Source organism: Beta vulgaris, chromosome 9, assembly GCF_026745355.1.
Source record: "Beta vulgaris subsp. vulgaris cultivar EL10 chromosome 9, EL10.2, whole genome shotgun sequence".
Lineage (NCBI taxonomy): Eukaryota > Viridiplantae > Streptophyta > Magnoliopsida > Caryophyllales > Amaranthaceae > Beta > Beta vulgaris.
Genome location: NC_079210.1, coordinates 11,914,201 through 11,986,289, shown reverse-complemented (window position 1 = coordinate 11,986,289; position 72,089 = coordinate 11,914,201). Strand labels below are relative to the sequence as shown.

Genomic DNA, 72,089 nt, shown 5'->3' with positions numbered 1-72,089 from the left:
TTTTGTATCATGTATAGGGAACTATATGAAGTTCATATGTGATTTCTATTAAGTTGGATTTGTATGTTTTATATGCCGTTGTGCGGATTATGTTGGTTATGATATTTATATTATGTTTGTATGGAAGATTTATGCAAGCATATCACATTTGGGAACTTTATTTTATTAAATCATATGAGGGATTAATATATACTTCATCCGTTTCAAAATAAGTGAAAAACTTTCCTTACTTGGAATAGTCACAATAAGTGAAATCAAACTCTAAATGTTAAAAAAGGTTCACTCTTATTACAAATAAGCCACCAAAAAGGAAGAGAGGACCACAACTCTTTTTTTTCCATCACTCCACTTTATTATAGTCCCATTTTCTCTCTCTATATTCTTTGGTAGCTCCTCACTTTCTCTATGTTTCACTTATTGTGAAATAGAGGAAGTATGTTAGTTTGGATCATAATTGAATCATGTTGTTCGCTTTGAATTATTTAATTACTTTATGAGGAACGAGGGCCTTATTTGGTAAGTGGATTATCATAACTATGAAAGGTGGGTTGGTTGTTGACTTGGTTCAACGAATAAAGGAAGGTTATGGATTAAATAGCGGAATTAATCTTGGGTTGTTAAGTTGATGATCACCTTATCTAATTCTAAGATAAAAATGGAATTTTATGATTCTTTGATGATTATATTATTTGTCCCACTTGTGAGTCATAGCAAGTGAATACATTATTAATCATGTAAAGTGAAACATAGATAACAATAGCTTTAGACTTGTGCACGTCTGAAGTGTTGGACAAGTATGAGCTGGAGTACATGGTGGTAGCCCATGGCTTTTCTTGGGACCAGATTGATCATCGTGTCCTATTTTCATTCTAAAGGTTCCTCGATATCGTAGGTTAGGGGAATACAGAGTCACACCGGTATTTCGTCTTCTAAATTGAAGACTGGTTTTGGTTAGATAACTCGTTCCATTGACTATTACATCTAAATTAATTAATCTATTAGTTGTCAAGTTTAGTTTAGTAAAAGTAGTTTGCAATGTTATTTTATTATTATTTATCACTTCTTATTATTTATTAGTATCATGATAGGATTGTTTATTTATTTATTTATTTATTTATTTATTATGTAGTACTCAGCTTTGCTGATCTCGTGCTTTGTGTGTATATGTTTGATCATGGATATGCCTTATTGATCATGTGATGACCCATTTGGTGATCAATCTCTAGGGATCAATAGTGTATCGTTATTTACAGGTTTGAAGATGATATCCCTTCTTATTATTTATTAGTATCATGATAGGATTGTTTATTTATTATGTAGTACTCAGCGTTGCTGATTACGTGCTTTGTGTGTATATGTTTGATCATGGCTATGCCTTGTTCATCCTGTGATGACCCATTTGGTGATCAATCTCTAGGGATCAATAGTGTATAATCAATTATAGGTTTGAAGATGATGCATCATGAGTTCGAGATTTAGAGAGTTTGTATTGACTATTTATTATATTTGACTTTACACTTTCATAGTTGACTTTGACTATTGTTGTTGACTTTGACTTTTAAGGTTGACTTTGACTTTTGTTGGTTTGACTTTTTGTTTGACTAAGTTTTATTTGTAAAGTTTATTTATTATATTTTCGGCTACAAAATTCTGAATAAGCCGATACGTTATCATACGAGCGATAATACTTTGATAATTTTCTAAGTTTTATATTAGAAAGATATTTTGAAAAATAGAGAATTTTCAGGGTGTTATAAAGTGGTATCAAACCTTTAGGTTTTATTGGCCTTTCGTGCCAATTTTAAATTTTAGGCGCCTAATTACTTAAAAGAAATTTCGTAGAAAACGAGCTCCTACTTATGCGTTGTATTCAAATCACGTGCCGAAACATGTTTCAAATTTTAAAATAGGTTCAAAAATGTTTTTGATTCGAAATATTTAATTTATGTGGGTTCGAATTAATTTTTAGAATTTTGGAATATTTTTTATTTTATTCGGGTTGAAAGTTTTTTAAAGGTCCAAAAATTCTCTTTATTTTTTTTTTTCGGTTCTTTGCATTATTTCAAAAATTATACATATTATTTATTTTAATACTTATAGTTTATTTTGATTACTTTATTACTTTGTAAGCGATGGGTAGTATAGGAAGGTCATATAAGATAGAAATACTATATGTCTGCATTATATTGTTAGTTTCATAGGATTATATTTTTACTTCCCTGATAACTGTTTGTGTTATTCCTATGCTATATATCATGGTTATTATTGTTTATTGCTTACTGTTGGGAATATAAGTGAGGGTATTATTTTACTTAGATATCATATTCATCAGTTAATGGACCTATAAATTTGACTGATAGAGAACCTACTCAAGTAGAAAGCCACTACAACCCAATTGTATTGAGTGATGATGAGTATGATGGAGAGTTTGATAGTGAGAGCTACACCAGTTTAGACCTTGTTATGCGTTGTGTCTTAAAAGTAGACATCCCCGATAGCGATGATGAGGTAATTCAAGAGTTTGATCATACTAAAGGGTAAACCCAAAAGCACATCTACGGTGCTACTTGGAGATCTTATCTAAGTGATGTTAGTGATTTAGAGTTAGAAGAGGATGGACCTCAACCCAAAAGGATTTAAAGATCTACTAGACATAGGAATTCAGGTTATTATTATTATTTTAGTGAAGACTCTGGAGACTAGGAAGATGAAATGTTTACTCCATAAAAGTATGAAAAAAATAAGAATATATAGTTCATAATGTAGTCAATATGTTATTTATTTATCTTCTAAGGTTAGTAGTTGAATAAGTAGCTACGTTACAATGGTTTAAATTTTCTTGTTTATTAGCATCTTTATATTGTTGAGGAATAAGTTATTTATTTTAGATTGGAAAAAATATTCTTATAATCGTTTGAGGAATAAAAGTTATTATTTGGTTATTTGATTTAAGAGAGAAAAAGTTTAGTACTAAAAAAGGGGAATATTTTCTGTAATTATTTGTGATTGGTTGCTTTTGATCCTTATGTGATTATTAATGTGAATATTTATTCATGCGTGTGTATGTGATTGTTTGGTTCATAGTGTATGAACTTAGTGTTATGGTAACTCCATGAGAATTGTATGTTGATGCGATCTTGTATGGTCAAATCAAGTGTTGCCTTTTTAGAGGATGACATGTAAGTTGTGTATCGAAACCTAAAGTAGATTTATGTTAGACTTCAGGTTGCAAAATAGAATGGCCAACAACAATAATGCCTTAGCTTTTGCTATTCGTCTATTGGTGGAGAAATTAACTCACGAAAGAACCGAGAGTCCTGATATCGAAAGGCTATCCAAGATTAAGCCACCATACTTTAAGGGATAAGATGACCCTACCTTGTTGGAGAGTTGGATTAGGGAGGTTGAAAAGATTTTTGGGGCTATGAACTATCCTGAGGGTATAAAAGAAGGTCAAGTTGTACTGCATCTGAAAGAGGTGGCTGGCTAATGGTGGAAAGAAAATGGAAAAAGACTTAGTGTTGTCTAGGGGTTTAATTGGGAATCCTTTATTGCTACTTTAAGAGGAAAATTTTACCTTGCATTTATGAGAAAGCAAAAGGCTCAAGAGTTCATAAACGTTAGGATGAGGAGTATGATTGTCTCAGAGTATTATAGCAAGTTCATAGCATTGTTTAGGATTGCACTTGAGGTAGTAGCTACTGAAGAGCTAAAGGCTCAAAGATTTGAGCAAGGTTTGACTGAGAAAATCCAATTGGGGTTAGGTGGTGAGACCTTTGCATTCCTATATATTGGTTATGGAAGAATCACCCATATTTATGGTATTCTGTCAAGGCGTGATAAGAAGGATTCTGTAGAATTTGAGAAAAGAAAAGATTTCAATGCTGAAGGAAATCAGGAAAACTTTAAGAAGAATAGAAATGGAAATTTCCAAGGAAGGAATGGTCAAAGTTTTAATGGTAAGGGCCAATCTGAAAGGAGTTACAATTGTAAGAAGAGTAGCAAGAACCACCCTAGTAGAGATCGTAAAGAAGATCTAGTAACCATTCATTGCTTCCGACGTAGTTTCATGTACCTTTTCTATTAACTTGGTTCTCGTCAAAGCATTATTTGATTATGGGGTGATTAAGAGCCCGGGGTTGGTAGATTTTGAGGTGATTGATTTGCCTATTAGCACACCTATTAAAGAGATTATAAGGTGTACCAAGGTGTTTAAAGATTTGCCTTTGAAGATAGTAGACTGTGTATTTCCTTTTGATTTAATAGAATTAAATTTGGGAGACCTAGATGTTATTTTTGGGTTGAATTGGTTGGGTTTCTACAAAGCCAAAATAGAATGTGAAGCTAAGAAAGTAGTATTGAGAAACCCTTTGGGGAAGTTGACTTCATATCGACATTTTGGGAAGCTTAAGAACTTTGGGATTATTTTTGCAATGCAAGCAAGTGAAGAAGTTGATAAAAAAGGGATGTGACCTAATTTATGTAGTGTGCAAGATGTGAGTAAAGAGGTTGGATTGAAGATCAAGGATGTATCAATTGTGAACGAGTTTATGAATGTGTTCCCAAGTGAGATTTCAAGTATGCTGCCTGAAAGAGCTATTGAGTTCACCATAGAGTTAGTTCCTGGCACTGCACCTATATCTAAGGCACTTGATAAAATGGCACTTCTTGAGATGAGTGAGTTGAAGACGCCATTGCAAGATTTGTTGGATAAGAGTTACATTAGACCTAGTGTGTCACCTTGGGGAGCTCCTGTGTTGTTTTTGAAGAAGAAAGATGGGAGTATAAGATTATGCAGTGACTATAGGGAGTTGAATAATGTAAATATCAAGAACAAGTATCCTTTGCCTAGGATAGATGACCTGTTCGACCAATTGAGTGGAGCGAGCATGTTCTCAAGGATTGATTGGCTTTCGGGTTATCACCAGTTGAGGGTAGCTGATAAGGATATAACTAAGACTGCGTTTAGGACGCGTTATATTATTTGATAAAATGTACTTCAAACTGTAATGCCGTTTGGATTGACTAATGTTCCGACCATATTTATGGATTTGATGAATGGTATATTCCATGAGTTCTCAGATAAGTTCATTTTGGTACTCATTGATGATATTTTAATTTATTCAAAGAGTGAAGAAGAGCACGGTGAGAACTTGAGGATTATATTGGAGACGCTTAAGAATCTCTATTCTATATGGGAAGAGGAGGTGGACACCAAAATACTAAAAGCCCTATTTTACCCTTCCTAAATTACACAAATTACACCCAATAGAATGAAAGGAGGGAAAAAAAGGAACGGTTTTCTCAAGTAATTTTTCAAAAAGTAAATTTATCACTATATATAATTTTATATGAATTTGCAAAAGAAAAAAAAAAGGGTAATCGGCAAACTGCTTAACCTCACCATAACCATCTCTAACTTCATAACCGTACATTTTTTTTTCTCAAAATAATCTGAGCTATTCTTCCTCTTCTTACTTCTATAACATGCAAAAAATGCAACACAAGAACAAACAAAAAAGATAATTAGAAGATTCTGAAGATGAAACAAATTCACCAGGTATTTGTTACTAATTCTAATTGATCAATAGATGAAAAATTAGAAGATTGATGTATTGCTTTCGTTTTTAGCATTTATAAACCGCACAATTATCTAGCGAATCTTCGACAAAGTGGAACCAAAGCGAAGAGAAAGTTGAACAAAAACAATATTTTTAAATTAACAAATAGAACTCACCATTATCCGTAAAAAAAGCAAACATAAACTCATAAGATTCAAGTAAGTAAACCAAATTTGAATATAATTTTGTTGCAAAATTGTATACATTGTCGGGAATCAAATATAACTTTTAATTTCATATAGTCATAAAGTGTGAGATTATAGAGATAAATTTTTTCCTTAAAATATTCAATTATCAACTACAAAAGATTCAATATTTAAATTACTATTTCAGATAACTTACAAATTAATTATAAAAAATGAAATATCATTTAATAATAATAAAAAAAGACTTTGCAAACTTCTTTTAGAAAGATGGTGATGGGTATTTCAAGCGAAAAACCTTTTGCTAGACAGAAATCCAAACTAAGAGTAATAGGAGATAAGATACTAATTTACTTGATCAAACACGCGCATTCAAAACCCCAAAAATGTCCCGCCACCGCAAGTCTGCCATGGGACCCACCACCGTCGAAACTGGTGGAAAATGTCGGGTGACCACCTACATGCAACAGCTACACTTGAGCTCTTGAGGGTGTGGAGAGGTGGGTGATATGTTGTGTGTGGAGAGAAACGTAAGGTGGTAGTGCTAGAGAGATATTAAGGGCGTGGACTGGTGGTGTTGAGAGATCTTGAGGGAAAGCAATGACAAGTTGGGAGGTGGTTGTTGTTAGTGGTGGAAGGTATGTCGAAGGACTTGGATGATTTAGAGGGAGAAAATGGGGAATGGGGATGCTAAACAGATACAAAGAGCAAATGTTGGGTAACTTTTCATACCAATGGGTTAATCGGTTCAACTTCATACCAATGAGTTAATTGGTTTAACTTTTGTTCCATGTGTTTCAAAATATATAGCATCTACGATGTTCGAAGTTGAACTTTCACCGTTAATTGCTCTCAATATATGTTTATAGATAATTGTTAAAATAATGTTATTGTAGTATTTTTCAAGACAAATCCAATGGTATAATTTTTAAAAGTATTTTTCAAGACAAATCCAATGGTATAATTTTTATTTATCATATTATGAGAGATATTTGTGGTCAAATAAATTTTCATAAAATGTGAATGTCTTATATTTTAAAACAGAGGGAGTAAATCATTTACATAGTTTTGAATTCATTGCTTATAGTGATATTTACTTTCACTTTGATAGGCACATAGAATATTTTTATTTTGAAAAGGTAAGTTGAAGTCCATTGCAAATAGAATAGAGAAATATAGGGATCATAATTTTTACAAGAGGTGATTCTCGATCCCAGGTCCTTTGGAATCGGAGGTGATTTGAATACCACTAAGCTATCACCTACTTCTCTGATATATGCACATAGTCGTTAATAGCAATTTTAAAATATATAAAAGTAGACATAAACATAGTATGTGTATTAAAATATTATTATTAAGATGGGTTAATCGGTTTAAAACTTAACAAATAAGAATAACTAAACTGAAAAATTTGAAAGCAAGACGCTTAATAATTAGGTAAAATAATATCACGATTTCAGATTTTCATTTACTTTCTTTGTTATATAGTTTCTCACTAAGAAGAATTTTTCCTTCAACTAAACTATGTAAATAATTTTAATTCGAAATATTACAAGATATACATTCGCTCGCATAGCGTGCATATAAGGCTAGTCAATTGTATGCCAAGTTCTTTAAGTGTAAGTTTCGTTTGGAGAAAGTAGCATTTTTGGGTCATTATGTGTCAAAAGAAGGAGTCTGTGTAGATTCTGCTAAGATCCAAGCTGTTAGTGAGTGGCCTACTCCAAAGAATGTGTCAGATATCAGGATTTTTTTAGGTTTTAGCTGGCCATTATAGGAGATTTGTGAGAAATTTCTTGAAGATAACAAGGCCATTGACCAACTTGATGTATTAAGAGTCAAAATTTGAGTGAAGTGAGAAGTGCTAGGAAGCTTTTCAGATTTTGAAGGAGTGTTTAACCTTTGCACCCGTTTTAACCCTATCTGATGGAAATGAGGGATGTGAGGTATATAGTGATGCTTCAAAGAATGGTTGGGATGTGTTCTGCAGCGAATTGGGAAGGTGATCGTGTATGCTTCGCATAAGTTGAAACCGTATGAGGCTAATTATCCCACCCATGATCTAGAGTTAGATGCCATTGTATTTGGCTTAAAAATTTGGAGACATTACCTTTGTGGAGCAACTTGTAATATCTTTACCGACCATAAGAGTTTGAAGTACATTTTCAACCAGAAGGATCTCAATATGAGACATAGGAGATGGTTAGAGTTAATCAAGGACTATGGCCTAGATATCCAATATCATGAAGCGAAGGCGAACGTAGTTGCAGATGCTTGAGTAGGAAGTCGAGCCATAGCATGAATGCCTTGGTAGTTCCTGAGAAATTGTTTCGAGATATACAAAGACTTAGCCTAGAAATTTTAAATCCTGGGAAGTTTGAGGCAAGATTGAGTGTATTGTCACTGGGATTGTCAGTTTTCGATGAGACTAAAAAGGGTTAAGTTGTAAACGAGCACCTAGATAAGATTAAGGAGAAGATTGAGTAAGATAAGGAACTTGACTTTAAGATTCATGATGATGGAAGCTTAAGCTTCAAATGAAGGTGGTGTCTACCACAAAAATGTGAAGAGTTTAAGAGAAGGCTTATGGTTGAAGGGCATAATACTCCATATTCTGTGAGGATGCTGGATTTGTGCCTTTGTATTGACTTAGCTTGTATTTTTCTTGAAAGAGGTAGTCTTTTTTTGTTCAAGGCTGCCTCCCTTGCGTTTTAGTCTTCGAAGAGGTGGCGTTTTGTTTGTTCAAGGCTGCCTCCCTTACGTTCTAGTCTTAAAAGAGGTGTCCTTTGTTTGTTCAAGGCTGCCTCCCTTATGCTGTAGTGTATGTGTTAGTAATGAGAATATTGATCCTGCATTGATCTTGTTTTGTTGAGTATTCTGATTTTTCAATTTTTGCTTTTTGCTTTGTGGTTCTTTGTTTGGCTAAGGCATTGCCTGGCTCACACTATTTTGGATGATGTGGTGCAACAAGTGTTTTGTCAGACTTAGAAGGTGCGCCAAAGCATATGCTTGACTTCTTTTAGTTCATTACTAATGCCTTTTACAAAAATTGCGTCGAGGCTAAGAGCGTGGCCCATGTACATTAATGCACCTAAATAAGAATACTTAAACAAAATACTTCTTTAGATTATCCACATTCCATGGTCGAGCAAGAAGGGCTCCTTTAGGTGATTTGAGCTGATAAGTTCCTGGTTTGATTACCTGAGTGACCTTGTAGAGTCCTTCCCATTTGGGGTTGAGCTTGCCTTGCAGGTGCGAGTTTCTCGTTGCTTCTATTTTTCAAACAACCCAATCTCCCAACTATATATGTCTGTGCTTCACTATCCGGTTGAAGAACTAAGCGACCCTCTACTTGTATTGGATGGACCGGAGGAGAGAGTTGTCCCTGATCTTTGGTATAAGGTCAAGACTGACGGGTTTCTCTTTCTCATTTTCAACATAGTCATAAAATATCATACGGGGAGAAGGTATTCCGACCTTCATAGAGAGGACAACCTTACTCCCATAGATGAGCTGAAAAGGAGAGTATCCTGTAGCTTCCTTAGCAGTTGTTCGTGCTGACCAGAGTATCCCTGGAAATTCGTCAACATATGCTCCCTTAGCTCCGTCCAAGGACTTCTTAATTCCTTTTTATACAACCTTGTTGGCTGCCTCAGCTTGGTCATTCGTCTGGGGCCTTGAGACAGCTGAAAACCTGGTGCTTATGCCGAAACGATCATAATAATCTCGGGTCGGCCCACTATTGAATTGATTACCGTTGTGAGATACGAGGGTTTTAGGCACTCTGAATCTCGTTATGATGTTCCTCCATATAAACATTTGCAATTGCTTGTCCGTGGTTGTGGCAATGGGCTCAACCTATATCCACTTTGTGAAGTAATCTATTGCAACAATAAGAAATTTTCTTTGACCTGATGCGGGAGGAAACGAGTCGAGTAGGTACATACCCCACTTACCAAAGGGTAACGCATCTTGTATGGAGGTAAGGGAATTTGCTGGTGTGCGAGGGAGATCTGAGAAAAACTGGCACTTAGGCCCTTTCCAAACCAACTCCATTGCATCTTCTTTCAACGTCGGCAAATAGTACCCCGCCCGGAGTGCCTTGGCAGCGATGGTTGTGCTTCCAAGATGACTTCCACATGCCCCTTCATGTATCTCCCTTAATATGTAGTCTCCATCCTCAGGGGTGTCAGACTTCAATAAGGGATGAGTGTAGGATTTCTTGTACAAGTTTTTGTCGTGCCAGGTGCACCACTTAGCCCTTGTCTGAACCTTCTCAGCTTCCTTGTTGTCTGAGGGGAGCTCCTCATCCTTCATGTAAATCATTTTTCCATCCATGTAGAATTTGTGTCTAAGACGAGAGTTTGTTTGGCATTGATGCTAGGCTGGTGGATAACTTGCCATACGATGGTTCTTAGGCTAAACCCATCGGTTGAGCTCACCATCCAAGCGAGGGCTTCAACCTGCTGATTTTCTGACCAAGATACATGTATGATATGAAATTCTTGTAGGTTATTGACCACCTCTTTGGTTTTAGATCTATACATCCTCGTATTATCCTCCTTGGCCTCAAATTCTCTCGATACTTGACCGGTTATTAGTTGTGAATCGGACCTGGCTCAGACTGACTTGCCTCCTGAGACGATGCATATTTGCAGCCCTAGAATCAGTGCCCATACTCAGCTTCATTGTTAGAAGCTAGAAAGTAGAACATAATGGCATACTCTAACTTGTCACCAACAGGAGGTATTACGGCTACATGTGCTCCACTCCCTGTTTTGGTTGAAGAGTCGTTAACTTAAAGCCCCCAGGTTGCTGATCCCTCTTCCCCGGTCGATCTGGAAGTGCACTTTGAGATGAAGTCTGCAAGGGCTTGGGCTTTAATTTCCCTACGAGGTTCATGCGACTGGAGTGATTGCGATTTTCAATGACTTTTCGAAGAGGTTGTTTGGTTAGGACCTTAATAGGATGTGCTTGAAAGTAGGGCTTCAGCTTCCAGCTTGACATAACTAAGGCATACTCCACCTTTTCAATGTGGTTGTAATTTCTTTATGCCCCTCAAAAAGCATGGCTGGCGAAGTACATTAGATGTTGGCCATCTTCTCGATCAGCCAAAATTACGACACTTAGTGCGTATTCAGACACTGCCAAGTAGACGTACAACATTTCCCCTGAGAGGGGAGAGATGAGCGTAGGAAGGGTGGAAAGGTGTTGCATTAGTTGTTGAAATGCATTTTCTGCTTCTTTGTCCCAATCAAATTCTTTTAGCTTGAATGCGCGAAAGAAGGTAAGGCTCTTGGCGGCTGACCGGGATAAGAAACACCCGAGGGCCTCTAGACAACCGGTGAGGCGTTGGACCTCTCGAACGTTATTACGTGACCTCATGTCCAACACTGTTTGCACTTTGTCTGGGTTGGCTTCAATTCCTCTCTTGTTGACCAAAAAGCTAAGACATTTCCCTCACTTCACTCCAAAAACACACTTTTTGGGGTTAAGCATCATCCGATATCGACGGAGGGTAGAAAAGGTTTCCTTTAACTCAACTGTGTGATCTGTTACTTGCTTGCATTTGACGATCATATCGTCAACTTACACTTCAATGTTGCGGCCTAGTTGGCCTTAAAAGATCTTGTTCACTGTGCGTTAATAGGTGGCTCCTCCATTTTTTAGCCCAAAGGGCAGCATCCTGTAGCAGTAGACCCCTTAGCTTGTAATGAAGGCAGTGTATGGCATATCCTTCTTAGCCATGGGTATTTGGTGGTACCCCGCATTGGCATCGATGAAACTGAGAAGCGCATTGCCCTACTGTTGAATCCACCAAGCTGTCTATCTTGGGAAGGGGATGGTTGTCTTTTGGACAAGCTTTGTTTAAGTCCGTAAAATCAATACACATCCTCCACGCTTTGCAAGACTTCTTGATGAGCACAACATTGGCCAAGCATTCTGTGTATTGACATTCTTCAATGAATCCCGCTTATAAGAGCTTCTTTACTTCCGCCGCTGCGGCCGTGTTTCTCTCTCGGCCTTTATGCCTCAACTTTTGCCTAACTAGACGGTATCCTTCTTTGATGTTCAATTCATGGCACATGAAATTAGGGTCTAACTCAAGCATGTATGTTGCCTCATAGGTGAAAACGTCCTTGTACACCATCAATATCATGATGATTTACTCCCTCAGTGCTTGATCTATTGTTCGGCCTACCCTCACTCGGTGGCGAAGTTCTTCATCAAGGGTGACCTCCTCATGCTCTCCAACTGGTTTGGGCGGTGGTAGCATTTCAGATTCTTCGAAATGTAAATGTTGAGGTAGTACCGGGGTGCCTCTTCTTCACTCCTCTTTCTCTTCTTGGGTGGTGTTCCTTCTTTAGATGAGGTGGTGCCATTTTTAAAGCTATTGACACAACATTGTCTTAGTTTGCTATTTGCTGATCCTCATTTTGTCGCCTTAGCCCTCATCTGTCTCATATTGCATCAATAGTTGATATACCGAGATGGCTGCTTTAACTTTGTTCAACATAAGACGACCCACGATTGCATTGAATAGCAATATGATGTCCACCACTAAGAAGTCAACTGGTAGGCTTCTTCCTTGCCTTTTTCACCGAGTCACACAGGGAGTTTGATGGTGCCAACATGATGTACTAAGTTTCCCCTGAAGCCTATCAGTGGCTGATGGATGGGAGTAGTATCCTTCTCTTGATACTTGAGTTTTTTTTGAGGCAATCTAGGGTTATGATGTCTGCGGAGTGAAAGTGCAAGTGACACTCAAGAGGGGAGGTGAATTGAGTGTTTGTCCGAATGTTGTAGATTTTTCAATTATAGTAAGAACAGTAAAGGAACAGTTCTCTAGCAGCGGAAATAAAAGCGATGAATAAACAACACCAGGATTTAACGAGGTTCGACTTCTAATAAGTTTACGTCCTCCACTAACTCACTCTTTTATTAATCAACTCAGAATAACAAAAGAATTACACTCAATCACTTATGCACCTATGCACAAGATGATTCCCCAACTTCCACCTATGGAAGTTCGACCCAACACCAACTATGATGGTTCAAATGAAGTTGATCCCCGATCAACTTTCCCAGCAAACTGAACTCACAGAATGCTCAAATACAACCAGTTTTTCTCTCAGAAACAAACAACCTAAATACGCTTAGAATGAGAGTAGTTTAAGATCTATGTGGTATTAGGGTTTATGCTAGGTTTGAGAGCTTGAGAGAGAGAATGCTTTTGCTTAGAGTATTATGAAAATATTTGGCAAAAGCCCCCACTGTTTGTGTGCTAGCAGAACTCCTTAAATAAGCCTTTGATAAGTAAATGTTACATGATATTATGAGAGTATATTTTCCTCGGAAGTATGGAAATTATTCCAAGGAAAATATACTCACTGATTTTATTTGATATCAAATAAAATCAGTATAATATCATATAACACACTTACCATACTTAAGAAATCTTGCTCACACAACAAACCATGCATCAGTGTATTTTGAAAATCAATTTTGCGCTGAAAGAAAACTTTCCTAGAATACGAATGCATGAAATAAACCCTAGAGGACTGGTTCAGATCTGTTCCCAGACTGTTCCAATCAATCAAGTTTATTTGTAGTTGTGTATGACAAGTAACCGAGGTTTCTTGTCATCCACAACTAACTCATCTCTCTAGTTTCAAACCTTTATAGTGCATCAACACCTTTATACCACTTACATTGCATCTAAGACCTAAATGCTACAACATGATCTTGGTCTTCATGCAATTCTTCAAGACTTGGCTTCACAAGCTTCGTCTTTCTATCCATTGAACTCGTACTTTGGCACCTACACATGCATGCAATATAATAGTTCAATGTGGTTTGTCATCATTCAAAACTCAAAACAGGGAACTCAACACGGAGGACCCGCTATCGATTAGGATCCTTTTAACTCTTGAGTTGGCGATGTTCATCTCAATCACCAACGGGACATCATGGGGTATCTGAATGCGCCGAGTTGCCTCTCCGAGTGTTGGAAAGCGGGTTAAAAGCGCGGTGTTGTGGGTGTCGGTAACTGCAGTGATTTGTGGGCTTGTGTTGGGAATTTTATATGGTGAGTTATTGATCTTTACAGTGGTTTTGATTAGTATTTAATTGTGCATTTTTGAATGTGATGTAAGAGAATCGTTATCGACGAGCTGTGTTTGAATGGGATGAATGAAGTAATTTGATTGATGGGAGGAGTTGGTTGTTAGGACTTGGTGGAGGAATAGTTCATTACTCTGACTATTGTTGCTCTGATCTTTTGTCTATGTTGCGGTACCGGTGTTAGATTTAGGTGTGATCATAGAATATTAGTAGAAAGCCTTGGTAAAAGTAGACATGTTCATGTCGGACTTTGACACTATATAGGAGTCTCACACTTGGAAAGTCTGATTAAGTTAGTGCAGACTCTAGGTGGGAGTAGGGGAACATAAACTCCAGTTTCTTTCCTAATACTGATAGTTATGTAACCTCCTATATTAGTTTTCATGATTAATATGATGTGGGAATTGATTCCTCTCATTTGAAGTATGGCTTTTTAGGTGAAGTTTTCACCCATTGAACAGGTGAACTTTTATGTTTTGCTTATGATAGAATAACTGATATAGCCTTGGTGCAATAACTGCAATTTGGGAGTGAGGCTTACCATATTTTTCCCCTCACTAACCCTGCCTTGGAGTGTGTTGATGGTGTGACAATAGTTTCTTTTGGAAGAGTTTCTTGTTGCTATATGGTGGTATGTGATTTTATTGAGTAGAACTGCTAGTATACTTAGTATTGGTGCTAAAAGCTTTCATGCTATACACTTGTCAGTATAGTATTTTTGAATTTATTGAGTCACTTTATAATGTTTGCGAAGCTCTATTGTTCAGACTTGGTGATTTATCTTAGATTTCCTGTTCGTATAGTTTTTTCAATGGCTGTACTGGGTATGTTAAGCTGGAATATTGAGTATAAGTAACATAGTTGAATAGGAAAGCACTCCCTGAGAAATGATAGCGTTTCACATGTATGAGACTGGTAGTGACTTGGGATTACTGTAAATTTAATTGTTACCTCCTCAAACCCGCATCAACATCTCTAGTGGACCCCTCGTATTCTTCACCATGTGTAGAGAATTAGATATGATTATCTCAAGGGGAAGTGGTGAATTCGTGATGGTGATGAATGTCATTGTGCAGTCTTCTATATCTGCAATTTCATTATGATTAGTGTCATGTGAGAGTCTTTGTGGTTGTTACTTCAATGTTGTCGTCATTGAAACATATATTTCCATCTTTCTTCCGAGTCTGCAATGGTCTTATTGGTGTTGAACCTTTGACAAAATTTATTTGACCACTGTACATGAAGCAGCAATTGCAGTTTATTGTAACTACACTGAGTTAAATTACCTATGAAAACAAAGTTTTTTTTTTTGAAGTGACATGATTAGTTTTAAATGACTTGCGGTCACATACTGACTAATGATGGTTTTTTTTTAGCAACGATTTTATGAGTTGTGTAGATTGAATTTTTTTGTTGTCCTAACTTAAAATTGTTGTCAATGTGGTTAAACAAGTGGCACATGTATTTGTGAAGGTTTTGACCACGGCTAAGACCTTGGCATGCCCATAATTATGGTGTAAACTATGTGAATGCTATTTGCTAGTGTAGTGATCAGTGTGTTGCCAGTAACAGGTCCAATTTGTTATATGGTCTTGAATCACTTATATAGAACCAAAGCTTCCCATGCTATTGTTGTGTAAAGGTGCTACTGTTGCATCATACATGTTATGTGGAACCCTATTTGTTATTTGGGATGGGGACTTTGGATCTGCTAATGCTTGCACATATGATTGAACCATAGAATTATATACAGGATGCTTTCTAAGTGATATTCTAAGATTGCATAGATGTATATGCTTCTTGATTCATATTGCTCGTAAGAGCACTCACATGTTTTTTTTTAAATCTACGGACGACACTAGGTAGATTGTGGTAAAGGATGATGAATACATTGGTGTGTAGGATTTACTATTACATAAACTCACATTTACATAGAGATAGGTACACCCAACACAAAATATGTATTAGGAGCTTGGTCTAGTAACTTTATGCTCTAGAAAGTATACAAGACATTGAATTCTTTGCCATCCACATAGGTGTATTATAGATATGCTGTTTGGTTGTATATTGGCTATAGTCGTGTTGGCAGCCTACGCCTAATAATTATTATTTCCATTGTAAAAAAGTCTCCCAACATGTCTAAATAATTCATCTAGATTCTATACCCCCTAAATCAGAGTCAAAAGTAAGATTTTTATTTTGGATTGACGTTGTTTAGCACATGAAAGCAATTTTTCATTAGCAAATATAAGATGAAGTAAATTAACATAACTCTCCACAAACAATCTTTGAACTTTGTGATTCCATCAAGATCCTATTTCATAAAGATGATTGAAAACATACAAGTAATCCTTGTGATTTCACTTGATTTCTACAACAAGATTTCATGGAGGACCCATATGTGGCAGCTGACGGGTACACATACGACCGGAACGCGATAGAGAAGTGGCTCATGGAAAGCGACATGTTGCCAATTATCTTATGAGACAGGTCATTCATTTAATTCTTGTTAATAATTGTTTTTTTTTCTGGTTAATTTCGTTAATTTCTTTGTTTTTGTTGATTTGCAGGGTTATGAGATTTGCGTTTGAGTTCCAGATTTGAAGTTGGTTTCAATCCAGATACCATATTTGAAGTCCGTTTCGGTTCTAGATTTTTGTTGTGGAGTTTAAAGTGTATATGAGATTTGTATTAGATTTTGTTCTAAGTATACTAGAATTTAGTTCTAGAATTATTTTTTCACTTGTATCTAAATTTATTATCAATAATAATTGAATTGATTAATTTGTTTGCCTTAATAAAAGATGTATGGTATTTGCATCATTTCATATCTTATTACATTTAATATCAATTAATTAAAAGCGAAAAGCTATTACAATTAATATTAGTTAACCAAAAGCAAAAAAAAAAAAAAAAAAAAAAAAAGTGCAAATGCGTACCAAAAATTTACGACTGCTTTCAAAACTAGCGTCTGAGAAAACGGTCCCTAATTAGCGACTGTCACCTTCGCAATCACTAAATAGCGACCGTCTACTACAATTAGCGACCGCCTAGGCAGTCGCTAATTAGCGACTGCTTGTGGACGGTCGCTAATTAGCGACTGCCTAGGCGGTCGCTAATTGTAGTACACGGTCGCTATTTAGTGACTGCGAAGGTGACAGTCGCTAAATTTGAAATATCAGACGCTAAATTAGCGACCAAGGGTTTTGCATCAGCCTTTTAGCGTCCGTTAGCGGACGCTAATATATTTAGCGTCCGATTCCGTGTTTTTAGCGTCTGATTTTTGCGGACGCTAAAGGATGACATTCTTGTTGTGACTTCTCTGCTCAAAGGTTTTGTAAATATGTCAGCTAGTCGATCTTCTGACCTGCAAAACTCCAACTCAACATTACCTTTTTCAACATTGTCCCTTAGAAAATGATGCCTAATCTCAATATGCTTGGTTTTAGAATGCTGGACATGATTTTTTGAAATATTGATTGCACTTGTGTTATCACATAAAATAGGAACACTTCCGAAACAGACCCCAAAATCCTTTAGTTGTGACTTTATCCACGAGAGTTGAGCACAATACAAAGCAGCAACAATGTACTCAGACTCAGCTGTGGATAGGGCTACAAAATTTTGTTTCTTAGATCCCCATGATATGAGACAAGAACCTAAGAGGTGGGCCATTCCAGAAGTACTCTTCCTGTCCACAATAAAACCAGCAAAGTCAGCATCTATGTATCCAATGAGGCTCATGCTCCTGCCCTTTCGATACCACAAACACATATCATCAGTACCATTGAGATATCTCAGAATCCTTTTAACAGCCTTTAGGTGAGATTCTTTAGGGTTGCTTTGAAATCTCGCACACAATCCTACTGAAAACACTATATCTGGCCTACTGGATCTTAAGTGAAGCAATGAGCCAATCATACCTCTGTATGGCTTGCCCTCAACATCCTTTCCCTTCTCATCAAGGCTCAATTTTGTAGAAGTTGGAATAGGTGTTTCATAGGACTTGCTATCTTGCAGACCATACCTCTTCAGCATCTCCTTAAGGTATTTCTGTTGATGGATCATGATTCCATCTTTGGTTTGCTTGATTTGAAGCCCGAGGAAGAATCCAAGTTCTCCTATCATACTCGTCTCAAATTCGCTCTTCATCAAATCTGCAAACTCATTACACAAATCAGGGTTAGTAGCTCCGAACAAAATATCATCAACATATATTTGGACCACTAACAGATCAGTTCCCCTTTCTTTCAAGAATAGTGTCTTGTCAACTGATCCTCTCTTATAGCCATTTTCTAAAAGAAAACTGGAAAGTCTCTCATACCATGCTCTAGGAGCTTGTTTGAGACCATAAAGAGCTTTGTCGAGTTTAAAAACATGATTTGGCAAGTCACTACTCTCAAAACCAGGGGGTTGCTTTACATAAACATCTTCTTTCAAATAACCATTAAGAAAGGCTGTCTTAACGTCCATTTGAAAGAGTTTAAAGTTCATTTGAGCAGCAAATGCAATTAATATCCTGATAGCTTCAAGCCTGGCTATGGAGCAAAGGTTTCATCATAATCAATTCCTTCTTGTTGATTAAACCCTTGAACCACTAGCCTAGCTTTGAATCTGACTATAATTCCTGAATCGTCCAATTTGTTCCTGAACACCCATTTAGTTCCAATAACAGACATGTTCTCCGTCCTGGGTTCAAGATGCCATACTTGATTTCTCTCAAACTGATTGAGTTCATCTTGCATGGCTAGAACCCAATGGATCCGTTAAAGCAACCTTATAGTCATAGGTTCAACATTTGATAAGAAGGAATAGAATGCACAAAAGTTTTGCAAAGTAGAGTTCCTTGTCTGCACCCCCTTGTTAATATCACTAATGATTAGATCAGTGGGGTGAGAGGACTTGTACTTAAAAGATTTGTTCATATCAAAGTTTGCATTTGTGCCTTCTAATGTTGAACCTGTTCCTGTAATGGTTCCCCCTGTCTCATTGTTGTTTTGAGCAGGTGAACTAGTTTCCATAGTGGTCTCATCTGCATCATCTTCATGTGGATGAGCATCTGAGTTACTATCTCCTTCCCTTACCTCTTGAGCTGCCTGATTCTATGCTGGACCAGACTCTTCCTCTCTATGAGAGTTGTGTGGTGAGCCTGGTTCAGCACCTTCTTCATCCTTAGCTCCTGTAAAGTTCAACATACGAATTTCGAATTCATCAGCATCTTCAACCTGCACATGCTTGCTGAACATGTTAGTCTCATCAAACAAGACATGGATACTTTCTTCAACACACAAGGTTCTTTTATTGAAAACTTTGTATGCCTTGCTGTGTGAAGAGTATCCAACGAAAACAGCCTCATCACTCTTAGGATCAAACTTGTCCAAACTTGATTTACCATTGTTGTGTACAAAAATTTTGCACCAAAATACGTAAATGTACAATGTTTGGTTTTCTTCCCCTAAGGAGCTCATAAGGTGTTTTCTTCAGTAACGGTCTCAACATTACCCTATTCAAAATGTAATACGCAGTACTCACAGCCTCAGCCCAAAATTTTCGAGGAAGACCACTCTCTAGAAGCATTGTTCTTGCCATTTCTTCTAGAGTACGATTTTTCCTTTCAACCACTCCATTTTGTTGTGGAGTTCTAGGAGCTGAAAAATTGTGAGATACACCATGATCATTACAGTAGGTTACGAAGTGACATTGTACCAAGTCTTGAGATCTCATTTTTGAGCAAGAAAAACTTACATGTCCAAGTCTCTTATGCCACAGCCAATGATCATCCTCTATAACACTAAGAAGTGGAACTGGTCTTTAGAATCTGACTTAAAAATGTTATGTAAATATTATTATGTCCAAATCCCTGGCAGACCAGTTCCCTTGTTTCAGTGTTGACTATATGACAAAGATTGGTTTCAAATTCAACATGGTTTCCTTTGTCACATAGTTGAGAAATGCTCAAGAGGTTATGTTTCAAACCTTCTACAAAGTAAACATCATTAATAGCTTGAGAAAGTGTCTTACCAACTTTACCTATACCTTTAATCAAACCTTTGCTATTGTCCCAAGGTGACACTTCCTCTTCATAGGCTACGAGTGAGAGAAATTGACTTTTATCTCCTGACATGTGTCTCGAGCAACCACTGCCAAATACCAGTATGGTTTGCTCTCACTCTAACCTGCACAACAAATCAAGGTTTTTTTAGGAACCCAGATTTTCTTGGGTATCTTGTCCTTGGAAACTGGTTTGACTCTGTCCTTTCTAACCCAGATCTGTTTTACATTGGTCTTCTTTTTTTTTTAATCATGTTTTCCACTGTTAGACCAATTGTGTGTGTGACCCTTCTGTATGGCATTGTGAACATGAGACTGGTTTCTTTTATCATGTTTTTGCTTAGTCCAACAAGTATTAATAACATGACCATTCTTACCACAGTAGGTACACACGTGCATCCCTTTTGCAAACACGTACTTACCTCTCTTGAATTCAGAAATCCAAGTCTCATCTCTTCCCAACTTTGGTGGCTGTTGGGAACTGGTTCCAGAATACCCTAATCCAAACCTCTGAGGATTACCAGGTTGTGAGGTCAGAATGTTTAAAGTACTCTGAGCATCGAGCAACCTGTTCATCTGTCTCAAGCAGTCACTTAAATCTTGTTCCTTGGTTTCAAGTTTCTTAAGTTGAGCTTCATTAAATTCTGCAACAATGGCAAGATCCAACTTTGCCTTATGAAGCTCATCCTTAAGTTTTGAAACCAGTTCTGGATCTTTCAGAAGTGGTCGCAATGTTCTTGCCTTTTCTTAGTTCGTATATTTCGGATTGAAGATCACAGATCTTACCCTCATATTCCAAACTTAAGTCTTCAACATTAACACTAGGACCCAGCAAAAGAAGCTTTCAAATCCACATACTCATTGAACAATTCTACCACATCATCAATCAGATAATTATGAGCCAAAATTAAATCAGAATGTTCTAAAGTAAAGATTTCTGTTTGAGTAACTCGAAATTTATACCTTCAACCTCAGCTCCTTGAGTTTACTAAATCCTCTATCATTGTTTTGATAAAAATCATTTTTGAAAAATCTGATTGAGGTCTTAGCATCTCAAGCTCAATATTTCTGATCCTACTTATTTCAAGCTCTGAAATTTTTTCTTTCAGTTCTGTACAAATAAGTTCAAGTTCAGCAGAACGGCTTTCACTTAGGTCTAAGTTTCGAGTTACTCTCTCAATTCTTTTTGTTAGCTTTATAAGCAGCATTACCTTTAACATTTTGTTCAATAGCAGAATCAATAAAACCTAGTAACTCATCTCTATCACAATATCTCATTTGTTCTTGCATATTAGAATAGTTACCTGTTCTTCGTCGGAAGAGCTGCTTCCTGCCATAGACACATGTGCCTTTCTTTCCTAAACTGGTCTGCTTCTGGTCTATGTCTCCAATCAGTGCAGTACACACATTAGGGCTTCATCTTCCTCGCTTTCACCACCTGAATCAGAATCACCCCAGGCGGCTAGCATAGCCCTCTTAGTCATTTTCTTCTCCTCTGTCCTCCTTTATCATTCTTCCATGCTGGACAATCCTTGATCATGTGTCCAGTTTCTCACATTTGAAGCAACAGTGCTGGAGCTGGTCTTCTTCGAGCTGCCCTTGTTCTTCCAAGACTTCCCCTTGAACTGCGTTCTGAGACTCCTCTCAAACCTCTTAGCCATGAGTCCAATCTCATCGAGATCTTCATCATTCTCCTCACCCTTCAAAGCTAACCCACGATTTTGGTTGTGCTTTCCTCCTTTGAATCCACCAACATCTCATGAGTCATTAATGACCCTATAAGTTGTTCTATGGACAAGGTCGTTAGATCCTTAGCCTCCTGAATAGCAGTCACCTTGGGCAGCCATTTACCTTGTTGAAGTAGTGACATGGCCTTTGCATTCTTCTCGAGAGTCTTCAGATCTGTAGTAGCGTACTCACTAACCTTCTCCTCTGTTCCATCTGAATTGTTAGCCACCTGCCTTAGTCCATTCTTGATGATCATCCAGCACTCATAGTCTGTGCCAATGATCAGATTTCTCATGCAATTTTTCCACCAAGGATAGTTGGTTCCATTGAACTTTGGCAACCTTGATCCTCCGGGTCCACTGGTCATTTCTTGAGTAGTCATTATGTCTTCCTTCTCTAGGTGTTACCCTTTCAAGAAGTTAGGCTCTGATACCAATTGAAAGTGTAAGTGACACTCAAGAGGGGGGGTGAAATGAGTGTTTGTCCGAATGTTGTAGATTTTTCGATTATAGTAAGAATAATAAAGGAACAGTTCTCTAGCAAGGCGATGAATAAACAACACCAGGATTAAACGAGGTTCGACTTCTAATAAGTCTACGTCCTCCACTCACTCACTCTTTTATTAATCAACTCGGAAGTATGGAAATTATTCCAAGGAAAATATACTCACTGATTTTATTTGATATCAAATAAAATCAGTATAATATCATATAACACACTTACCATACTTAAGAAATCTTGCTCACACAACAAACCATGCATCCGTGTATTTTGAAAATCAATTTTGCGCGGAAAGAAAACTTTCCTAAAATACGAATGCATGAAATAAACCCTAGAGGACTGGTTCAGATCTGTTCCCAGACAGTTCCAATCAACCAAGTTTATTTGTAATTGTGTATGACAAGTAACCGAGGTTTCTTGTCATCCACAACTAACTCATCTCTCTAGCTTCAAACCTCTATAGTGCATCAACACCTTTATACCACTTACATTGCATCTAAGACCTAAATGCTACAACATGATCTTGGTCTTCATGCAATTCTCCAAAACTTGGCTTCACAAGCTTCGTCTTTCTATCCATTGAACTCGTACTTTGGCACCTACACATGCATGCAATATAATAGTTCAATGTGGTTTGTCATCATTCAAAATTCAAAACAGGGAACTCAACACGGAGGACCCGCTATCGATTAGGATCCTTTTAACTCTTGAGTTGGCGATGTTCATCTCAATCACCAACGGGACATCATGGGGTATCTGAATGTGCCGAGTTGCCTCTCCGAAGGTCATTACAGATAACTTGCCTGGATGCCTTCAACCTTTAACACCTGATGCTTCAGCTCTTGCAGGTTGGATTTGCGGGAACGGCCAGTTAGGCCTCCTGACGCAAATCCACCCGATATAACACCAACGTACCCTTCTGTGTCATTACTGTCACCCGATCGTCCTTTCTCTTGTCTTTGTTGTCAGGATTTTTAAAGTACCTATTGAGCTTCACAGGTGGTGTGACCGCACTCCTTGTAGTACTCATTACATAAACACTTGTCCCGCCGAGTGTTGGATGTCTAGATGGGTGGTGGCCTCGGCAACACAAAATTTTCTTTAAGAGTCCTCCCTACTAGTGGAAGGCCGGTTAAGTTGAGGGCTGGATCGAGGAGCCTTGGTCTGATCTCGGCCGTTGCGGTGATCCACAAGACCCTTGTCAACCTTCCTCTTTCTCGAGTTGTTGATCGGCTTACAAATGTCTGAGGCTTGTATAAACTTTTGTGCTCGGATCATGGCTTCCGTGATCATAGTAACTTCATTCTCCACCAAGGACCAACAGAACTTGCCTGGCAAGAGCCCGGACATAAGTGCGGTGAATGTTACCCTATCTTGGAGGTCTGACACCCTTAGTGATTCTTCGTTGAACCTCTTGATGGAATCGCTTAGACTCTCATTGCTCTCTTGCCTGACCGACATCAAATGGAAACTAGTATTCTTGTGTCTCCTTCCCGCAATAAAGTGTTAAAGGAAGAGTGCCTCCAATACTAAGAAGTTAGTGATAATTTCGGAAGATAATTTTGAGAAGCAGCTAAGCGCCAACCCTTTGAGCGTGGTTGTGAAGAAGCGACACCATGCATCTTTGCAAACCGTTTGCACACCTCATTTGTGCTTTGTATGAGGCCATATGGTCAGCCCGGTCCGTCGAACCTGCATATTGCTCGATGAGAGGCACTTTTACTTTGCTTGGGTTAGGGGTGTCTATGATTTCTTTGCTGAAGAGGATCATGAAGTTCACGACACTTCTATTGACCATCTGGGGGTCCCACACTTGCGTGGTTGAGATGAGGCCGAGTCCCATTCATCCTCTCAGCGCCTGAGACGAGCGAGGAGGGGGGCCCTCTCGTTGTCGGCGAGGAGAGTGGGTGTAATAGTCCGAATTATCTCGACCAAAAGAGACTCTGGTCGAGATAATCCGGACCATTACCATCATACTCACCAAACAACATCGGAAAGAAAGGAACTTAATTCCCATTCTATTCAAATTAAGTAACTATTACAACAACGCCCTGATTTTCAGACTTTATTCACATATTCTATAGAAAATCCGGCAGAATTTCCTTTGAAAATTGACAAGTCTGAAGTGAGAAATAGTTCAAATCTGTTACATTTTTTAAATAATAAATTACTCCCAAAACTCAACAACCTCAACGCTTTCATGGAGCAACATCCAACACAAAATCAGGAGCACTAATGACTCATACGTACATAAACAGTTATAAATATATGATTACTAACTATTACAGTGTCGAGCGTCCTCACCTCGAAAACAAATACAATATTACACCGTCTCGTATCAGCTTCAACTTGCAAAAGATTAGCTTACGACTTCAACCTGAAACATTTAAGAAACTGCCACCCACCAGGTGACAGGACACAGAAATGACAAAAGAACATACACACATTAGCAAAGCTCAGTACTAGACCCGTAAATAAGCTTAACACATGCTTTGGTGGCTTTTTCTTGAAAACGACCCAATAGTCATCATAATCACAACAATCACTTTTTCACAACATGTATTACAACAACAACAATACAATTAACAACAACAACAACAAATTCACTAAACAACAACAATACAATTAAAAACAACAACAATAAATTCACGAAACAACAACAATACAATTAAAAACAACAACAACAAATTTACTAAACAACAACAACAATACAATTAAAAACAACAACAACAACAACAACAACAACAATCATCATAACACACAACAACAACCACTATCAACAACAACAACTATACATCAAAAATACCAAAAACCCCAATTAACAACAAGAAATTCAAGCCAAAAATCAACAAAACTAAAGTATAAATCCATACCTTAAACAACTGTAGAAGAAAGAGGAAAGCTAGCGGCGGCGCGCACAGCGGCGGGGCGCCGACGATGGGCTTCAATAGGCCACGTGAAGAGTCAGAGAAAGCAACCGTAGGCCACATGAAGAGAGAGAGAAAGCAGCGGCGCCATGTGACAGCGAGTGCGGCAGCGTCGCGATTCCGGCAGCGGTGGGAGTATCCGGCGACAGGAAGGAGAGATTCGCCGGCAAAATATGGAGGTTAGGTTTTTCGTAGCAGCGATTTGGTGAAGGTGTGGTCGAAAAATTCTGGGAAGGGTCGAAGAATTCTTAGTAGATCCGCGAAATTAGCGTCCGCCAAAGGACTTTAGCGTCCGCCTAACGGACGCTAATTTATGTCTGCCTTACAAGCGGATGCTAATGTCCTTAAGCGGACGCTAAGTGGCGTCTGATATTTAAACGAACGGTAAATCGGACGCTATTTACCGTCTGATTGTAATTCGTACGGTATTGCGACCTATACCGTCTGCTTTGTTTGACGGACGCTAAAGGTAGACGCTAAATACACGCATTCTTGTTGTGTATCCTTATTCACTTATCCTTTTATATTACACCATGATTCGCTTCTTAACAGTAAACACAACAACGCAATCACAACAATCACATATTTCATATAAATCTAATTAGTTAATCTATCAACATATCACGATCCCTTATAAGGAATTTGAGTTTACCAACTTTGATATAAGTAATATACTTTATGTCGAGAGTCTAGAGAGAGAGAGTGCAGCTTCTCTCTAGGAAAAATTTTCATCAATCTTTCTTATTTCGGACCTCAGTGAAAGCTGGAGCAATGGCAAAAGGTTCTAAAAAAGGAAATGGTGGAAAGAAGAAGAATCAAAGTTCGAGAAATCAGAAGGAAAAGAAGAAACCACAGAGTGTGGATGCTAGGAAGTCGAAGAATGTGAATGAAATCAACGATGTTGCGGCTCTCAGTTGGACATCGGAGGAGGAGAATGACAATGAGTCTCATGCCTCGGTGGATTTTGCAGCGTCAAATATGAATAGAGCGAATTTTGAAGCAGCTAGGGAGCACGTAGCAAGCTGGGTAGCATCGGTGCGTACACCATTACGTCAATCTGTTCCTCAACTGGTAAATCCATCACCGCATCCAACGCAACAGTTATAGAGTAATCCAGGTAATACGAACTGGAGAGCCTCTTTGTTTGAGAGTATTCAGGAGGAAGGGATTGATTTAAGTAATGCTGGTAATGTGAATCATGATGTTGAACATAATATGAGGGTAGAGGATGTTAACAGGTTTGCTCCTATTGCTAATACTTAAAATGTTATTAAAATAATAGATGATGATGTGAAATCAGAGATTGATTTTTGGAATAGTGTTGTAGTATGTTATGTTTTGGGAATTAAACCTCCACACAGGATCATTGATGGATTCATTCGTCGTATATGGGGTAAGTTTGGAGTGAAAAGGGTTGTTATGAAGATGAATGGAGTATTCATAGTCCGATTTAGAACATTAGAAGGGAAGCAGAAGGCAATGGATGCTGGTCCGATTCTATATGACAAAAAACCTGTCATTATTAGGAATTGGACACCGGAGTTGGATTTGTCAAAGGAAATGGTTCTTGTGGTTCCTACATGGGTACAACTTCCGGGATTGAACTTGAAGTATTGGGGTCCTAGAGCTCTGAACAAGATTGTTGGAGCGATAGGGAAACCAATTAGAACTGATAGAGCAACTGCACAGAAAGATTCAATTGAATTTGCGAGAGTTCTAGTTGAGGTAAGGATTGATCAGGATTTTCCCAGTGAACTAAGGTTTGAAAATGACAATGGAGTGGAGATTACTCAAGGGGTGAAGTATGAGTGTAAACCAATTTTCTGCAAGGATTGTGGAGGAATTGGGCATACAATGGAGGAATGTAGGGCAAAGAAGCAAGAAGTTCAGGTGAGAATGAGTAGGCCAAAGAAGGTCTGGGTTAGAAAGTCAGGGGGATTAGTTGCGGAAACTAATCAACAGACATCTAATCCTGCAGACAAACAAACTGCAGGAAATGAAAGGGGATAAGCTGAAGTACAAGGGCAAGTGAGTACTACAACTATCATATAGAGGGGTATGGAGCAGCCACAGCCTGTGATGCAGGTTAATAATACAGAAGAGGGGAGGTGCAATGAAGGGGATGAAATCAGGGAGGTGAGTTGCAATGAGGCAGGAGGGGCTGAGGAGGTAATAATGCTTCCTCATGGCTAATATTGGATTCTGGAACATCCGAGGCCTAAACAGTCCTAATAAGCACTCTGATGTGAAATGGTTTTTAAATCATTACTCAATAGGTCTGTTTGGGTTCTTGGAAACAAGGGTTAAGGCTGTAAATTTTGATAAAGTCTTCCCCAAAATATGTAAAGAGTGAAGTATAGTCACCAATTATAGCTATCATCCAAGTGGCAGAATATGGCTGGCTTGGATTCCAAGTATGTTTGTGGTAGATATAAGAAGTCAAGGGGATCAGTTTGTGCATTGTGAAGTGCTGCATAGGGCTTCAAGGAGATTCTTCTGGCTGACTATTGTTTATGGGTTAAATGATAGAGATGAGAGACAGAGATTATGGAGCAAATTATGCCAATTATGAAGTAATTTGAAGGGAGCCTGGATAGTGATGGGAGATTATAATAATGTGTTGAATTTGGAGGATAGGATTGGTTCTGCAGTAACTCTTGATGAAGTAGGAGAGTTTAGGCAATGTGTGAGGGATTGTAAGTTAATGGAGTTTCAGATGTCATGCCCTTTTTTTACTTGGTCTAACAAGCAAGAGGGTGATCATAGAGTGTTCTATAAGATTGACATAGTGTTTGTAAATGATGTATGGATGGACACTTTTGTTAATTACTGTGCTGAATTCCTGACTGAGGGTATTTTTAACCACTGCCCTTGTGTGATTAAATTGGTGAAACCTGTGGTGAATAAACCTAAGTCTTTTAGGTTCTATAATATGTGGATGGATGCCCCAGAATTTATGACTAAGGTGAAAGAAGTATGAAGGAGTAATGTGGATGGAGTAGCAATGTTAAAGGTTGTGTCTAAGCTAAAGCAACTGAAGCCTGTGCTTAAAACACTGAACAAGAATAAATTCTCAGACATTGAGAATGAAACTGTTGCAGCCTTAGTAAAACTTATGGAGGTGCAACAGAGAATTCAGCAAGATCTTAGAAACAGTGAGTTACACAAAGAAGAGGAGGAAAAATAGGAAGAAGTATGAGTTCTTAAATAAGGCTAAAATGAGTTTTTTGCAGCAAAAGGTGAAGAGTGAATGGCTTAAGGGAGGTGATGATAACACAGCTTATTTTCATGCTTGTTTGAGGAAGAGAAGGCTGCAAAACCATATTAGCAGAATTAAAGATCTTAACGGTGTGTGGCAGGACACACCTGAGCAGATAGAGGAGGCTTTTGTTGGGTATTATAAGACTTTGCTAGACACAAAAGAAGGGAGGAAAACAAAGGTGAGTAGAACAATTGTTAATGAAGGGCCCATACTTACTCATGAACAACAGATCAGTTTGTGTATGCCATTCACCGGAGAGGATGTGAAGAGAGCTATGTTTGATATTGAGGATAACAAAGCAGCTGGGCCTGATGGGTTCTCAAGTGGGTTCTTTAAGAAGACATGGGAGTTTACTGGTCCAGACATCATCAAGGCAGTCTTGGATTTCTTTTGCACAGGAAAACTCCTTAAACAGGTGAATGCTACAAATTGTGTCTTATCCCTAAGTGTGAACAAGCTGATGATGTCACTAAGTATAGACCAATTGTTTGTTGCAATGTGCTCTATAAAATTATTTCTAAAATGCTGTGTCAGAGATTGAAAATAGTTCTTCCACACATCATTAATTCTGTGCAAAGTGCATTTGTGGAGAATCGAGTTATAATGCATAATATTTTCTTATGTCAAGACTTGATGAAACAGTATATGAGGAAGAATGATCCTGCAAGATGTACCATTAAGGTTGATCTTAGGAAAGCCTATGACCAATTGAATTGGGATTTCCTTAAAGATCTGTTGGTGTCTATGAATTTCCCAGAGAAATTTGTTCAATGGGTGATGGTGTGTATTGCAACTCCCTGCTTTTCCTTGAGTTTTAATGGTGTAATGTGTGGTTTTTTTTAAAGGAAAGAAGGGTTTACGTCAAGGAGATCCAATATCTCCCTTACTATTTGTAATAGCTATGGAATACTTGTCTAGATTACTTAAAAGGATGAGTAGTAAGGATGGGTTTGAGTATCATAATAGATGTGCCCCTCTACAACTCACACACTTAGTTTTTGCTGACGATTTGATGATGTTTTGTAAAGGTCAAGTTAGCTTTGTAATGTTATTGATTAGAGCTATGAAAGCCTTTCAAGATGCTTCTGGCTTAACTGCGAGCAAAGAAAAAACTGCAGTGTACTTTGGAAATGTGAATGATGAGGTGCAGGAGAGAATTGTACAAGTAACTGGATTTCAAAAGGGTGCTTTCCCTTTTAGATATCTAGGGATTCCCATTACATCTAAAAGAATCACAAAGGCTGATTGTGATATGCTGACAGATAGAATGCTGAAAAGAATCCTGTGCTGGAGTTCGAGAAATTTATCTTATGTTGTAAGGGTTGTTTTAGTGAATTCAGTACTTCTGAGTTTACACATATATTGGGCTCAAATTTTTTTTATCCCAAAAGGTGTTATGTTGAGAATTACACATATATGCAGAGCATTCTTGTGGGAGGGGAAGGTAGTACTCCACAAAACTCCTCCTGTAGCTTGGGTAGATCTGTGTAATAAGTCCAAGAAAGATGGAGGATTGGGTATAAGAGATTGCATACAGTGAAACTTAGCAGCCATGGAGAAATATGTGTGGCAGGTTTCTCATAAGGAAGATCTCTTGTGGATAAAATGGATTCACTATGTGTACATTAAACAACAAGATTGGTGGGGGTATTCTGCTCCTGCAACAGCCAGTTGGAGGTGGAAAGCAATTTGTAAGGCAAAGGAGAATTTCGAGCAGGCTTATAACAACAACAAATGGCTGGATGGTTCTAGAGAGTATACCATCAAAGATGGTTATAAGTGGTTAATGGGTGATTTACCAAGAGTAAGATGGCACTTTTGGGTCTGGAATTCATATAATATTAGAAAGCACTCATTTATGGGGTGGCTTGCTACCCTAAGTTAATTGAAGACTAAAGATAAACTATTTCAAGCTGGGGTGTGCAGTGATCAGGATTGTTTGCTGTGTATTCAAGGTCAGGATTCCTGCTCTCATCTCTTTTTTTACTGTCAGTATAGTAGTAAAGTCACTCAGGTCTTGGAATGGTTGGGGTTGGCTTCTCACCAGCAGGAAAACTTGTATGTGAATTGGAAAAAATGGGGAAGGAAATATAATAGCACAGTTAAGAAGAAGTTTTGTTATGCTACTACAGCTGCAACTGTGTATTATATTTGGTATGCTAGGAATACTGCTCATTGGGAGCAGATGGTTATTCATCCTGATCAGATTGTCAGAATGGTGAAGAAGGAAGTTACCAGCAGAGTGGCTCTATTACAGAAGAAAAATTGGAAGAATGCAGAAAAGGAATGGGTTATTGCAAGGAGAAATTTATTGTAATGCAGCTGTGATGAAGTGCCATGGGTTGTTCTTGTAGCTTTGTAGTAGTTTGTGTTTTGTGTTTTTCTGTTGATGTTTTGATTGTTGTTTGGTGATGCTGTAATGCTTTTTTGGTAATAAAATCTCTTACCTTTACCAAAAAAAATAATATACTTTATGTCCTTTAATTGATTTCTTATCAGAAATCCAAACTTATGCTTTCATACTCTATCAATCAATCCCATATATTGTCATACACAAACCCTTTTCAGGCAATAAATAACATAACAACTTTCACCATAACGATTCCTTATCGGGAATCCAATAATAAGATATGATTCCTTATCAAGAATCCAACATCTGTGCAACTTACCATGATATGCTTCCGTATCAGGAAACCAATATCGATATTCATATTCAAATATTGAATAAAAATTCATTACTTACATGATATGATTCCTTATCGGGAAACCAATATCGAAACAACTTACCACGATACGATTCCTTATCGGGAATCCAATATCGGTATAACTTTCACAATTTGAGATAACTTTCTTTTAACCATGGGGAAAAAGAACGCAGCGGAGGAGACAAAGCTTACACTCTGACACTGGGGGTCGTCACCTAACCATTCGCTTTACTTTTGGCCAATAACCGCGACTAGTCTGGAGTACATTTTTCCCCTGATTCAATCAGCCATCCCCATGTTTCACATTACCTGATATTTCACCCGATTATCGCCCCATAGAGCAATTAGCAGGTTTCCTGTGGGGCCCCCAAGGTTCACAGTACATGGACCATGGGGCACTATTAGTGTCACCTTATCCGTCGACTTAGATAAGGCTAATTTCCCCTTTTAGATTCCTTTCGATTATCGTTCATAACTCAATCTGATCATTCATATAACTCATCCAATAATATTAGTAATTCTTATCATCTTTTGAACAGCTAACCACACTAATAGACTTGACTTTAGACAGGTATACTCATTTATCATAGTACCTTTAAACATATTTCAAGTTTAATATTATACAATTACGTTCAACTCAATTTCCAATTATATAACTTATAATCACAATCATATTTAAGAACATATTCATCACAATGACAAAAGTCTCTCAATTAGGATTGACTAACAAGAGGTACTAAACCACTTACACTTAATTCATACTCTTGCATATGAATAGTTTATATTCTTTTACACACTTTATGATTATCAGTCTTCATTTACCTCAACAATGATAATAACCGTTATCAAGCACCAACAACAATTACCATAGGTTTCTCTCTTAGAATTAACTAAGGAGAGTTAACTTAAACACTACTCTCAAGGTTCATTAATGAAAAGTTGATTAATGAAAATAATTAAATATGCTTCATACTATACCATTTATTGAATTTCAAATAGCAAATTCAATAACAAAATCAGTTTACATAACATACTCGTAATCATACAAATGGAGTCTGCATCATTCCAATTAGGAAGTTATGCAACGATATAAGTGGAGCTTCTTTTAAGAAATTTAAGAACTTATACTCACACAAACTCTTGCACTAACTTGTTTTAGTGAACGCTAATTGAATAGTCTGGTTTTCCCATTAACAATTATTAAACCCAAAATCTCATTTTAGCGAACACGAGTCAAATTGTCTAGCTTTATTATATTATTCCATTTGTAGTTATCGAACAAAAATACTTTATTAAATAAATCTTCACTAATCTAATTCATAGTTAGGTAAACTAACTCCCATACTCTTGAGATTATTAACAATGATTAGTCAATCATTTTAGACCTATTTTCCTAAGTAGCACCAATATGGATACAGGGACGGATACGAGTACAGGAACAGAAAACGGGAAAATGAAAATTTCTAAAAACGGGTACGGCTTGGATTCGGGAAAAAAAATATTTAATGAATAATATTACAAAAAAAATTCATACACATAATCTCAAAAAAAAATTGGTGCAAAAAACATTAAACGAAATATAAATAAAAATTTAAAGTTTATATGGGGTTATAAAGTTATAAGTTATAGATGATTAGGTTCAAATAAAAACATAAAAGAAAGAAAAGAAACAAATAAATTGAACAAGGGAAAGTCAAAGGGCTGCTAACTTGCAGCACACTATAGGCAATAACTATAAAAAAAAACAAGTGTTAGACAACTGTATTCCAGTATTAGCACTGCCCCCTCTTTCAAGTGAATTAATTCTTTAACCCTTCCCTTCCCCCTCCCCCTCCCCCTCCCCCTCCCCCTCCCCATTTTCAAATAAAAAAAAATGTAAACCAGTAGAAGCTTCCGCACCGCAGCATGAATCTCGATGAATCCCGCCAGCATGGGGACGTCATAAAGCTTCGAATCCTGTCCCCAAGACGTCCCCAACGTTTTCTCTTGCCGTCCCCAACAACACCGGTCGTCTCCAAGTTCCGGATACGGCTTGGGGACGTATTTTTGCTGTATCCGTCCCGTCCCCGACTCGTACCCGTCCCGGGTACAGGATACGACAGGTGGGAGAAGTACCCATGCTTCATAGCTATTTTCATCTCCAAGCAACTCACATTATTTATTTCAAAGTCAATCAAATTGGATCTACAAGTTGACTTTAATTAACTCCACTCTTAATCATTTGCAAAGAAATAGCTAATATTATACTTTAGAACGCTTTGCTAAAATAAAAGTACTTCATTAAAGTACTAGACTTACTTGGTGAGTATTATGAAAGGAAATGAACATCTCACTTCCCTTTTAGTTAGACCTGGCAATCGGACCAATCGGATCGGATTCGGACTCGGACCTGGCCAATTCAAATCAGACCGTTTTTGGATCAAGTAACATTCGGACTAGGATCGGACCGTTTCGGATTGGGTCATCGTTCGGACTATTATTTCGGATCGGAATCGGACCGGACCAATTCAAATCGGACCGTTCTCGGATCAAATTACATTCGAACCGGGATCGGACCGGATCAGATCGTTTCGGATTGGGTTATCGTTCGGACTATTATTTCGGATCGGAATCGGACTATGGTGGAATGAATAGAATACTTATGCCAATGATATTTTTTTTATATAAAAAAGGGGTAAGTTTCGGGAATTTCAGATCAAAGCCTAATCGAAACCAATAATTTCGGATTGGTTTACCTTCGAGTCAGATCAGTTTTAGATCGGGTCAGATCGGTTTCGGATCGGGTAAGATTATATCGGATCATTCAGATTCGGATGAGTTTCGGATCAAGATTATTTCGGATCGGGATTCGGACCGGATCGGGACCGTTTCGGATTCGGATCAAGGTTCAGACCGTCTCGTTCGGACCCAGATCGGACCATGGATCGGATATTTTGGGCCGGATTTTCGGATCAGGACCAACTTTGCCAAGTCTACTTTTAGTATCTCCAAATAGGTGTTCTAACTTAACCATATTAATGTGTTTATAGGGTATTACTTTATCACATTAACTCAGGTATACTAGCAGATGGACCTCGCAATAGAGTTTACTTCTAACAATCTTGGTATTATCAACATTTAATTAATCCTTTTCCTTCCTTTAGTTAACTTAACTCACATAATCAATTCATTCTTAATTAAAGTTTAGGTAAACAGTTTTTAACTAATTAACATATAGCTGTATAACTTCTTTACTCTATGCTTATAAGTAGTAATGAACTCAAACTACGACTGTAGTTGATAACATGAATACGATTTAAGGTTTAGCAACTTCCTATCAACATTAGAATACAGAAAGATAAATCGCCTCTGACTAACTCTTAACATTTCAATTCTTTAACTGTTAACTAATAATAAGTATTTCTCATCTAGCTTACTTATGTGAAACTAACTCAAATCACTTTCCTTAAATAAGAATCATCCCTCATAAGTCTAATAACAACTCGTTGATTAGGAGACAACTAAACTAACATATTCACTCTTATGCTAATAGCCTCCTTAGAATAATCATGGCTTCTCAAATAATTCTTCGCTCCATAACTCAATCCATGATTCCACTTTAATAATATTAAGTAATATCAATTATCACTTCTCAATAATTATCTAATCAAGTAAACTAATCCAAGTAATATCCACAATGATTTCTTATTACTCTTAATATAAAACATCTTACTAATCTAGATGACAACCTCTTATCAAATAGATATATAATTCCCTCATATAACTTACAATTCAATATAACTAGAACTAGGCTTCCATTAATCAAACTAAACTAACACATTTTACTAAACTAATTAGAACTTATAATCACAAATAATTTCCAAAACTAACAATACTTCAACTTAATTTATCACTTGACTTAAGAAACAATTCAAAACTAAGTTTACCAACCACGATTAACAATCCAATAATACAACACTTATGCAATCACCCAACCCAAACACAATGAATCGAAAATAAGAATTCACACCCAACCCTAGTTTCTTCAAGGATTAACATTGACCAAGTCTTTCGAATTAATTCAAGTAATACTAAAAATTAGCATAGTTGTAATACTTACAATAACTCAAGAAATCAAATTCAAACATCAACAATTAATACCCCAAATTTCAGAATCTCAATAATAACTTCTGACATGAAAATAATAGTAAGAGAAGAAGAGGAGGGTATAGTACCACTAAGTCATGGCCACATCAAGAGGCCAGGCGAGCAAGGAAGAGGCTGATCCGACGAGCTACGAATCGTGGTGGCCAAACCAGAGCAACGGCGGCACCACCGTCGCAACGACAGCGACGACAACAACGGCAGCAACAACGACTAACATCAGCAACACAACGTCAACACAACACAACACAATAGAGGAGAGAGAAGGCAACCTCGACATCACCAACAACAATTCTGACAGTAGCTGCAGCGAGGCACACCACGCATCAATGGCAAGGTAACGGCGAGGGAACAATGAGTAGGAAAGGTCGACGAGAAGGCAAGCGAACAAAGGAGCGAGAGCGTGTCGAGGGAAGAGAGAGAAAACTCGAACAACTAAACAACTAAAGCACCGACGACCAGAGAACAAGCTCAGGTAAGCTTAAGGGGAACACCGACGAGGCACAATGATGGACTGAGAGCAAAGAATCAGAGGTTTCTACGGGGAGGAGAGAGATAAGAGTACTCCCAGTGGTTGCCCTCCTTGTGGGTTAGAAGGAGAGAGAGTGTAAAAATATTATTAGTTTATTAGGAGAGAGAAAAAAGTCGGGCAAAAAATTGATGCCCAGCTCTTCATGATGGACTAAGAAAAAGAGGAGCAAAAAAGGAATTGGAGGAAAGAGAAAATATGGTGGGGTAGGTGGAAGAGTGAGAAAGTAATAGAATAATCAATGACCCCAAACTATAGGGCAACCATTGGTTGTGCTCTAAGGGTTATGGGTTTTCACGATTTGGGGGTTTCAGTTTTGGGGTATGGGGTTTTGAGAGACACGGGGGATAGAGAAGGAAGTGTTGAGGTTTTGTTCCATCCAAACAAACCAACAAAGGGGAAAAAGAATTAAAGGACTTCCTATTTGACCAAATACCGCTCAATTTAGTCACACATGAAATCCAAAATAATTTTAATAATAATAACAATATTAATCTCATATAATTTAACAATTAAATACATTACAACACGACAAATAAAAAATAGCACTCCACAACTCAAATAAAATAAGAATTTTCGGAACATAATTAACATAGTAAGTATAATCAACATTTAAATAAACGTTCTTAAAAAACAGGACTATTACAGTGGGCTGACCAGGCTCACGCTCACGTCTTGATGGGGCTGCCCTTGACACTTCCTTCCTATTTAGGATTTCTCGGGCATCCATCTCCCCCTTACAAAGTCGGTTCTCTTCGATTGTCTGACGGGAGTCCCTCCGCCAACGTTTTGTTCGAGGCGGTCTTTGTTCTGTCTAAGGGGGTCTCTGAGTTGACTGAGGGGGGTCTTTGCTCTCTTGGTTGTTCATGCCTCCGCGCCGACGGCTGAGGGAGTCCAATGACATTTGATCTTTGCATCCGAGAGGCTCCTTCCCTCACCTCCACCTTGTCCCCCACTTTGAAGAGTGGCCAACATGGCCCTTCAGTTCCGTTCAATGTTTTGGTTAAGCTAGTCCGCTATCCTCTAGAGTTCAGCAAGCAGAGGAGGTTGTGGATGAGGGGGTCCAGCTGGCTGAGGCTGAGGCTAAGGCCCATGCTCTGGCGGATATCTAGGGCTCTCCTCTTCATGAGGGTCGAGTGTCTCAACGGTAGGTGTGCGATGAAAAGGTGGATTAGGTTCTGGTTGAGGAGCTTTACGATTTCGGCGGATCGATGCCATTTAAGCTCTCGGTTGTGGCTTGAGATTGTTGTTTCCCCATTGATGGCGCCAAACTGTTTCTGTTATAAAACGTGAATTAGTGTTGAAGGAGAAGTCAACAAAATGTTGAGAGGATACGAGAGGTCCAATGGGTCTTGACACCGGTAAACCTGCAAAGCACACGGAGAAACTACCCCAGGGGTTTTTTTGGGAACGCCCCTCTGACGCTTAAGTTAGTAATTGAGTTGGAGAGAGAAAACAGTACTAGTAGAGAGAGATGCTCTAGGTTTTAGGTGAAAATTGAATATATTTCGACTGATGGGACAACCACTATTTATAGCGGGGTTATGAAATTCAATATATTAGGATATTTAGGTCAACTCCAATTGGTGGAGGTTTGATGGTCCTAGAAATAGGGGTATCTTAGTATTTTTATCGGGCATGGGCTGGTCCGAGAAATGGGCTCAAACAATAACGTAAATCAAATATGTGTAATTATGCAGATAACTGAAGCGAACTTACAGTACTAAAGCAAAATCTAAACTAATATAAGAATCTCCTTAGTATGATATTGAATTATTGCCTCCCAGACTACATCGTCAAAAACTTGGTCGACCCAAAATACACCTTCAATATCTGCAAGTGTACGGGTCGAGCATAATAGTATAAGTGAGCAAGGTATCGTCTCCCACAAGGAGGTGTAATAAACTATCAAATTGAATAGATCTAAGATCTTTTCTATCTGTATTCGAAATTCAAAAATAAAATCCAAAAAATATTTTGTTCAAATTTTTTCCTAATGATTTATTTCTATTAATATCTCTTAATATCTCTCAAGTTAGTTAGGGAGTTATTATCTTTTATTTTCTTTCTTATCTTTTTTTCTCTCTCCTCTTACAACCGTGTATATTACACGTTTTTTTTCCTCTTCAACTTCATTGTTCCTCTTTTAATCAAACCCCAAATCGCCATTTTTCCAAAACTCACCTATTCATCACCCATAAAAACTGCCCAACTCTTCAAAATGGTAAGAACAAGAAATTTTCATCTCAACACCCAACAAAAAGCTGAAAAACCCTCTCGTTTAACCTCCATAGAATCTCCAACTCTTTGGCTTCCAAATTCTTGTTAAAGAGACCAAATCTTGTAGGACATGTGTTCCTATAATGACCAGTGTTCCCACAAAGCATACAAACTTTATAACTTGGCAAATCAACTCTCTTTTTAGGTTTCTCATGTTTCTTTCTGTGATTAAAACCAAGACCTTCAGTACGTGTTGTTTATGGGTTTTTAATCCAATTGGGAATGGGAAGAAATTTAGTTCCCCTTCAAGCTTAAGTTTTGTTCCTACTTAAGTTTAGTTCCCCTTCAAGCTCTTTGTTTTCAATTTCCAAAAACGAGACTTGATTTTTTAATTCTATTATTTCAGATCTAAAACTTTGTAAGGGAACTAACGTAATGTCAAAGGAACTCACCTCAGGAACAAATTCTTTTAATTGAGATAACTTAAGGCTTAATAAATAGTTCTCATATTTTTACAGTTTCGAAATTCTCATTCACCATTAGATTTTTATCAAACAACTCAAAAAATATTTTCTCAATATCAGTTCGGATACTTTTAAGCCAAGAAATATGTTCCTTTGCAACTACTAAAGCATTTTCACTTTGGTTCAATTTAGTAGACTCATCTTTGCAATCATTCACAACATCAACAATAAAATCAAATAATTGCTCTTTACTCAAACAATTAAGACGAGATTTAATAGTGTCTAAACTTGCATCAAGAGATTCAATCTCTTCGTCAGATTCGTAAATAGCCATGAGACAAAACTTTGTTGTTTCTTCAGAAGATTGAGGATCTTCTTCTTCCTCGGAGTTAGTATCTCCCCATGCAGCAACCATAGCTTTCTTCATATCAGATCTGGTATAGGAACTCTTGTATTCCGTGTTCCTATCTTTGCTTCGTTCCCTTCCTTTGCCTTTGTCTTGTTCCCATTGAGGACACTATTTGATAAAAAGATCGGAACTGCACACTTATGACAAACAGGTTTATTAGTGTATTTCTTATTTTTACCTTTATTGTCTCCATTCTTCATGTTCCTCAAAATTTTCTTGAATTTTCGGACCATAAGAGCGGATTCTTCTTCGTCAATTTTCGAGTCATCACTTTCATCGACTTTCAAGGCAATCGACTTCTGTTTGGACATGTCACCATTCTCAGTGTCCAAATATAGCTCGTGTGTCATAAGGGAATCAACAAGTTGTTCTAGATTGAACATAGTAAAGTCCTTAGTTTATTATAAGGTTGTAACCTTAGCCATCCCACGATTCTTAGGAAGACACCTTAGGATCTTTCGTACCTGTTCCTCAAATGTGATTTCTTTTCCAAGAGAGGTTAGCTCATTAATAATATTAGTAAGCGTGTAAACATCTCTTGAATGGATTCCTTAGATTTCATTTATAAAATTTCATATTGATTCATTAAAAGATTGATCTTTGATCTCTTAACTTCACTCGTACCTTCAAAAAATGAATGACTTCAAGAAGATCTCAAATTTGTTTTGCGGTTTTGCATCCCATGACATGATTATGTTCATGAGGTCCAAGATCACAATGAAGCAGTTTACTAACAAGAGCATTGATTTCCATTTTTTTGAAATCTTCTTTCTCGAATTCAGTTATGGATTTAGGAATTACCTGATTTTTATCGTTAGTGGTAGTGACTTCAAAATCGCCTACCTCTATTACTCTCCATACCTGATCGTTGTTGCTTTGATGAAGATCTCCATTATGTTCTTCCAGTAGGTGTAGAACTTGTCGTTGAACATTAATGGCTTATGAGTAAAGTACCCTTCGTGTAGTTTATCTCTAGTATTCATATTTTCATATTTTTCAAGATCTTGAACTCAACAGGGTTTTTTATGTTTTTAGAGTTCTTGCTCTGATATCAATGGTTGTATAATTTGAGAACTATAAGGGGGGGTGGTTTGAATTATAGTGAAAGAATAAGCGTAATTTTTTACGGAATTAAAAGTTAGATAGGGAACACACTATGGGAACACAAGAGATTTTAGCGAGGAAAAACTTCCTAGGCCCAATAGGAAGAAACAACCTCGACCACAAGGAATTTTACCTCAAAATTTCCACTAAGGCAAAAAATTTTGTGACAAACCTATTAATTCTCTCTGACCACAACCGGAGTTCCTAAACTCAAGCTCCCAACAACTATTGTTTCTCTCAAACTTCACTCGAAGTTCATTTTTTTTTTCCCTTTGTCTTGCTTCACTTAAAGCTTTCTCGCACTTACAGGAGTTCACTCAAACCCTTTAACCAAATGAATACAATTTCTAATAATAATGGAAGAGTAAAAACAAAAGATAGTAAGTATGAAATCTCTTAGGAACACGGCACTGACACTTTAGACAACTTAGGATATTTTAAGCTATGTCAAACAGAAATTAATCTTGGGATTAGGCGCCTATTTATAGAGTAAGTAGTCATGAATTATTTTACCACCAATTAACGCACTAACCCCATGATCTCCATTAATTTAATTCCTTGGAAACTAAGAAGCTAACCCACTAACTTATTTAAAACGTGTAGCAATAAGTATTACGTGATAAGTGGTTACTTGGGGAATAATTAAACCTTTTTAAAAAAAATCAATTTCAGAAAAATATATTTTCCATTTATTTTAAATACACACGAAAATCAGATTTTATTTAAAGAAGAAAATCTTTTTATTTATTTAAAATAAAAGATAAGATTTTAAAATAGAATAATATCTTTTTCAATTAAAAGAAACTATTTAAAAATATTTTCTTAACTAATTCCCTAAAATTGTGGATCTAGGCCAAACTAAACTAGGATCCCTAATTTACTGTTATTTTCTCAACACAAATTAAGCGCTCAAAATTAATTTGGTTTAGGTGTTCCTAATTCTGTTTCTAAGTCAATTCCCAAATAAAGTTCCTAAACTATTCCAGTGTTTGTTCCTGTCATGGGAACAGAACTAAGTTCCTTTGAGAATACAACACCAAACATCTTTTACCTTTACTTGACCTTAACATGAAGAATGTAATGCACCCTAATGCACTCAAATCTTCATTCCAAGCTTGATTATTCATCTCATGAACATCTTCATTTCGATCTTGATTAATTCTCCTTTCTTCAATCTTCGATCAAGTATTCTCTTTGCTCTTCAATGAATAACCTAACAACATCATACATAAAATAATACAAGTATATCTTTTGTAATTAAGTCATCTTCAAAATTTAGGGTCAACATATATCATACTATAATCCAAAACTGTAAATATTACATTTTAAATCTTAATTAATAATATGAAAATTATTAAATATACTAAATCAACCATTATAATTTAATTGAAAATCATAACTATTTAGCTAAATACCATAACAAATAGTAGTTAATTCAAAAAAAATTATTGATGGATAAACTTAGTTTATAGGCTGTAATCATAATTTACTTCACTTGTGTTCCTTACAAAAGTCAAGTAATAACTCGAGAGATTTTATGAAAAGATGAACGAAATATAGATACAAACTACCATCATAGAATAAAATTGATTTTAGATGGTCAAATTTAAGTTAGATTCAAGTACCAAAGCTTCGGGAGCTCTGGTGATTGAACTGGACTGCTAAAAAGCATTTTAATAGTGGCATAGGGACCCAGTGGCAGATCTAGAAATTAAACCATGTGGGTTCGGAGTTGTTCGAGCATAAATTCTAAATTACATTTTACTATTTGGAGTTGTACATTCTTTAAAGAAAAGAAAAACTTTTAGCAATTGCTTAAGCAAGGAAAATGGGAAAAAATATCATATTCATTATCTTCTACTATTCTAGTATATCGTGGGAGGGAGAGATTTATACACTAGTACGGAATCGACGATTTGTGTCTGATGCAAGACCTACATTTGCTCGGACATGGGTCCGACACCACAAGCCTCAATGCAATTTATAAAGAGATAATTTGCGTCGTGTCAGGACACAATGCAAATATTAAGCTATTTGCATCGGACTTAAACAATGTCCAACGCACATGACCCTTGAGCCCCACTACGGAACAACGCCACCAACACCATTTTGTGTCGCATGTTGGACCATGTGCGACACAAATCAAGCAATTTTTATTAAAAAAAAAAGGAATTTGCGTTGGATTTTAACCAACATCTGATGCAAATGGCAGATTATATAGTAAAAAAAATAAAACCAAACCAACCCAGCAACAAGCAAAAAATACTGCACATATGAAACTCAAGTAGAACCAAAACATGATTCTTTATTCTCTACAATAGTTCTATAATCTGAAAACATGAACGAAAATCTAAAATGATAAATTTAACAAATCGTACAAAATAAAACGGAATTACACTAACTTAAATAGCTAAAATCTACAATCGCTTTTATAAATCTTGTTAAAACTAAAACTTTCATATCTACAAAAATCAAAATAGAAAGCTTCGCAACAATTTCTTCGCTTCCTCCATCACATATGCAAATTTAATAAATTTCATTTTAAATAAGTTAAAAAACTGAAAAATACAAGAAATTTCATTGTTGATAGCTTTAAATTTTTTATTTCAAAAAATAAACATAAATATGGAAAAACAAAGAAATTCTAAATAAAATCTGAATTAAAATTACCTAAAAATCGAGAATTCAAAGAAGATGAGTCCTAAGTGCAAAAATTTCTGGAAAGTAATCTTCGTTTCCTCTCCTCTTTGTATTCGTGGTCTTCACCAAAATTGGTACAAAGGATGAGGGGAGAAATTTTTCTTATGTTCGTGCTTGCCGTATATGTTAGTTTCTCTCTCCTCTTTGTGTTCGTGCTCGCCGGAATTGGTAAATCGAACCAAATAATGAATGCACTCGTCGGCGAGATCTGTATACCGGAGATCCCCTTTTATCTTCGTGAAAGAACACCGCAAACGCTTTCGTTGTTGAGATTCGAAAGAGAGATGAAGTTAGATGAGAGAGAGATGAGATGTGAATAGATGAGAGGGATGAAGTGTTTGATTGATAGAGATGAGGTTTTTGAGTGAGAGAGATGAAGGGTTAATGTGAGAGAGAAAACTGCTAAATAAAGTGTTCGAGTGAAAGAGATGAAACCCTAAACATGCACGTTAAATATGGGAAGCCCATGATTTGCATCGTGTATCGTGGCCCATCTGACGCAAATCATGGCCCAAAACTTATTTTGTGCCATCTGCTTCGCACACTCGGGACAATACTACGCAGATTGTCGGATCCAAAAATCTTGGGCTTTCATAATCTGCATCGAACATTGTCAACATTCGATGCAAATACTATTTGCACCGCACAGTTGGGCACTTGCAACACACATTGTTGGATCATTTCTGTCGCGTGCTCAAGACCGTCTGACGCAAATCTTATCTTTATGGTTATTTGCGACAAATGTTTGTTAAACATCCGAAGCAAATCATATGTTCTTGAATATTTGCGCTAGTCTTTCTTTTGTTCGATGCAAATAAGATGACGCAAATTATCATTTTTTCTACTGGTGATAAATAAAATATAAGTTGGGGGGGGGGGGAGAAGACCCAGAAATAAAATATAAGATGGAGGAAGAAGACACAAACTTCATTTAAGGAGTCGAACTTGCGACTAACAAGTACCCAAAGACTGAACTTTACCGTTGAACCACAGTGGCATGCTTTGAGATATCTCGTGTATTTTGTATATATATGTAACAACCCATATTTTTAAGCAGGTTTAATTAAAAGCTAGTTAATTGATTTAAACTAATTATGATACTTTTATATAACTTGGGGTATTTTGTCAAACAAATTAAGTGTTTTAAAGAGAAAAAAAAAATTTTGTTTCCTCTTTTACGTGGCTTAATAGGGAAAAGCCACCTTACTATTTTGTTGTCAAAACCTTGTTTCATTTCAACCAAAAAAATAAAAGAAGCTCAAAGTCCCAATTTCTCTCTTCCGTGTCTTCTACCCAAAAACACAAAAACCCCAATTCTATTTCTCTCTCTCATCCTGCTCGAGCTCTACCGACGAACGACCGCCGGAATTGTTGCCGCCGTCGTCGCGCTGCTGCTGCCGCTACTGTTGTTGCGGATTTTCTCTCTCCTCTATTATGTTGTTGATTATCGCTGCTGTTTTTTTTTTGTTGTATCCTCTGCTTCGTGGATGTTATGCCACGAATTCCGGTTGATGTCGCTGCTTCTTCGATGATTCTCCGTGCATTTCAGTCGCCGGAAATAAGTTGATGTTGTCTCTTCCTCTCGATTGTTTCATGTTTCAAAGAGAGTTGATTTCAATTGGGAAGGTATAATTTTGAGTATTTTGACTCTTATTCATCAATAGTAATCTGATTTATATAATTATAATAGTTTTGATTTTATAAGTATAACTGAATTTGTTATTGAGTTGGAAAAATCAGATTTTTTTGTTTAAGTAAAAGATTGAATCTTTCATATTGTAATATATATTGAGATGTGATATGAAACTTAATAATCAATTTATGGCTTCTTTCATCTTTTGTTAGAATATAATATGTAGAAGTACTTAAATCAGGTTTTTAGTTTAATATAGGTTGTGAGCTGAATTTTATTGAACATTGTTGTGTGATCGATTAGGGTAGAATTATGATTCTAAGCCATGTAAAATCAATTGGAGAGTTGAGGATTCAAGAATTGGAATCTTGATTTTAGATAATGTAGGAAATGGAATTGGTTATGGTGTTGCTTCCTAGTTTCAGAATACTTTGAGGATAGTTAATAATTATTGTCATTGTGGGCATGTTAAGTTATTTGTTATCTCTTTGGAAAGATGGTAATTGAATGAGATTAGTTTGAGAATCCTAATTAATTATGCTATTTTTGGTTTGAGGTGATTATTGTGGAGTTCAAGCTGGATTTGGATGAATTATGATTCTTGGAGGTCTCGTATTATTGTTATTAAATTTATCTTGAAGTGATCACGTTGAGGTAACCTTTATGTTCAGCAAAAAGTATTTACATGCCCGTATATTTAATTTCGTATATCGTTTATAGTCATGGCCATGGTTATAGATGCGTCTTCATGTATGGATTTGTGAAATGTATATGACTTTTGATATTATTGGAATTGTTCGGAAACTATAAAGTATTCTAAAAATGTGATTTGAGTATGATAATGAGGAAAGGTTTTCGAAATGGTTTTAGCTGGCTTAGCTTATGAACTGAGATGAATAGTGGGCAAGGTACAGGTGGAGTAAAAACAATTCGTATATGAGTTAAGACCAGATAAGGTCGAATATTAAGTTAAGTTATGTTATATAAGCCTGTACTTGCCAGCGATTTATGTAATGTGACTAAGCTATGCCAGCGATATTTTTTTAAAGGATGAATTATTTCCGAACAATTACTAAGTTGTTTCTGATATGAAAAATGTTTACGAACCAAAACCGTTTTGACGGGCTGAAGTAAAGTTACTGAGTTTTCGCTCATTTTAGTTTTGTTTTTGTTTTGTATTTTCTTCTGTAATTTGCAGGTTTGTATTGGGAGCATAGTGGATCAGAAATAAAGAATTGGTGATAAAAATGAAGTTAGATATAGAATATATAATTGTTGAATATTAAGCTCTCATTTGATATTTAAGTATTGTACTGTTTTGGGATTTGAGTAATGTATTATAAATCAGGTATTGGTTTGAGGACGATGTGTTGTGGGCCCTGACCCACAGGTCCAGGATCGTTTTATAGCTATGTTTTCCGCTGCGAGTTAATGTAATTCGAGGTTATTAAGTGTTAATTGAATTTTATGGATGTTAAGTATAATTAGCTAGCAGCTCGGAAGTGCGGGCTGTTACAGGTGGTATCAGAGCATGGTTGTTTCGGAGTTGTCGTGATCTTCATATCATGACATATGAGATTAAGAAAGGTATTAGGATTAGTTAAAATTGATTTGGGTTGTTGAAAATGAGAAATTAAAGGTTGAGTGTTGTGAAATCTGCAAAAAGTGGAAAGTCTATTGGGTTTTAGAATTGAGTAGCTATAAGAGGAAGACCTTATTATATTGATTGAGATCGTGTAAAAGTTTGGAGTTGGAGTTGTGATTATTGGGCTAGGAAGCAATTCATCTTTGAGATATATTCGGCTATGAATTCTTTTGGTTTGATTTTCTGTGAAAATGTATTTAGAAATGTTATTGTTTGAAAAGAACTAAAGTTTTACATTATCTAATTTCGAGGACGAAATTTGTTTTAAGGGTGGTAGAATGTAACAACCCATATTTTTAAGCAGGTTTAATTAAAAGCTAGTTAATTGATTTAAACTAATTATGATACTTTTATATAACTTGGGGTATTTTGTCAAACAAATTAAGTGTTTTAAAGAGAAAAAAAAAATTTTGTTTCCTCTTTTACGTGGCTTAATAGGGAAAAGCCACCTTACTATTTTGTTGTCAAAATTTGTTTCATTTCAACCAAAAAAATAAAAGAAGCTCAAAGTCCCAATTTCTCTCTCTTCCGTGTCTTCTACCCAAAAACACAAAAACCCCAATTCTATTTCTCTCTCTCATCCTGCTCGAGCTCTACCGACGAACGACCGCCGGAATTGTTGCCGCCGTCGTCGCGCTGCTGCTGCCGCTACTGTTGTTGCGGATTTTCTCTCTCCTCTATTATGTTGTTGATTATCGCTGCTGTTTTTTTTTTTTGTTGTATCCTCTGCTTCGTGGATGTTATGCCACGAATTCCGGTTGATGTCGCATCTGCTTCGATGATTCTCCGTGCATTTCAGTCGCCGGAAATAAGTTGATGTTGTCTCTTCCTCTCGATTGTTTCATGTTTCAAAGAGAGTTGATTTCAATTGGGAAGGTATAATTTTGAGTATTTTGACTCTTATTCATCAATAGTAATCTGATTTATATAATTATAATAGTTTTGATTTTCATAAGTATAACTGAATTTGTTATTGAGTTGGAAAAATCAGATTTTTTTGTTTAAGTAAAAGATTGAATCTTTCATATTGTAATATATATTGAGATGTGATATGAAACTTAATAATCAATTTATGGCTTCTTTCATCTTTTGTTAGAATATAATATGTAGAAGTACTTAAATCAGGTTTTTAGTTTAATATAGGTTGTGAGCTGAATTTTATTGAACATTGTTGTGTGATCGATTAGGGGTAGAATTATGATTCTAAGCCATGTAAAATCAATTGGCAGAGTTGAGGATTCAAGAATTGGAATCTTGATTTTAGATAATGTAGGAAATGGAATTGGTTATGGTGTTGCTTCCTAGTTTCAGAATACTTTGAGGATAGTTAATAATTATTGTCATTGTGGGCATGTTAAGTTATTTGTTATCTCTTTGGAAAGATGGTAATTGAATGAGATTAGTTTGAGAATCCTAATTAATTATGCTATTTTTGGTTTGAGGTGATTATTGTGGAGTTCAAGCTGGATTTGGATGAATTATGATTCTTGGAGGTCTCGTATTATTGTTATTAAATTTATCTTGAAGTGATCATCGTTGAGGTAACCTTTATGTTCAGCAAAAAGTATTTACATGCCCGTATATTTAATTTCGTATATCGTTTATAGTCATGGCCATGGTTATAGATGCGTCTTCATGTATGGATTTGTGAAATGTATATGACTTTGTGATATTATTGGAATTGTTCGGAAACTATAAAGTATTCTAAAAATGTGATTTGAGTATGATAATGAGGAAAGGTTTTCGAAATGGTTTTAGCTGGCTTAGCTTATGAACTGAGATGAATAGTGGGCAAGGTACAGGTGGAGTAAAACAATTCGTATATGAGTTAAGACCAGATAAGGTCGAATATTAAGTTAAGTTATGTTATAAGCCTGTACTTGCCAGCGATTTATGTAATGTGACTAAGCTATGCCAGCGATATTTTTTTAAAGGATGAATTATTTCCGAACAATTACTAAGTTGTTTCTGATATGAAAAATGTTTACGAACCAAAACCGTTTTGACGGGCTGAAGTAAAGTTACTGAGTTTTCGCTCATTTTAGTTTTGTTTTTTGTTTTGTATTTTCTTCTGTAATTTGCAGGTTTGTATTGGGAGCATAGTGGATCAGAAATAAAGAATTGGTGATAAAAATGAAGTTAGATATAGATATATAATTGTTGAATATTAAGCTCTCATTTGATATTTAAGTATTGTACTGTTTTGGGATTTGAGTAATGTATTATAAATCAGGTATTGGTTTGAGGACGATGTGTTGTGGGCCCTGACCCACAGGTCCAGGATCGTTTTATAGCTATGTTTTCCGCTGCGAGTTAATGTAATTCGAGGTTATTAAGTGTTAATTGAATTTTATGGATGTTAAGTATAATTAGCTAGCAGCTCGGAAGTGCGGGCTGTTACAGGTGGTATCAGAGCATGGTTGTTTCGGAGTTGTCGTGATCTTCATATCATGACATATGAGATTAAGAAAGGTATTAGGATTAGTTAAAATTGATTTGGGTTGTTGAAAATGAGAAATTAAAGGTTGAGTGTTGTGAAATCTGCAAAAAGTGGAAAGTCTATTGGGTTTTAGAATTGAGTAGCTATAAGAGGAAGACCTTATTATATTGATTGAGATCGTGTAAAAGTTTGGAGTTGGAGTTGTGATTATTGGGCTAGGAAGCAATTCATCTTTGAGATATATTCGGCTATGAATTCTTTTGGTTTGATTTTCTGTGAAAATGTATTTAGAAATGTTATTGTTTGAAAAGAACTAAAGTTTTACATTATCTAATTTCGAGGACGAAATTTGTTTTAAGGGTGGTAGAATGTAACAACCCATATTTTTAAGCAGGTTTAATTAAAAGCTAGTTAATTGATTTAAACTAATTATGATACTTTTATATAACTTGGGGTATTTTGTCAAACAAATTAAGTGTTTTAAAGATAAAAAAAAAATTTTGTTTCCTCTTTTACGTGGCTTAATAGGGAAAAGCCACCTTACTATTTTGTTGTCAAAATCTTGTTTCATTTCAACCAAAAAAATAAAAGAAGCTCAAAGTCCCAATTTCTCTCTCTTCCGTGTCTTCTACCCAAAAACACAAAAACCCCAATTCTATTTCTCTCTCTCATCCTGCTCGAGCTCTACCGACGAACGACCGCCGGAATTGTTGCCGCCGTCGTCGCGCTGCTGCTGCAGCTATTGTTGTTGCGGATTTTCTCTCTCCTCTATTATGTTGTTGATTATCGCTGCTGTTTTTTTTTTGTTGTATCCTCTGCTTCGTGGATGTTATGCCACGAATTCCGGTTGAGTGTGCTGCTTCGATGATTCTCCGTGCATTTCAGTCGCCGGAAATAAGTTGATGTTGTCTCTTCCTCTCGATTGTTTCATGTTTCAAAGAGAGTTGATTTCAATTGGGAAGGTATAATTTTGAGTATTTTGACTCTTATTCATCAATAGTAATCTGATTTATATAATTATAATAGTTTTGATTTTCATAAGTATAACTGAATTTGTTATTGAGTTGGAAAAATCAGATTTTTTTTGTTTAAGTAAAAGATTGAATCTTTCATATTGTAATATATATTGAGATGTGATATGAAACTTAATAATCAATTTATGGCTTCTTTCATCTTTTGTTAGAATATAATATGTAGAAGTACTTAAATCAGGTTTTTAGTTTAATATAGGTTGTGAGCTGAATTTTATTGAACATTGTTGTGTGATCGATTAGGGGTAGAATTATGATTCTAAGCCATGTAAAATCAATTGGCAGAGTTGAGGATTCAAGAATTGGAATCTTGATTTTAGATAATGTAGGAAATGGAATTGGTTATGGTGTTGCTTCCTAGTTTCAGAATACTTTGAGGATAGTTAATAATTATTGTCATTGTGGGCATGTTAAGTTATTTGTTATCTCTTTGGAAAGATGGTAATTGAATGAGATTAGTTTGAGAATCCTAATTAATTATGCTATTTTTGGTTTGAGGTGATTATTGTGGAGTTCAAGCTGGATTTGGATGAATTATGATTCTTGGAGGTCTCGTATTATTGTTATTAAATTTATCTTGAAGTGATCATCGTTGAGGTAACCTTTATGTTCAGCAAAAAGTATTTACATGCCCGTATATTTAATTTCGTATATCGTTTATAGTCATGGCCATGGTTATAGATGCGTCTTCATGTATGGATTTGTGAAATGTATATGACTTTGTGATATTATTGGAATTGTTCGGAAATTATAAAGTATTCTAAAAATGTGATTTGAGTATGATAATGAGGAAAGGTTTTCGAAATGGTTTTAGCTGGCTTAGCTTATGAACTGAGATGAATAGTGGGCAAGGTACAGGTGGAGTAAAACAATTCGTATATGAGTTAAGACCAGATAAGGTCGAATATTAAGTTAAGTTATGTTATAAGCCTGTACTTGCCAGCGATTTATGTAATGTGACTAAGCTATGCCAGCGATATTTTTTTAAAGGATGAATTATTTCCGAACAATTACTAAGTTGTTTCTGATATGAAAAATGTTTACGAACCAAAACCGTTTTGACGGGCTGAAGTAAAGTTACTGAGTTTTCGCTCATTTTAGTTTTGTTTTTGTTTTGTATTTTCTTCTGTAATTTGCAGGTTTGTATTGGGAGCATAGTGGATCAGAAATAAAGAATTGGTGATAAAAATGAAGATATATAGAATATATAATTGTTGAATATTAAGCTCTCATTTGATATTTAAGTATTGTACTGTTTTGGGATTTGAGTAATATATTATAAAATCAGGTATTGGTTTGAGGACGATGTGTTGTGGGCCCTGACCCACAGGTCCAGGATCGTTTTATAGCTATGTTTTCTGCTGCGAGTTAATGTAATTCGAGGTTATTAAGTGTTAATTGAATTTTATGGATGTTAAGTATAATTAGCTAGCAGCTCGGAAGTGCGGGCTGTTAAAATATATCTTTTATTTATTTTCCTTAAATGTCCAATTTTTTACCCAGATCCGTATGGGTTCAGTTGAACCCATTAAATCCACGCGGTATATGTCATTGTAGGGACAAAAGTTACATTAGGATTTTCATTAATTAATACTTGAGAAACAATCAAAAGTGTTGGAATTCGGAGGACAAGCAAAAAAAAAAAGATTTGGGAGAAGAAACATAAGTAGAAAAAAATTGAAAATTTTGCAAAAGAGACAAGAAGTGGAGTGATTCTTGAGTAAGTGGGATGGAATACCACAATTTGTTTCCACCAAGTTAGTAGTCGAAACTCTCTCCATAAAATTGGAATGAAGATGCTTAGTAGGTGGTTAAGTAAAACATTTTACGAGTAATAAAAAAGAAGTGTAGGGTTATGGTTTTAGGGTTATCTAACTATTATTGTTTTTGAATTTATTTATGGTTTTGGGTTAAAAGTTAGTGTCTTGGGTTAATGGTTATTGTATATTGGTTAATTGACATTATTATTCTAGCCTGATAGTTATGGGTTTTTGTTTAATAGTTATGATATTAATTTAAGTAATCTGATCAAGTCCGTAACTAATAGATACAATGATAATTTTTCCTAGCTTAATTAATTAATTAGAGCCCCTAATAAATTATATTGATGTTAAACTTAATATTACACCGTCTTTTTAAATAATTAATACATGAAATTACAATACTAGTTGTCATATCAACAAGATATTATGATTGAAAACTTCAATTTGCGGCTGGAGCAAACAAATTTTTTTAACAATTCAATTGCAATAACATTGCAAAATTGGTCAAAACAAACCTTATGTATATACTACCTCTATTCCTTATTAATGTTACAAATTGGAATCTTGACACTATTGGAATCTTCTAAATGTTCCTCAATATATAAGAAAAAACATGGTCGTGTGAGTGTCTTGTTTGATTTGTCTTAACTAGTATTTTGATACTATCAATTGTTATAATTTTTAGAATACGTTATGACAGATATTTATACCCAGAGATGTATATTAGCATATGTGCAAGTCAAGCTAGGAACATTAATAAGGAATGATGGAGTAACCATTTTTTTGCAAGAAACAAGCTTTTGTAATTATACTGACAAATTCACACGTTTAAATTTTATCTTTTTGGAAGAAACAACCTTAAATTATTTTACGGAGCTGACCAATAGGTTTTCGGTCTTGACTCATTTAAATCCCCACGCGCTTTACATCTACATGTGGCTTTCACACTCTCCTGAGGAGAAAATGGAGGTGAAAGACTGTGAAAAGGGAAAACTCGATGCACATAAATGTGGCATCGGTACAAAAAGTGGTATGTAAAAACGCGAAAACCGGTGGGTCAACCCATGAAACTAGTATAAAGTTGTATCTTAGAAAAAAATAAAAGTTGTGTTAATTAAATTGTCAGAAAAATTATAAAAGGTTGTTTCTCGTAAAAAGTAATATTTTAATAATATTTCATAAATGACTTAGGCTAGAAATATATATATAAGCAGATTCTGATATATATGACGCTTAAATTTTTTGTTAGCATAAGTAAACATGGCAAGTTAAATTCATTAAATATATTACACATACACATATATGAACATGGCTGGTTAACATTACATAAATACAAGGTCTCTTTTCCTGTTCTTGGCTTTACCCCTCGTTGTCTAGGCCTAGGCTGTGTTCATCATCTTGGTGTGGTGATATGTCTTCAAGTCTTAATTAACAAAACAACGCCGACCTTCCCTTTATTTTAGAAAATGAAGTGCATCATCACAGCTGAAGTCTCACCTACTAAACGTAAAAAAACACTTAAATTAACAAGAAGATAAGATTGGATTAAATCAGTAATCATAAAATATTTATAATGGAGCGATTGACATTCGTAAATTACATAAAAAAGAGCATAAGTTATGTATTATCCTTAGTGTAAACAACTGTTACATCAACATGATTATGGAACCTCCAGAGTGTTAGTTGTTGCTACAAAATTACAAGAAATAAGAGTAGAAATTTTATAAATTTAACGCCACATGTCATATTCACAAGGCAACCACAAACCAGGGAATAAGAAAAACGAAAAGAAAAACAAAAAGAAAAGAGAAAAAAAAAATGTATACAACCCACTATGGTTAGCATCCAGCTCATCGTTATAATCTCTTTTATCCTAAGGTTCTCTCATTTTCCTTCAACTACTACAATTCTTCGGGCAGAATAGTTTATAGAAGAGATGAGTATGCTTGGGAGCCACATATTTTTTGCTAAGTATAAAAGTGGGAGGCAATAAAGTAGTGTGGGTTAGGGTAGGGATGGAAAAAAAATCATCTTTACATAATCTTGTACCATCGTTATTTATCCGATTGATATTATTGGTCGATACTATTATTTGTTTTTTGTAAAGAGTTGGAATAATTTGGATGCATAAAGTCACCAATGATTTTGAGTGATACATATTATGAATGTAATATAGTACTCCCTCGTTTAATAATATAAGTTCTGATTTTGTTTTTACAAGGGAATTGAGGTAAAGTGGAATTATATTTTATGTGATAAAAAGATCCATTTTTATTGGGAAACACCTACTTCATTTTATTCTTTTTAATAACTAATAAAGATTTAACATTAATGTTGCATGGTTTAATGTGTAGAAAAGTTCAATGGAAAAAAATATTTCATTTTATCATTAATAATGGTGCATCTGAAACTGAAATTAGAAGGACTTTGTGGGAACTAAATTACTTTCACGAGGGTATTTTAAACATAATTATTGATTGAAAATAGAACAAGATTTGTATTTTCGAACACTTTAAAAGGAAAGGAAATTTATATTATGTGACGGAGGGAGTATATTAGAAGATTTGGATTTGACAACGATTTCTAGCTAATTCAAATTGTTAGGCATAATTTTGTTTTTTTTTTCTACGGTGCATAATTGCATATAACAAGAAATTTTAGGAAACTTTGCGGTTAGAAAGAAACAATAAAGGAGGATCATTGTGGCGATAAGAAAAAAAAAGGGAAAAAATGAGAGTGTTATTGTGGCGATAAGATTTGCCACCCAACTTTGGCTGGGTAGTATCATTGTAACACATTATTCCTTCCGTTTGAAACTTTTATATTGAATATGATAGACCATTGTACGTAGTTGCTAACCTTGTCATTATCTAAGTTCCTCCAAGAATTTCTTTATTGCGGGCATGTTATTCTAGGGTTATGGACTGTCGCGGCTCTAAAGTAGTGGAAAGCTATTGCATGCAGAGGGTAATAGAAAATATATACGCTCATGTTGACTTCATCTCAAAATTGTATGTATACAGGTTAATTAGTAAATTAAGTTCAAAAATTAATTTATGAACATAACACAATGCAAAGAAAAAAAAAATTATTATAGAATGAAGGTAATACAAAATTTAGTCTGATTATGAAAGATAAAATAAAGACGACTGCCAACTAAATATTTTTAAAAGCTAAGATTCGTCTCATACATTTTTAAGAGTTTGGCCGACAATTTATTGTACGCTTTCATTGATAAATAAACAATTGACAAGAATTATTTCATATTTTGTACGACTTATTTAGTTTGAGAGAAAATATTTTGAATTAGATAATATATTTTGTATTTTCCTCTTTAGTCCATCCTAAATCATCCATTTAATTTTTCTTTTTCTCTCTAATTAGTCTTGCAAAGAAAGGTACACAATTTGGTGGATAATATGGGATACATATACCTTATATCTAAAAGAAATATTTATAAAATTATGGAAAATTTGAAAAAAAAAACTAATTTTATCCTTTAGAAACCAATAAAAAATACAAAAATTACTTTCTCGAAAAAATGTATTCTTCTAAACAAAGATTATGTAAGGCAACGAACATAAGTTGAATATTTGTATTGCTCGATTAGTTTTATTCTTGAACAATTCGATAAAAGAATGTTCATGGAACTCTACCTATGACATTTTGTTAAGATATGGACAAGTTATCTCCTGTTTTCTCATTGATCATAAAATTATATTTATACAACCTAAAGTACAAAGTCCTACTCCAACACAAACTAGGAATAATAATAATAGTCCTACATGAATAATGTCCAAAGCATATAGAGTTCTAACACCCCCTCAAGTTGGGGAGTGCAAGTTCTGAACACCCAACTTGGACAACAAAAACGCAAACTGAGTATTACCAAGAGGTTTAGTAAAAATGTCTGCCAACTGAAATTTGGTACGAACGTAAGGAGTAACAAGTCCTCAGTCACTGCATCACGATTGAAGTTACAATCAGTTACAATATGTTTAATGCGCTCATGAAAGACAAGATTCTTGGTTATATACAAAGCCGACTGACTATCATAATATAACATCATCCCTATAGGATGCTGAACTCCAAAATCACCCAATTTGTTTGAGCCATTTTAAATTACAAATGATAGCAGCCATAGAACGATATTATGCTTCTTCAAAGGAACGAGATATTGTAGGTTGCTTCTTAGTCTTCCAAGAAATTGGAGAATATCCCAATAGAAAAAATCAGCCACTCAGGGAACATCTAGTAATAGAACATCTACGCCAATCAGAATCACACCAATCTTCTTGACGGAGATCACTATCTGAACGAAATAAAATGCCCTGGCCTTGATTCTTCTTTAAATATCTGACAACTCTCAAAGCTGCCTCCAAATGGACTACTTTTGGTCAACTTAATCAAATTTATTTTGTTGAATAACTCTATTATATAAAGCATTTTTAGCCCCAATGCAATTTCGCTGCTTATATATTTTTCTTAAAAAACTCTGTTTAGCTATACTAGATGAAAATAAACTGAAATTGATAACTTAACCGAAAGTGATAAGTAAATGTAACCTAAGGAATGTGATCAATATGAATAACCGAGCTTACTTATTATAGAATTTTTTTTCCAATGTTAATTCTTCCATAATTTAACTAGGAACACAATTTTCAAACCTGAAAAGAACATCTTGCCAATAATATATTAAGTGTGACAATAACAGATACCATTTCAATTTGGTGGACGGAGAAAACTAATTGATTAATCAAATTCTTAGTAATTAAAAAATCACATTATGGATGACGAATACTTGAACCAAGAGAAGTGGACAAATACCAACCAAAAAACAAGGATAATGTACTATAATTATGTGCAATCACCCACACAAGTACACAAGAGAATAAAAAACAGCTTACACCAATAAGAAGAAAAAACATACAAAAAAAAGTGGTAAGAGTACAAACACAGAGAAAGTAACCAAAGACACCCTGGATAAGATAATATAGTCCACTGTTGACCCCATTTTTGTTATCTACAGTTTTATATGGTCCTTTCTCTCTCCATCTTTTCAAACTCCATAATAAATAAGCACAAATTTCATTCTTCATTTGATTAAGCAGAGCTCCTGAAGGATCCTAGAGCTTTGATTGCACCAGCTCTAAGAATGTATTGGTGGTAAAATGCTGCAATTGCTGCACCAACAAATGGTCCTACCCAGAAAATCCACTGTGAAATAAGACAGAAAAAGATTACTCAGCTATAAGAATATAGGAAAATGATAAAACATCGGGATTAACTATTAAGTACATGATTTGATATGTGGAGTCTTAAGGGTTTATATGGTATATCAACTTACGTGTTCATTCCAGGATTTCTCCTCATTGAAAATTACGGCAGCTCCAAAACTCCTAGCAGGGTTGATGCCAGTTCCAGTGATTGGGATGGTAGCCAAGTGAACCATGAATACCGCGAAACCAATGGGTAGGGGTGCCAATACCTTTACACAAAAATACATATTGTGTTAGTTTTCTATTATAAATTAATGAGTGCATCAATCATGTCCACCATTTTACCACTTAAACTAGTTAGTTGATCACTTGTTAGTTTCTACTACTTAGCTAGTACAACATTATGCCTTTTTTTATAATGACTTTTTATGTCGATTTTTTTTATTGGCTTATTATTTAGCCTATTTTATTTCGTAATTCGTACCGTCAAACAATTAAAATAGAAGTTAAGTAAAAAACATTTCAATTTAAACAAACAACAAATATTTCTTATTTTTTTATATAAAATGAAAAATCTATTTTTTTTTAAGGTTGGTTTTATTATTTATGAAAAAAGAAATATTGCTACAACCTATTCTAAAACTCAATATGTACAAACAATTGATAGCAACGGCTGATATATACAACTGATCTAACCACCTAACGAGCTCACTGTCAAACAAAGCCAAAGTAAAAAAAAAAAAGTTTTAGTGGTCCTATATTTACCAAATGAGGTAAAATAATAAAACTTACAGGAACATGGGAATCCCTAGCGCTCCTCTTGGGGTCAGTAGCGGCAAAGACCGTGTATACAAGAACAAAGGTACCAATAATTTCAGCACCAAGACCAGTACCCTTGTTGTAACCATGAGACATCTGGTTAGCACCACCACCATACCTATCATAGTATGCACTTTGGAAGGCTTTTACGAACCCAACACCACATATGGCACCAAGACATTGAGCTACCATGTAGGCAAGTGCCCTAATTAGTGACACTTTTCTTGCCAAAAATAGCCCAATGGTCACTGCTGGATTGATGTGTCCTCCTACATACCACATATAGCAATTATAATTAGGTAACATGAACTTACAATAACTTATCTGTTAAAGATTCTTATATACTCCCTCCGTCCTTTATTAGTTTACCTCTTTATTTTGCACGGAGTTTTAGGATAAATAATGTTATGGGTCATAGAAAGAAAAGTTTGTGGTCCAATTCCAAAACCAGCAAAAAAAGAAAGGTCTAAACTAATAAGGGACGTCCTTAAAAGAAATACGGGTAAATTAATAGAGGACGTAGGGAGTAATAAGGAACGTTATGCCTTTTCACCTGGGAAAAAAGCAATAAAAAGCTGCTATATATGCTAGGGTTAGTTCGAAAACGAATGAGACTTGTAATTTTTTGTCCTAAAAGTCATTTGGTTTTAGTTGTATGATGTATAATGAGCATGTAATTTCTTGGTTTTCATATTTGTAATTTCTTTAGATAAGATAAAGCACAGACGCTTAGTTGTGCTATTACTTACCGGAGATTCCGGCAGTGCAGTAGACAAGGATAAAGATCATGCCACCAAAGGCCCAAGCGATACCGAGAATTCCAACGCCAGTACAATTTTCGCCGCCGTTCTCAAGGTCAGCACTTCTGAAGTGGCCAATCACAGTGAGTACAGTAACATAAAGGAAGAGTAGGGTAGCAACAAACTCCGCTATGATAGCTCTGTAAAATGACCATTTTTTCAGCTCCTCCATATCAATTAGTGGAGCTGGTGGAGGGTCATGGTAGTCTTTTGTTGAAAATTCAGGCTGTTGCTGCTCTGAAACTGCTTCCACATCCTTGGTCATGTTGTTATTGTGTTTTTTTTTAAAAGAAGAGAGAAAGAGATAGTGGTAAGATAGAGAGTGTGTATTTGTGATGGATAGAGATGAGATTAGAAGGGGTATTTATGCTGAGTTTAGGGTATGTTATTTTTATGTAATATTATGAACATAATGGTGATTAATGAGTTGTATAATTATTATTTATCATTTTTAGGGCTGTGGGATGGCTTAATAATTAGCCGTCCAAACGACATTTGATTTTGGTTGTCTTAGCTTGGATAGGTCCCACCATTCCAATCCTCCAACGGCTCCCTCGTTCTTTACTTGCTTTCTAACATTTCACTAATATTATCCTTTTAGCCCTATTTAAAAAAGTATCAATTTCTAAGTCATCAGGTATGGAATTTAATTCTAATCTTGTTTGCGAATATTCCTAGCTAAAACTGTTTATTTTCTTACACGAGGAACAAGATTCACAGTGTAAAGTTTCCCGTATTCAGCTCGCTCTCGCACAATCTAATTAATATGGTTTGTATGTAATTTTCATGTGTAATAATTCATTCTAGACGACTCTAATAACTTTAAGAAGCTACTAGATAACTTTGAGAAGCTACTAGATAGAAGAAGCACAAAATCTTTATGTCATTACCATACTCTAGCTCACCACCTAACAAAAGTTCTAAGGTCAACTGTTGAATTGTTCATCTAAGATTGTAATGCTACGCTCTAGCTTGCACAGAAACGCGACACGGGATAGGACACGGGGACACGGGGAAAAGCAAATTTTAAAACTGAGAAAACGTGAGGGAAACGCAATTTTTTTTCTAACAATTTATTTTATACTTTATAATATCAATGAAAATAAAATTCAATATAACAAACAAGTTTAATTTATAATATATAATATTCAAACATGTTCAAAAATAAAGTTAACCAATGCAACTTATAATAAATCCAAATAAAATAATTAAGTGAGCTTATATTAGCTAAAACCACTAAGGAAAAAATACAGATTCAAGATCCGGTTCATCAAGAGAAAGGTCGGCAAACTCTAGAAAGGCGTTTTCATCGTTCCCATCATCCATGACATCAAATTGATCACACCTACATCCACAATTTTGTCTTCCCAGCTGTGTATTCATTTGTGTTCCTTGATAGAAGACGCAGATTAGTGTGAATCTTCACCAAATTTTCAGCTCGTTTTGGATTCAACCTATTTCTCCTAAGTGAGTGAATAAAAGAATATATGCTCCAATTACGTTCACAACATGAAGATGAAGTAGGTTGTCCAAGATATCTGAAGGCCAAAGCTTGAAGCAAACTAGTAGATGAACCAAAGTTAACCCACCATGACATAGGATCCATGGTACCCTAGTATATAAGTTTTCTCCACCCCTGTATACTCCAGACTTGTATGAGAACATGGTATATTCATCCATAGCTCGGGCAAAATCAGCATTGTCAGGAAATAGTCTTCTAAAACAACTTACTCTTCCTTCAGATATTTCTGTGTCTCTATGCGGAGGTACTCTATTTGGAGTTTCTTCAAGCCATGCCTCACTATAAAACCTTCAAAAGAATAAAAAAAATATAGAAACAATCATTATTCATGTAATATTAAAAAATGAGTAAATTGATCTAAATATATAAGAAAGAATTTACCTAGGATTTAATGAGTGAGCTAAGCAATTAAGAGGAGTGTTGCTTTTTGTCCAACGAGCTACAATAATGCGATGAACTACTTCAAAAAACTCGGAGTAATCATCATCATCATCTATCAATCCTTCATGAGTATAAATCACAATTTTCACCTTTTCAAGCATAGAGTCCCACATCTCATATACCAAATGTAGACTTGGCTTATCGGTATCACAAGCCCTTATCATCTCATAAATGGGTCCAGTGAAGGCAAGAATGTAGTCCACTTTATCCCACCAACTATCACTCATTACTTTTTCTTTTACAAAACTTGCCTTGCCTTGATCATCCTTTGTAACCCCCCATTCTTCACTTATCACCATGGCCTCAAGAGAACGCCTTAGAAGCTTAAACCTCTTTAGCATAACAACCACTGAAGCAAAACGAGTATAGCCACTGCAATTAATTTCAAAAAGAAAATCGATTGAACATTGCTAGTCTCATAGAATGATTCATAATGAAGTTTTTCACCTGCACTGCATCATCATGAACTTGAGTAATCCAATGACATTCATCATATGTTTCAATATTCGATTCTATATTTCTTGCAGCACAAATATTTTTCAAAGCAAGGTTTAATGTATGGACAACACATGGGGTCCAGTAGATCCATGGATACTTGATTTCAATAAGTTCACCAGCACCCTTGCAATTGCTAGCATTGTCTGTTATTACCTGAACAACATTCATGGGACCAACTTCTTCAATAATTCTTCCATAAGATCTGCAATGAAGTACTTGTCCTTGACTTCACCAAAACAATTCACACTTTTAATGAAAATGGGACCACTCTCACTAGTAGCCATAAAATTAATCAAAGGTCTTCTTTGTGGATCACTCCAACCATCAGACACTATTGTAACCCCTTTCTCCCTCCACGTAGCTTTTATTGGTTCCAAAAGCATATCTAGATGTTCTAATTCTTTTTCGAGCAAGGTGGTTCTTAACTTGTTATAGTTTGGAGGAATATAACCACTCAAATTATTGTCTGCAGCAAATTGAAAAGCCTTCAAGTAATGTGGGTTTCTTGCCAAATTAAAAGGTAAACCACCAGTGTAAAACATACGAGCAATCTCAGCATCTAGATGATTCCTGGCTTGTACATCATATAGCTTAGTGATTGGATTCTCCTTTCTTTTCTTGGTTTGTACATCACTTGGTTGACCATCACTAGTCTCACTATAAGGAGGAACTCCTGGTATAGGTAAGGGTACATAGTTTGGGGCATTGGCTTTCTTTCTTCTCTCAGCCTCTTCATCCAAGTTTGTCATTTGACGCACCATTTCTTTTGTGGTCTTAGTACATTTTCCAATTCCTTTCCCCTTAATTCCAAGCAAATGGGCCCTTACTCTTGTATAGTTCCTTGAAAAAACTTACCACAAATATCACAAACAATCCCCACATTACCCCCTTTCACTGCCCATCTTCAGTTTCAGTGTTGACAACATTAGTAACATATTTCCAAAGAGGTTTATCTATATCATCCTTTTTAGATTTGTGATTTGCACTACTAGATTGAGGATTAGACATATCACAAATAGTGAAATAAATCGACAAAAGCTGCAAATTCATAGATAAAAAAACATAAATCATAAATATTTTAAATTACAAATAATATAATTTATCAATTATTACGTTAATGTAAAAGTTACATGATCATATAAACTATTTAATTAACTTGCAAAAAAGAATTGTCTTTATTAACTCATGGCTAATTAATTAATATGACGACCTGATGATGTTAATAAAATTGAAAACAAATTGATTAAGTAAAAGTTACATGATATAAAATCTTAGAAATTATCGGTACAAAATTATAAAAAAAAACTTGCAAAACTAAATAATCACATCCCTATTAATTACTATTTCACAAATATCACAAAAAACAAAAACAAAAACAAAATTACTACATGTGGCGTCAAAATCAATTTGGCTACAATACAATAGTCCAAGTCTACTGCTCTATAATTCATTAATGTGGAATAAAGTTTCAGTGAATCTACTTTCCTCCTAGACTCAAGCAAAAAAAATTCATGATGTGTCAGTATATGGTTATTAATAAACTCATGGCTACTTTCTACTTTCCTCCTAGACTCAAGCAAAAAAAATTGATAAAAAACTGTGAATCTGACACATGATAAAGATATTTACCTTGTAAAGTATTAAAGTATGTGCCTGCTGCGGTAGTGCGGTGGTACTTTTAGTTTTAGAGAGAGAAATAATTGATATACGGTACAGTTGATGAGTTAAATAGGTAGGGTTAGGCTTTTATATCTATTATCTATCTCAATACACGTTTTTAATAGCCAAATTAAAAAAAAAAAAGCCTGAGCTTCGTAGCGCGTGTCCGACACGTTTTCCAGCGTCTTGACACGCGACACGTGTCTGACACGCGACACGCAAGCTCGGTCAACAAAAACTCTTATGGGCTACGCTCAGGTTTGTGTTTTATCCTGTATTATGGGCTTGCAAGAACTCTTAAAAGTTCACTTATTGAGGAGTTGCAAAAGTTGGAATATAGTAAAATTTCAAATTGAAAGACTTGAAGAAATATGTTCTTAGACAGTAATTCTATGACGTCACACATTGTAGCATATGTTGGACAAATCAATTCAAATTCATTTAGGATTAGGGTTAGCCGGTCATAAGGGAAATAGGGGGAGAATTAATTCTCCTAACTTGCCTATGACTCTTCTATTATATATATACTATAATATTAGGATTTAGGTAATGACTTTATTAAGCAGTTTCTTATCATAAAAGGAGAGAGCTTGAGAAACCGTAAACACCTCCCTTAAGGCCACTGCCTATACCACCCTAAAGTAAGAAATTTCCTCTCTTTCGTTCTAGATGTTGGTGTTCAATTGGTGCTCGTGTACTGATTAGAGGAGCAATACTTGGAGATCTTAGACTTTCGAAGCTTGCATACAATACGTAAATCACGCTACAAAGGTTTTACATCTAATCCCTGTTAATTGATTCATGTGTTTGATTATGTTTATGATCCTATGATAGATGTTAGAAAATTATTGCCTAAAATTTCGCTATATATGCATCTATATGTTCCTAGAGTGGTATCAGCTTTGCCTAATTCATAATATTCATATGTCATGTTAACGGAGGATTTATTTAGAGCTTGAGTTTGCATAATTGAGATTTGATACTTATTGATTGGAATTTATAAATAATGATTTATTTGCGATTTATGCTCAAAATAATTTTACAAAGGTTCAAAATTTTTTATTAATGGCCGAAATTGATTGTTAATCTCACTCCCAAATTTTTTATTTTTTAGTAAAATATTTATTAGATTTAAAATTATCTAATGTTTAGTTTGATTAATCATTAAATAATTTGTTAACAATTTAAAGGTTTGATTTTTTATTTGTTAAATATATCTAATGTTCATCACCCACATAGATGCAAAATAATATGATGGCTCAAAATAATTTGATTATTCCCACTAATTTTTACGCTTTTATCATATTATTTGTGAATTTTAGTTAAATTCAATGTTTGATTTAATTTATTCATAATATTAAGGATAACAATGTATGAAATATATGAAATGCTAATTCAAATCGAGCAAACATCCCAAACACGCCAACAAAAGAACATAAGGAAGTTCTTATGGTTAGTACGGGGAATCACTCAATAGGACGATTGAGATTGTTATTAAGAATGATGTAAACAAACAAGTTGCCAAGTATGAAACTTCTGAAAATCAAAAGACTACACCAAAACCAAAAGTTACCAATGAGCACTATTGTTACAACTATAACAACGTTGGTCATTGGAAGAATAGTTTTTTCAAGTATCCGAAGAATCATAAGAAAGGAGTTTCTATTTCAGATATGTATGTTATATAAGTTAACTTAACAACTTCTACTTCTTTAGTATTTCATACCGCTTGTGGTTCACACATTATCTGTAATATGCAAGGCCACAAAAGAAGTAGAACATTAAAAAAAGGAGAAGTAGATCTTTGCGTTGGCAGTGGAGCACGACTTGCTACATTAGCAGTGGGAGTATATAGTTTACTTTTACCTTCAGGATTAGTTTTAGAACTTATTATGTTCCTTCTATCACAAAGAACATTATTTCGATTCCTATTTTGGATCCGGGAGGGTTTTCATTGACCATAAAGGACATGTGTTGTTCTACGTACTTGAATGATATGTTCTATATGTCCACTGAGTTATCAAATGGTTTATATGTGCTAGACTTAGAAACTCACATCTATAACATAGACAACAAGAATAATAAAGCAAATAAATGATTCAAACCCTACATTCCTATGGCATTTTTGATTAGACGACACAAGCTTAAAGCGCATTGAGAAATTTCATAAAGATGGAATTCTCGAATTATTTGATTTTGAATCATTTGATACCTGTGAGTTTTGCTTGATGAGGAAAATAACAAAGTCTCCTTTCACAGGTTCAAGTGAAAGTTCCAATGATCTTTTAGCTCTCATACATATTTATGTGTGTGGACCTATGAGTACTTTGGCTAGAGGATAGTACAATTACTTCATAACTTTTACCTGTGGATATGTTTACCTCGTGCGGCATAAGTCGAAATCCTTTGAAAAATTAAAGGAATTCTAAAATGTAGTACACAACCAACTTGGGAAGAAAATGAAGGCAATGCGGTCCTTTTGTGGTGGTGGATATTATCTCAGGAATTCGGTAATCGTTTGAAAGATTGTGGAATACTTTCACAATGGACTCCCCCAGGAACACCACAGTTAAATGACGTTTCTTATAGAAGGAATCGAACTTTGGAAGATATGGTTCAATCCAGGATGAGTCTTGCTGATCTTATTCCTATTTCATTATGGGGATTTGCGCTTGTAATAGCGGACATTCACAATCAACAAAGCCCCATCCAAAGCAGTGGAAAAGACACCATATGAAAAATGGACTGGAAACGTTCGAAAATCGTGTTTTCTAAGGATATGGAGTTATGAAGCTTATGTAAAACATTTACTCTCTGATAAGATTTCACTAGTGGAAAAATGAAGAAGGGCTGCGCTGAAAATGGCATGTAGGGCTGCGCTTTTTGACAGCAGCCCTTTCAATAACAGCCCTTCACTTTTTGAGTAGGGTTGCACTTTACAAGCGCAGCCCTTCACAACGAAGGGTTGCGCGTTTTACTAAAATGCGCAGCCCTTCTAAGCTTGAAGGGCTGCGATTTTTTTAACAAACGCAACCCTTCTAAGCTTGAAGGGCTGCAGCCTTCAGGAGCCCTCTTACTATGAAGGGTTGCGCTAGTTGAAAAAGCGCAGCCCTTCTAAGCAAGAAGGGTTGCGCTTTTTTCAACTACGCAACCCTTCTGTTAATTTTTTTTTTTTGAAATATTAATACAGCCCTGCAGCCCTTCCCACCCACAGCCTCTGCCCACCCCAGCCCACACCCACCCAGACCTGCTGCCCACCCCGAGCCCACCCCTGCCCACCCCTGCACAGCCCCCAGCCCACCCCAACCCACACCCCTACCCAACCCCACACCCACCCAGACCTTCTGCCCACCCCTGCCCCCCCCCCTGCCCACCCCCTGCCCACCCTTGCACAGCCCCCAGCCCACCCCTCTGCCACACCCCAGCCACACCCCTCTTCCCACCCCTCTGCCATACCCCAGCCACAAGTGGAGAAAGGTAATAATTAACTTCAAATATAAAAAGCTACAATTCTATATTGGACAAAAATCTAGAGAGAGAGAATGCTCTATCCCTCCCCCTCCCCCCCTCCCCCCCTTTTTCGAACCCTTCCACCACAAATCTTCCACCAAAAAAACCCCCCGACCCTCCCCCTCCCTCCTAACCCCTGTTTGCTCTTCTGTGCAGGTTCCAGATGCTCTTCAAAGCGTTGATAGGCTGGGTACTCTCGCTCCTTCGAAATCCTTTCGGGACTCCCTGGTTTCTACTGTGGTATTTGATGGGCCAACCCATGCAAGCCCCCCTCCTCCGGCAGCCTTCAATCAGGCCTGTGAAGCTTTTCTTCCCATCTCATTGGAAGATTATCAATCCATATGCTCCCCTTGGGCGTGGTCCGTCATTTCGAAACCTTGTGGAAAGTCGTTTTCTACTGAATATGTGGTAGCCTCTCTTCCGATGCTTTGGAAAATTGGGACCTCTTGCGTAACTTTTCCAATAGGGAAAGGTTTTTTTATCTCTCAATTGAATTCTGAAGAAGAAGTTAACAAAGTTATCTCAGGGGGGCCGTGGTTCATCAATGGTACGTTTCTTTCAACTCAAAAATGGGTCGCGGGTTTTCAAGCTTCATTGGCAAAAGTTCACATTGTCCCAATATGGGTTGAACTCCATGAAATCCCTGTTGAATTCATTTGCGAAAAAATGTTGAAGATGATTGGAAATTGTCTTAGTACCTTTATTAAATCGGATCTAAATCTTCCTACTGCAATTCGCATGAGATTTGCAAAAATTCTTGTCATGATGGATATTTCGAAAGAAAGAAAGGATGCGATTTGGTTGGGGAAGTTCAAGCAGTTGATATCCTACAAAGAATGGCCGACCTTGTGCGTAGCATGTAATAAAATCACCATGCTTAGGGGTGTATAAACCAGCCGGAAGCTTCCACTTTCGGAAAGAACCAGAACCTAACGATCTCTAATTCAGAGACAAGGAAAGATGTCCCTGCTGGGGAAACCTTGTGGACCCCAGTTAACTCAAAAAAGACAAACCTCCAAACCTTGTCCTTGACCCCACCTCGCAAGATGTGGATAAAAAAAGTTGGGCCCAAAAGGTCTCTTCATCGCCGCCTATTTTAGAAGCTACAAATCCTTTTGCCATTCTCAAGGACTCCCCCCTTAGCCTTCTGAAACCAAATATGAAGAAGTACCCTCCCTCTGAGCCCCTAGTCACTTCTCCCTTTTCTTCTCCAAAAAATCTCCTAACAAATCCTCCCTCTGAAAAGTTATGCTTATCTCTATCAATTCATGGGAACACGCCACCCAACATCTACCATTCCTCAGCTGCTAAAGGCAATAAAAATACCATAAAAATTTCTCTTCATCACTCTCTCCCTCCCTCCATCTTTTCCCTCATTGATACCATAAACAAAAAGCACCATGGCCTGCCCTTTTCCCGCCGAGGACAGAGATCCGGCTTTAGCACCATATCTGTCGGATCCGACGTCACCAGGGGCTTCATAATGCCCCCTCCAAAGAACCCCTCTCCGGTTCACGTAATCTTATCACCTGCAACATCCGTGATAACGAGGACTCGTCCCCACCTTACCTTCCCAGAAGTGTGGGTCAACAGGTTCGCATACTACATAATGGATATGATGGGGAAATGGTCCCGGGTATATCCAAGGGTCCTAAAAGAGATCATCTTGAGGCCGGAAGACACACCTCCGATGTTACAGAATATGATGATGGTTTATCCCGAGGAACCGGGAAGGCTAGTTTCAGCTCATCTACCATGTCTAATGGATGTAATGAAAATATCAGAAATTATAGGGATATATCTCAAATGGTGGATGAGGAAAACGATCGACGAGTTCACAGACGAGGCATTTCCATGGGAACTTCAGTTCCTCTCCGACCCCGTACCCGTTCTTCCGCAAGGGCGAAAATCCCTGTCAATTACCAAAAACTGGCTAATGGTGCAAGCGGGAAGCGAAACAGACAACGTGAAGTGGATTCGGCTAACAAAACCATGCACTCAAATCACTCTGAAAATGGCGTGGGGGGTGGTGAAAACAGATGGAAAGAGGATGTCGGGGGTGAAATTAAAAATCAACATCGACCTAATGTACAGCGTGAAAGCTGAAAGGATGGTGACTTTGGGGCACAACAGCCACCCGAAGATTCTCGAGGAGATTATGAGACTCCATCCTCTAAATCCGGGTACGTCGATATTGCTATGGAACGCTAGGGGGGTGGCAAGGCAGGGATTCTGGCGTAATATCCGGCAGCTTATCCGGGACCATGATCCAATGTTCATCATCATTACTAAAACAAGGGTGAACCGAGAGAGTATTGAAGAGATTGTCGGTACCTTGCCTTTCAACGCGTTTGAGACAGTGGAACCACAGGGATATTCCGGCGATATCCTTATGATATGGAATGAAGGGCTACATTCCTTCACCTCCATAACTAAGGAACCAAGGGCTATTCATGGAGTAATTCAGGTTCAAAACTCTCCTCCTTTTCTCATTACCGCCTTATATGCTAATACTAAATATCATGGTAGACTTGAAATGTGGAATAATCTGTTAACTATGAGTATCAACATAAACATGCCTTGGTTAGTTCTTGGTGATTTTAATGAAGTAATGCATGCTCATGAAAATTTGGTGGGAACTCTCCTAAGGTGTATAAGATGAATAAATACAAAGAAACTATGGACCAATGTGGGCTCTTTGACTTGGGGTTCAGTGGTAGTAAATATACTTGGTTTAACAAAAGGAAGAAATGTCCTATATTTGAAAGACTTGATAGATGTTGGGCTTGCTCTAACTGGAACCTTTCATACCCAAACGATGTCCAAACACTTCCTAGGCTCACGTCCGACCACAACCCTATCCTCCTGAGTCTTAATCGTCATTCAAAGCCAAACAAAAAAATCCTTCTTCAAATTCGAGCCTATGTGGCTGGAAAATCCTTCCTTCGACCCATGGGTTAGAAGTCATTGGGCTTCTTTACATGATAACTTAGATGGGAAATTAAAGGCCCTTAGTGTTGATATACCCCACTGGAATCTCACAAATAATAATAATTTGACCACAAAGAAAAAATTACAAGCACGCATTATCGGAGCCCGAAAAGCTTTCGAGGCGGACCCAAGCAACACGTTCCTGTTTGATCTAAAGGAGAGCCTTAATAAAGATCTTAATGTCATCCTTAATCAAGAAGAAGCTTATTGGCACATTCGGTCTAGAAATAATTGGCTAATTAATGGAGATCGAAATACCCACTTTTTCCATCTCTCTACCATTTTTAGAAGGAAAGCTAATAGGATTATCTCTCTGAAAGACGATGTGGGGAACATTATCTCAAACCCTAACGATATAAATGATCACATTGTTAACCATTATGAGAAGCTATTCAGTTCGGATCAAATTAACAACCTTCCGAATATCAATTCTAATGAGTCTATTAACTGTAGTGATATTCCCTCTCTGATTGAAGTAAAAGAAGCAATGTACTCAATAGGAAAGTCTAAAGCCCCTGGGGATGACGGTTACCATGCCTTATTTTACCATCAGTTTTGGGAAACTATCAAAGAAGACTGCTTTAAATTTGTAAAGGACATCTTCAATAGCCTAGATATGCCTAAAAGATTGAACTCAACTCTCATCTCTCTAATTCCAAAAATTCAGAACCCAAGTAGGCTTAACAATTTCAGGCCTATTAGCCTTGTTAACACTTCTTACAAATTGATCACAAAAATTCTTGTTCAAAGAATGAGACCTCACCTAAAAAATATCATCTCCCCCAACCAGAATAGTTTTATTCAGGGGAGGGGTTCGGAGGAAAATTACATAATTGCTTCGGAGATCCTCCATTCAATGAATAAAAAGAAAGGTCGTAAAGGCCTTTTTGCACTAAAATTGGACCTAGAAAAAGCCTATGACAGGATTGAATGGCCTTTTATTGAACATTGCTTAAAATGCCTGAATTTTACTACTAACACCATAAGACTAATTATGAGCTGCGTAGCCTCCGGGGATACTTCTATCCAAGTGAACGGAAACCGAACAAAAAATTTTAAAATGACCCGAGGCATTAGACAAGGGGACCCCCTATCACCCTATCTTTTTATAATTTGCCTTGACTACTTGTCTAGGAAGATTCATGAAGCTTGCGCCTCCAAAGCTTGGACTGCCTTTAAAGTTAGAGGGGGTATTACAGAGATATCCCACTTATTCTTTGCTGATGACATCCTCCTTTTCGGGGAAGCTAATGACTCCACCCTTTCCACTATGAAAATCATTCTGAATTCCTTCTTTGATGCCTCGGGGCAGAAGCCTAATGAATCAAAAAGCATGATCTATTTCTCTCCCAATACAAATGTGAACATGAAAGATCAATTCGAACAGGAACTTAACATTCTAAGTACCAATGACCTAGGAACCTACCTTGGATTCCCCCTGTGTCATAGGAAGCCCTCCAAGAATAAACTAAACTTTATCATTGACAAAGTTGCTTCAAAGTTAGCTTCCTGGAAAGCTAAGAGCCTTAACAAAGAAGGGAGAGCGATTCTTATAAATGCAGCTCTCCAAGCAATCCCTCACTACTACATGCACCTTATTGACTTCCCTGTTGTTATAAAAACAAAACTCGACTGGAACAGTAAAAATGATAACAAAAAAATAACTTGGGTAACCTGGGAAAAAATTTGTAACCAAAAGGTTAATGGAGGGCTAGGGTTTACAAATCATAGAAATCTTAATAAGGCGAGCCTTGCGCGCCTGTGCTGGAAACTAGACAACGACTTGATGTGGGTAGGGAACCTTATTAAAGAAAAATACATTAACAAAAGAGCTAATCCTCTAAGCTTTAAAAAAGGCTCTCACATTTGGAAGAGCAGTGGAGTTGGGTGGGAGACCTACAAGCATAGCATTGCTTGGGTTGCAGGTAATGGGAATAATATTAACCTTTGGAATGATAAATGGCTTCTCGGAGATAGTCTCAGATCTCTAGTGCAGGGGCCCTTAAATTTAAATGAAAATGACTTATGCCTAAGCTCCATAAAATCCCATGAAATCACATCGCTCTGTTCCATGAACCTTCCCAATGACCTATTGGAGAGAGTTAGAGCCATTGAGCTCTCTTCAAAGACCGACCACACATACTCAACCTGGACCATTAAGGGCAAATTCAGCTCAAAAAGTGCCAACTTAACCCTCTCCCCTCCCAAAGAGGATGAGGACTGGGGCTGGATATGGAAAGGCCCAGGCCTTCCAAAGCACCAATTTTTTCTTTGGCAAGTCTGGTGGAATCGAACACCAACTAACGATAACATCAATTATAGAGTTAATTCCTACAATAAATTTTGTCCGTTTTGTCCCCATATTGTCGAAAACATGAGCCACATTTTAAGAGACTGCCCTAGGGCCATTCAGTTTTGGGACGAAAAGAACGAACAACATAACACCTCTATACCATTCAAGGAGTGGTTAAAAGAAAAAATCACAAATAATGCAAACCACCCTCTAAATGGGGTCCCTCTAGAATTGGACTTCCTATTCACTTTATGGGGCCTCTGGTTAAGGCGTAACGCTTGGGTTTTCACCAAGAGGAACGTTTCCTCTTCCATTACAATTAAAAAGTCCAGTTGGGCCGCCAACGAATGGTTCTACTCTAGGGACCAACCTAAGGTGGGAAAAGCACCCAACCCCTCCACATCCTCCCCACCCTCCCCATCCTCCTTACCCTCCTCCTCCTCCTTAACTCTTGTTCCCCATAACCCACTTGGTCCGAATAACGAGCCAATTTGGGCCCCTCCCCCAGCATCTACCCTGAAAATCAATGTGGACAGTTCCTTCCTTGTGTTTAAAAAAAAACGTGTTTAGCGTGAATCTGCCGAGACCCCTATGGTAAGTGGTAGGGTGCGATTTTCTTGAGCACTTATTGTTCTAACGCCATGGAAGCTGAATTAAGAGGTATATTAATGGCTATCAAGTGGGCAACCAACAAGAATTGGGACCGATGCATTATCGCATCGGATTGCACAAATGCGTTAGAGGAAATAAACAGCAGTAGGAATATCAAGAATATTGTTTGTAATGTTGTTCATGATTGTAGGGCATTGATCCAAAGAAATCCCGGTCTAGAGCTGCAGTATGAAGGGAGACTCGCCAACAAGCTTGCGGATTCAATAGCAAAGTATGGATAAGGGAGGACCGTAGGCTTTAATGTTTTGCATGAACTTTGTATTCCTCCCCCGGATTGTATTAAGTTTTTAGATGCAGACTTGCGTAATTGTAATATTGGTAGCATGGTGCCTGATCACTTGGACCATGGCTAAGATGTTGGTTTTGAGGCTTTAGTTATTTTAAAAAAAAACTTCAAATATATTTAATAATGTAAAAAGTGTACATAGGAATTGATAGAAACTAGTACATTCGAGCTAAAATATATCATATGCAATCATCGGTAATGTGGGACGCCACCTTATCCCGAACTTCATCTATTTC

The 72,089-nt window shown here is 36.5% G+C and overlaps 2 protein-coding genes and 2 long non-coding RNA genes across 4 annotated transcripts; 2 read left to right on the top strand and 2 right to left on the bottom strand.

Annotated features, from left to right (window-relative positions):
- Positions 1-13,771: 13,771 nt before the first annotated feature.
- LOC125493227 (uncharacterized) lies at positions 13,772-16,672 on the top strand. Its single transcript, XR_007269741.2, has 3 exons — positions 13,772-13,853; positions 16,270-16,378; positions 16,459-16,672. It is a non-coding gene; the product is annotated as an uncharacterized LOC125493227 (long non-coding RNA).
- A 30,121-nt stretch (positions 16,673-46,793) lies between these two features.
- LOC125493460 (uncharacterized) lies at positions 46,794-48,262 on the top strand. Its single transcript, XR_008967575.1, has 2 exons — positions 46,794-47,450; positions 47,994-48,262. It is a non-coding gene; the product is annotated as an uncharacterized LOC125493460 (long non-coding RNA).
- Positions 48,263-56,246: 7,984 nt separating this feature from the next.
- Positions 56,247-58,246, bottom strand: LOC104903241 (plasma membrane intrinsic protein PIP2;2). The gene is made up of 4 exons (NM_001303070.1): positions 57,931-58,246; positions 57,155-57,450; positions 56,491-56,631; positions 56,247-56,360 (listed from the first exon to the last, which is right to left on the bottom strand). Exons 1-4 carry the CDS (start codon positions 58,244-58,246, stop codon positions 56,247-56,249), a joined length of 867 nt encoding a protein of 288 aa, NP_001289999.1.
- A 1,080-nt stretch (positions 58,247-59,326) lies between these two features.
- Positions 59,327-60,610, bottom strand: LOC125493776 (uncharacterized). The gene is made up of 4 exons (XM_057392159.1): positions 60,392-60,610; positions 59,885-60,276; positions 59,633-59,791; positions 59,327-59,519 (listed from the first exon to the last, which is right to left on the bottom strand). The coding sequence occupies exons 1-4, from the start codon at positions 60,608-60,610 to the stop codon at positions 59,327-59,329; spliced, it is 963 nt and encodes a 320-aa protein (XP_057248142.1).
- Positions 60,611-72,089: the final 11,479 nt, after the last annotated feature.

Bases quoted from the DNA above. Each gene is read 5' to 3' on its own strand.
- LOC125493776 (XM_057392159.1), bottom strand. From the start codon at position 60,610: ATGAATGTTGTTCAGGTAATAACAGACAATGCTAGCAATTGCAAGGGT. The intron at 60,277-60,391 runs GTGAAAAACTTC...GTTATGCTAAAG, and splicing joins TTCATGATGATGCAGTGCAG to AGGTTTAAGCTTCTAAGGCG. The intron at 59,792-59,884 runs GTAAATTCTTTC...ATTCTTTTGAAG, and splicing joins GCTCACTCATTAAATCCTAG to GTTTTATAGTGAGGCATGGC.
- LOC104903241 (NM_001303070.1), bottom strand. From the start codon at position 58,246: ATGACCAAGGATGTGGAAGCAGTTTCAGAGCAGCAACAGCCTGAATTT. The intron at 57,451-57,930 runs GTAAGTAATAGC...TGTGGTATGTAG, and splicing joins CTGCACTGCCGGAATCTCCG to GAGGACACATCAATCCAGCA. The intron at 56,361-56,490 runs GTAAGTTGATAT...CTTATTTCACAG, and splicing joins AGAAATCCTGGAATGAACAC to TGGATTTTCTGGGTAGGACC.